We start from the raw sequence: 63,617 nt of genomic DNA, 5'->3' as shown, positions 1-63,617 counted from the left end.
CAATAAGACGGCAGAGATGGTAAATGGTACAAATAGACCAGTAAGACTTGACTGAGGTGTTCATGATGTTGCATCCAAACACCAGAACACGCATTCTCTTCAAGCACACAAGGAACATTCTCCAGAGCACAAACTGGGGCACAAAACAAGCCTCAGCACACTTCAGAGTGCAGAAATTATCTCGAGTACCTTTTCTGACCACACAGCATGAACCATTAATCAACCACAGAAAAGGAAATGAGAAAAAACCACTACCTGGAGACTGAATAACATGCTACTATAAGACCGACGAGTCAATGAGGAAATCAAAGAGGAAATGGAAAATACCTTGAGACAAAAGACACCGAGAACACATACAAAGTCTATGGGATACAGCAAAGGCAGTGTTTAGAGGAGAGTTCATAGTGATATAGGCCTTCATAGAAAAATGAGAAAAATCTCAAATAAGACCTAACAGCAGCAGAAGACATTAAGGAGAAGTGGTAAGAATGCACAGAACTATATAAAAATGCCTTAGTGACCTGGATAACCGAGACGGTGTGGTCACTCACCTAGAGCCAGATATCCTGGAATGTGAAATCAAACGGGCCTTAGGAAGAATTATGAGCAGCAAGTGTAGTAGAGGTGACAGAATCCAGCCCAGCTATTTAAGATCTTAAACAACGATGCTGTTAAGGCACTGCATTCAATACGTCGGCCCATTTGGAAAACTCAGCAGTGATCACAGGACTGGAAATGCTGTTTCCACTTCAGTCCGAAAGCAGGGCAATGCCAAAGAATGTTCCAGTCACTGTACAAGTGCGCTCATTTCACATGCTAGCAAGGTATCACATGCTAGCTCAAAATCCTTCAAGCTAGACTTCAACAGAATGTGAACTGAGGACTTCCAGATGTAAAAGCTGGATTTAGAAAAGGCAGAGGAACCACAGATTAAACTGCCAACATTTGATCGGTTATGGGGGAGCAAGAGAATTCCAGAAAAACATCTACTTCTGCTTTATTGATGATGCTAAAATTTTGACTGCGTGGATCACAACAAACATGGAAAATTCTCAAAGAGATAGGAGAACCAGATCACCTTACCTATCTTCTGAGAAATGTGTGTGCATGTCAAGAAGCCACAGTTAGAACATGACTTGGAAGAACAGACTGATTCTAAATTGGGAAAGGAGTACAACAGGGTTGTATATTGTCACCCTGCTTATTTAAATTCTATGCAGAGTAAATCATGTGAAGTGCTGAACCGGATGAATCACAAGCTGGAATCAAGATTTCTGGGGAAATATCAACCTCAGATACGCAGATGATCCCACTTTAATGGCAGAAACTCGAGGCAAAACTAGTCTCTTCATGATGGTGGAAAAGGAGAATGGAAAAGCTGCTTGAAACTCAACATTCAAAAAACTAAGATCACGGCATTTGGTAGCATCAATTCATGGCAAATAGAAGGGAAAAAGTGGAACCAGTGACAGACTTTATTTTCCTGGGCTCCAAAATCACTGCAGACAGTAACTGCAGCCATGAAATTAAAAGACATTTGCTGCTTGGAAGGAAAGCTATGACAAACTTAGCATATTAAAAGGAGACACCACTTTGCCAAAAGTTCCATGTAGTCAAAGCTATGACTTTTCAGTAGTCATGTACAGAAGTGAGCGTTGCACCACAAAAAAGGCTGAGTGTTGAAGAGTTGATGCTTTTGAACTGTGGTGTTGGAGAAGACTCTTGAGAGTCCCTTGGACTGCAAGGAGATCCAACCAGTCTTCCTAAAGGAAATCAACCCAGATTATTCATTGGAAGGACTGATGTTGAAGCTCCACTTCTTTGTAACCCTGATTCCAAGAGTCGGCGAAAAGACTCGTGCTGGGAAAGATAGAAGGCAAAAAGAAATAGGGGCGTAAGAGGATGAGACAGTTAGAGAGCATCACTGACTCAATGGACATGAATTTGAGTTAGGTCTGGGAGATAGTGAAGGACAGGGGAGCTTGGGGGCTACAGTCCATGGGGTCGCAAAGAGTCGGACACAACTTAGCAAATGAACAATATTATACATATTGAATATGAAATATATGTGTATACATGCACATATGCATATATATATTCAATAGGAACAGTATAGACTATTGAGGATAATATTATATTTTCTTATAACTCTCTCTCTCTATATATACACATAAATATAAAATTCATTCAATTGTGAAGGACCTCAAGGAGACACTCTCCCAAGTTGATGCCTGTGAAAAATGTACTTCAATACCAGTTGCTTTTTTGGAGGGCATGAAATTCTTGGATCACAGTTTCTCTTCAACACAGTTTTATCGGCACTGACAGAATTTTTTTATAAGGAAATGGGCCAGATTCCTCGCCTCTTATGTTTGGTCTGATCATGTGTAGGTGCTGTTTGCTTATTGTGAAGTCATGTTCAGTCTCTTCAGTCACTCAGTCGTGTCTGGCTCTGTGACCCCATGGACTGCAGCACGCCAGGCCTCCCTGTCCATCACCATCTCCTGGAGCTTGCTCAAACTCATGTCCACTGAGTCAGTGATGCCATCCAACCATCTCACCCTCTGCTGTCCCTTCTTCTCCCGCCTTCAGTCTTTCCCAGCATCAGGGTCTTTTCCAGGAGTTGTCAGCTCTTCCCATCAGGTGGCCAAAGTATTGGAGCTTCAGCTTCAGCATCAGTCCTTCCAATGAATACTCAAGACTGATCTCCTTTAGGATGGACTGGTTGGATCTCCTTGCAGTCCAAGGGACTCTCTCAAGAGTCTCCTCCAACACCACAGTTCAAAAGCATCAGTTCTTCACCACTGGGACCAAGGATGTGTCTGAATTCTCCTCTGCTGTCCGTAGTTGGTGGGCAAAGGGGCTGCTCATCCCGGACACTGCATCTGCGTCCCAGGATGGGCAGAGAGTGAGCCGCACTCTGGAAGCCCTGCCCTCGGACCGCGGTGCATCTCACGGTGAATACCAGGGTCACGTGGATGCCCCTGGGGGCAGAGGAGCCCGGGCTGCACTGGGAAGGACGAAGGGAGGATGGGCGTTGGGTGGGCGTGAGGAAGATCGGCCCCAGAGACGAAGGACAGGAGCTGTGGGTGGAGGGGTCCCGCGTGGGCCGTGTTAGGCAGAAGGGGGCTCGGGGCTCGGGTGTGGTGTCGGGTTGACCTAGTTGGGTGAGGAGACCCCAGGGCCAGGGCAGAGAGGGGAGTAGCAGTGCAGCGGGTTCATGGGGGGAAAAGTGAGGGGGTGGGGTGGGGAGGATAAAGGTGCAGGGTTGGGGGTCAGGGGGACTGTAGGGACGGAACTGGAGAGGGGAGTGGGTGGGCAGAGTGCGATCCCTGAGGTGGGGCCGTGGGTGTGGCGGTGTCTGGCCCTCGGCCTGGGCCAGGGTGGAGGGAGAGGAGGCCTGGGCCTGTGACCAGCCAGGACCTGAGGGTGTGCACGCTGGTGACTGACAGCGAGGGGAACAGCGGCTCTCAGGGTCCAGGGAGCGCATTCCAAGTGGTCCGTGTCGAGCTCCAGGTGGACGGCAGTGTGACCAGGGAGGGAGCTGGCAGGGCTCTCTGGGGTCCCCGGCATTGTGGACCAGGAGGTCTCCTGGTGCCCCCTGCCCCGACTGCTGCACCGCTTTCTGCATTTCAGTGAGACTCTGGGTGACCCTGGGGATTAGAGCTTTGCGTGGATCTTAGGGACCTGGAGCAGGTGTGGGAGGCCTTTGCGTGACCTCAGGCCCTCCCCACTGTGCAGGGTCAGGAGCACTGAGAGCTTTGGGGCCAAGGAGCCCCTGCCTGCTGGAGCCCTTCCTGCCTGAGCACAGGGTGTCAGGTCCATGAGCCTCCAGTCCTTGAGCTGTTTCTCCGCCCTCCCCCGGCCAGTGCAGGCAGGGTCCTGAGGTGCCCTCGTGCACCCCTGTGTCCTGTCACCGAGTCCTAGATGCTCCTCCCTCCAACTGTAGCTGAATGTGCCGCCTCCTCCAGGAAGTCACGCTGACCGACTCCAGGCCAGCCTGAGCAGGGAGACCCGGCCTCCCTGTCATGCTCTGCGTCTTTGCTCATGGACTGCAACGAGGCCTGCACCTGACTGTGGCCCCCGCCCAGGCCCCGTGCAGGGTCCCTGGATGGTGAGTGAGGGAAGGAGTGGAGGGCACCCTGCCTCTGGCAGGGCAGTCCCGCTCTCTGGTAGAACTCTCTGTGGACCTCCAGGCCTGTGTGTGGGGTGGGGCAGGGCAGGAAGCCAGGCAGGAAGGAGCTTTGCAGTCAGACTCAGTGAGCAGCTGTCACCGGAGCTTGCCTGGGGCTTAAGGGCTTTCCTGTCTGGGGGCAGTGGCGGGGGGGAGGCATTGCCACACAGAGAAGAGGCTCCTGGGGTGCCCGGCTGTGTCAAGCCACCACCCTGGAGAGACCAGCGCTGGCCCTGAGGTCTGGCGCGTGGCCCACTCCCAGGAAAGGAGCTTGGTGAGTGCCGCCCTGAACCTCTGCCCCGCGCGGGGTCCAGTTGCTCTTGCAGACAGGCTCAGGGTGACGGCGGGCAGGGGCAGGCTGTGGACACACTGGAATGTAGAGCCCACGGGGCCCATGGGCTTCTGGGGGTCCTGCTGTGGGCCGGGGCACCACGGCTGCCTGGGGTGGCCAAGACCCCAGAGCTGGGGCAGAGGTGAACACCCGGAGGGGCCATACTGCGCGGCTCCTGAGGAGGACCTGTGTGAGAGACTGTCCCCCAGGAGGAGATGGCCCTGGGGCTGCCCCGTGGCTGGGAGGAGGGCCCGAGGGCCTCTTTTGGGGTGGGCTTCCCAGGGCCCCCTCCTGAAACGGGGCCTGAGTGCTGCCTCAATCCTGCCCCCCATGGGGTCCTCCAGGTCCGCTCCCTGTGAGCCAGCATTGCGGACGGCCCTGGGCAGCAGGCAGGGCGTGGGGGGCTGTGGTCCTGGTGGGCACTTGTGGACAGTGCAGCTCTGAGCCTCCTGGGTGTCTATGCGGGGTCTGCAGGGGCTGGACACGACCCTGAGCAGCTCGGGACACTGGGGGCAGTTCTGGCCGGTGACTCTGGAGACACGGAGGAGGGTGGGGACACAGTCGGGACCCATGACTCTCCCAGCTCCAGGACCTGGAGACGAGGCACCGCTGGGTGCTGCTGGCTCACCCCAGGTCTGAGGCGGTGCAGGCTGGGCAGCACTCAGCTGTCCAGGGGTCACGTACCGGGGTCGGGGACCTGGGGGCTGGTTTGGCTACATCTCCTATCGCAGTGTCGCTCCCATCAGCTCCGTGATGACCCACTGCTGCCCGGAATCCCAGTGGGCCCCAGGCCCGGGACCTCTGTGACCAGGTTGGGCTGCCGGGCAGGACAGGACCCGGGAGTGTGGGCCTTTGAGTCTGATCCTGGCCCACTGCCCGCCTGTGGCCATCGATATGAGTGGCTGAGACCATGGCGTCCCAGCAGAGGCCCAGCCTGCCTCAGGCCTGCACAAGTTCCTCCAGAGTCAGGGGCGGGAAGCTGCTGAGGGTCTCCTGTCTGGGTCTCCGCAGACCAGCTCCTGGCCCAGGACCCTTCCTCAGGCTCTTGCTGCCCTGAGACAGCCCGGTGAGGGCGTGCAGGGTGCAGCCCGATGGTCAGGAGGGCAGGGCGGTGCCCCAAACACAGCCTACAGGATCCCTGGCCGTGGACCCTCAGGGGCAGGGGTTTTTGTCCCAGAGAGTGTCACTGTGGTATAATCATAACCATAACCATAACCACAACCATAACCATAACCACTATAACAACTACCACCGTGACACAGCCAGCATCAGAAACCCCAGCTGCTGGCCTTCGGCGCCCCCTTGGTCTCATCTGGGGGGCGTGGAGCCCTCGGGAGCTGTCAGCTGGTTCAGGTCTGGACGGGCCCTGCGGGGGGAGGGTTCTTAGGGTCGGTCCCCAGCCTGCCACAGGGCTGCGGAAGTTCCTCCAGGGTCAGGAGGTGGGAACCTGCTGGAGATCTCATTGTCTGGGTATCCACAGCCCAGCGCCTGGCCCAGGACCCTTATCTTAGGCTGTTGCTGCCCGAGTCAGCAGGGTGAGGGCGTGCAGGGTGCAGTCCAATGGCAGGAGGGCAGGGTGGTGCCCCAAACACAGCCTACAGGATCCCTGGCCGTGGACCCTCAGGGCCAGGGGTTTTTGTCCCAGAGAGTATCACTGTGGTATATTCGTAACTATAACTATAACTATAACCACTATAACCATAACCACCATAACCATAACAATCATAACCACTACAACCATAACCACCATAACCACAACCATAACCATAACCATAACCATAACCATCAGGACAACTACCACCGTGACACAGCCGGCATCAGAAACCCCAGCTGCTGGCCTTCAGCGCCCCCTTGGTCTCGTCTGGTGGGCGTGGAGTCCTCGGGAGCTGTCAGCTGGTCCAGGTCTGGACGGGCCCCCTGGCAGGGAGGGTTCTGAGGCTCCGGTCCCCAGCCGGCCTCCAGCTTGCACAAGCTCCTCCAGGGTCAGGTGGCTGGAAACTGCTGAGGCTATCATTGTCTGGGACTCCACAGCCGAGTGCCTGGCCCAGGACTCCTCCAGAGGCTGTTGCTGCCCTGAGACAGCAGGGTGAGGGCGTGCAGGGTGCAGTCCAATGGTCACGAGGGCAGGGCGGTGCCCCGTACCTGGAGGACAGGCTCCCTGGTCTGGGACCTCGGGGCAGGGGTTTCTGACACTGAGAGCATCACTGTGGTAGCAACACTACAATAACTACAACCACACCTATCGTATCATCACCACAACACAGCCGGCATCAGAAACCCTAGCTGCTCGCCTTCAGCGCCCTTGGTCTTGTCTGCTGGGTTGGAGCCCTTGGGAGCTGTCAGCTGGTCCAGGTATGGACAGGTCCCGTGGTGGGGAGGATTCTGAGAACCTAGTCCTGGTCCAGGGCTGGACGTCCCAACAGCAGGGTGGTCTGTGATGCACACTTGCCCAGCCAACCCTGCGGCCATGGAGGACCCTCCTCCAGGTGCAGGGCTGAGTGCACCCTGGACCGAGTGGCTCTTTGAGCCCAGGTCTGATGTTCAGCTGGGCCTGCACTCCAAGCCCATTCAGGTCAGTGGTGGTGGGCCGGAGAACCTCAGAAGCTGAGCAGAGGCCAAAGCATTGCGGCCGTGGACAGCATCCTGCACAGGAACCTGGCAGGTAGGGACGCCAGTCCGTCTTGAGCTCCCCAGGCTGACTTGTGGGGTGGTGGGTGGCCACGCCGCAGGGCTGGGAGGGAGACTTAGGTGTTGGCTCCCACGGGCGCTTCCTGCAGAGGCTGGTCACTGGCTTGGCTTCTGGTACAGTGCCCGCCCTGTCCATGATCTCTGGACACTGCACAAGGGACCTGCACACCCCTGCTACATGTGAGAGGCCCCCCGAGCCCCTTCAGGCCTGGCCTGGATCCAGACTCCCCTACCTGGGGTCTGGCAGCATGCTGGGAGATGCTCCCTCTGCATGAACCCCTCCCAGCCTGCTCCCTGGCGAGCTCCTATGCAGTTGAGTACAGGCCCAGCTCCAGCGTCCACTGCTGTGAGCTTCCCTGAGCTCCCAGCAGGGTTGGAGGTGTCTCGGGTCCTGCCCCTGGGAAACTTGACCTGACGGTTTGCCCAGCGTGGGCTCTGTCCTTCCTGACCCCGTTTGGGGGTGTACTGAGTGCTAGTGGTCAGGGCCAGCTTGCTGGACTAGGACGTGTGGCTGCAGGGTCAGTGCAGTCGTCTCAGAGTCTGGATACGGGCCCGCGGGCCGCATCTGCCCAGAGTGGCCCAGAAGGCCGAAGGTCTGGTCTCTGAAGCTCAGGCCGTGAGGCCCGGCCGTGGGGGCTGGTTGGCCATACGGTTGGCAGGGTTTGCTGCCCCATGTCTCACTGTGGTGGTCACTATAGTAACACTGCAGTAGAGCCCTTGGCAAAAAGCCCCGTTCGTGCTGTAGGCCGTCTGCGTGGGGACCCTGGATGTGGGGCGTTCAGAGGGCTGAACAGTCATGGGAGCTGGGCGGCCTGTGCTGTGGGTGGGTTGGTGCCGGGCTCAGGGCTTGTGGAGGGCATAGTGCCACAGGCGACCTGCTGGAGCACCTGGGAGGCGTCTCCTGCCAGGTGGACGATGACCAGGCTGGCTCTCCTGAGGCCCCAAGCTGGGTTCGGCCAAGTGACAGCCTCCTGGGTTGACAGATTGCACCCAAATTGCCCACAAACTGTGTATCGGTCACCTTGAGGCCAGTTGTGCTCTGGGGTCAGTAGGCGCCTCCCGCCAGGAAACCCAGGAGCAGAGCAGGGGGTCATTCCTGCTGCTGCCCGTCCTGGGAGTCTGGGCCCAGTTGTGCTGGCCCAGCCCAGAGGGTAGTGCTGAGCTGCTCATCCTCGTGGCCCCAGCGGGACTGGGAGCAGGTGCAGGGAGCTGCATCCCCCTACCCTGCACCCGTCCCCGCCCTGACCCCGGGGGCCCAGAGGCCCAGGACGAGGCATTCGCTGAGGGGCAGGGCCCTCCTCTGCAGTCGGTTCATGCCCTCTGTGCCCTCACGGCTCCAGGCCATGGAGCACGGTTGAGACCCACCTTCTTGAGGCCCTCAGTGGCCCCTGGGCACCCACTCCACGCTGATTTTGGGTGATGGGTTGTGATCAGGCTTGGAAGCCCTGGCTTGTCCAGCAGAGTCCCTGCTGGAATGTGGACAGCCCCCTGGATCTTGTCTCCCCCTAGCACCCTGGGGAATCGAGAGGTGCCCCCTTCGCCTGCAGGGGGTGCGCGCGGCCAGGGCTGGAGGGCTGGCCCTTTGCCGGGACCCCTGCCCTGCTGGCAAGTCTTGGTCCTGGGGAGGGGTCAGGGGCTCCCTGGGATGGCTGCCTCATTGGGGCCTCAGCCACCTTTGCTCAATGCTCTCAGTAGGTGGCCTGGAGCCCTGGGCCCTTCCCTGTCCTCTGGCCATGGGCTGAGCCCAGGGTCCACACCCACACATCCCTTCTGGCTCACTGTCCCGAGTTGGGGGGGATAGGCACCTTGCTTGGGAGCCCAGTGCCCCTGGGGATGCATTGCCCAGCTCCACACCTGTGTGCGGGTCAGACTTTATGTCAGGGCCTGAGTCACTGTGGGTGTAGCAGTAACCATCATCACGATATTCTCACGGTGACACGCACACCCTCAAAATCCTCCCTACCCAGCTGTGTGTGTGGCCACCCTCGTGGGCTGCAGCTGTCTCTGAGGTGGGGACGCTGTGTTTCCAATGGGTTTTTGCTTTGAAGCCCGGGGTGAGCAGGGTGCAGGGTGAGTCTGACTAAAACCTCCATGGGTGATGAGGCAGCCCCGCTCTGGGCCTGGGGCCCACTGAGATCTGCCCATGGGTCCCACGGGCAGTCTGCATGGCTCTGGGGTTGGCACCCCCTCTCTGGGCCTGGAGCCCACTGAGATCTGCCCATGGGTGAAGAGGCAGCCCTTTCTGGGCCTGGGGCCCACTGAGATCTGCCCATGTGTCGTACGGGCAGTCTGCCCAGCTCAGGGGTTCTGGTTGTGTCCTTGCTGCCCTCTGGTTCCCTTGCAGAGTTTCCCTGTCCCAGGCCTGACCAGTGAGGGCTAGCACCCGTGGCCCTCAGCTCACATCTGCTGGAAGTTGCTGATGGTGGCTGGGTTTACACCTGGCACATGTGTCAGCCACCAGGAGCCGGGGGATGGCTGCCTTGATGCGAGACCATCTCCCGTCTATGGCTGTGGGGGGCCCTCCCCTTCCCAGCATCGGGTGCAGATGGCCCACCCCAGCCATGACGTGGTGTTTCCGTGGTTGGTAGGGAAGTCTCTGGTGACCAACCTTCCCTACCCTGTTCCCTGGCTCCACTCACGTCCTTCTAAGGACCCTGACGGAGCCTGCCAGGGGCCACCTGCTGCCCAAGGAGGCTGGACATCAAGGTGAGTCAGGGCCTGGCCTGCCGCCTTCCAGCCCCAGCTGGGCTTGACCTGAAAGCCAGCCTGCGAGGGGCAGATGGCCCTGGGCTCCGTGTTCAGTGTCTAGGTTAGCTGTTCATGCAGTTACTGTCCAGAGACCTTTCCCACGGAAGTGTTAGAAACAGGTTTATTCAGCCACTGTAACATCAGGGCAGAGCTGAGTGCACCCCTGCACAGAGGCGACAGCTGTGTCACGGGAGAAGTGGGAGCGGGGTGCCTGGGACTCTGGTTTAAGAGGGACCAGGAAGTGTGGCCATGTGTGAGCGACGAGGCTGCTATGACCACTGGCCACAAGGGAGCAGGGACTGGGTCAGGACTCTGTCCTCACTGAGGGCTCTGTGTCTCTAAAGTCTGGCAGCTGAGGGGCTTGGGGGGGTGCAGGCTGGTGAGGCTGACCCTCTAGCACTTCCGGCCAAAACTGTCACCAGTGACAAGTGAAAAGTGAAAGTGAAGTCGCTCAGTCGTGTCCGACTCTTAGTGCCCCCATGGACTGCAGCCTACCAGGCTCCTCCGTGCCGGGAGCCGGCACGGGAGTCCCCACCCATGACAAGGTCATGTGGGAGAGTTCTGGTGGGCCAGGCGAGCCAGAACTCAAGGGGGCCCCTCTGGGCCTGCCTGAGCATCTACCCCAAAACCAGAGTCTGTCTGTTTTACTGCTTCATGACTTTCACCAACTCCTCTGACAGTCACGGGGGGCTATCCCCAACTACCTTTTCTCTGAAGGAAATCAACTTAGAGCTCTACCTAATTAGCCTCCTGGGCATAATAGGAGTGTTTCAATCAAAACCTCTCAGATGGCTCTCTAACTTGCCTGACGGGTTTACCCGGACTCCTACAGCTACGCATACGATTGTTTACAGTCTCCCAACAGTGAGAGGCACGGAAAGCTTAAGATATTCGAATAGTATAGAGCCTCTCGGAGAGTTAGAAATTGTCAGAATGGAACTAGTAGAAGATTTCATTGTTGAGCCAATGCTTGCTGCCAAGTTTCCACACCCCCTGTATTGTATCCTTGGAAGTGTGTTAATTAATATCGTTGGTACATAGAAAAAATAAGTAGTGGCCTTGGTGCTAACAACTTTAGACCCTTAAGGTAATAAATTCTTTCCTTGTTGTAAACCCACTGCACCTCTGCCCTATAGGAATGCAACTTTATCTAACAGCTTCGGAGGATGGCGCCAAACTTTAAAATAATTACTCTCAGAGAAAATAAGTCTTATGGTTGATAAACCTTTATCAGAGTCATAAAATGTTAACAGGCCTTCTGGCCAGAAGATGATGTAAATCACCTAAACCATTTGTATACGATAAATTTGCAGAAAAGAAAGCCTGGTCTCGATAAGGATCAAAGACTGCTGACTTTGCATGATTTCACACCCCCTATTATCCTCTTTGCACAACTTAAGGTATATAACCTCCCTTTGAAAATAAAGCTACGGGCCTTGCTCAAAGCTTGGTCTCCCTGTGTCGTTCTTTCTTTCTTGCTTCCTTTTCTCTCCTTTTCTTCTCTATCTTTCCAGGCCAAAATAATTGGAGCGTGGGGGTCCTCTGGGACTACTTATTTGCCTGGGCTTCTAAGACCCACTTGAGAAGGCGCCCAAGGTGGGGCACCTTCTGCTATTCGAGAGGGCACCTGCGGCCTCTGTAGTCAGAGCAAGTTCGGTGTCACGAACTTTATTGATTTCCTGTGTAAACCAGTTATTATTGAGCCTCTAAAATCTCTCAGCCTTTGCTATTCTAATCGCCAATGCTGTCCTCCTGAGGGAATCCCTGGATCCAACTGGGGCTGGACCCCGGTACCTCCGTCCATTGGATTTTCCAGACAAGAGTACTGGAGTGGGTTGCCATTTCCTTCTCCAATGCATGAAAGTGAAAAGTGAAAGTGAGGTTGCTCAGTTGTGTCCGACTCTTAGCAACCCCCTGGACTGCAGCCTACTAGGCTCCTCCGTCCATGGGATTTTCTAGACAAGAGTACTGGAGTGGGGTGCCATTGCCTTCTCCAAAATTGGAGAGCATCACAATGAAAAACACTTCTTTTCTGAACTCACTGTTAAGGGACTCTAACGGCAAGCCACAGGCTGGAAAGATACACTTATAAATAGTATATTTGCTAAGAACTTTTTGCTATGAATGCACGTGGACACTCATAACTGAACAACAGAAGGTAAGCAACCCAGTGAAAAATGGGTGAAGTCTGAACTTGCCCCCAAAGATGGACAGCTGACACGTGAGCACTTGGAAAGACCTTCCACATCACAAGCCACCAGGGACTGCATGCTTAAAGGATCGTGAGGTACCACTGCACAGTTAGAATGGCTGGAACCCAGATCCCAACATACCAGGTCCTGGACGTGACATAGAACAAGAGGGCTGTTCACTCCTGGGCGGGGCTGCAAAAGGCTCAACCACCTGCAGACGTCTTAATACATCTGCATGGAGATGAAGCTGGACTTCATGTGGGATGGAGCCAGGGCTCTGAGGCAAAGACTCGGGTCCACACAGAGACCTCAAAGGGGCTCATGTCTGTACAGTGCACCGACGCTTCCCCCACAGTGCTGATATTTTCCTTACAGAATGTTTACTGTACGGAACACACTCCTCTGACAGAGTATCTATTGTATGGAAAACATTCCTGTAACAGTGAACACACACTTCTGACAGTGAACACACTCCTGTAATGGTGAACAACTCTGACGTGCACACATTCCTGTAAAAGTGAACAACAACAAAAAAAAGTGAACAGACTCCTGTGACATTGAACACACTCCTGCTACAGTGAGCACACGTCTCCAAAAATGAACATACTCCTGACAGGGAACACATTCTTCTGACAGGGAACACACTCTTCTGACAGGGAACACACTCTTCTGACAGTGAACACACTTCCCTGGGCGTGAGCACACTCCTCTGACAGTGAACACATGTTTGTACCCACTTTTCTCAGGACCCCAACCCAATCGTCTTTGTCATCATCAGCCCCAGCACAGCCGCCCTGCCCCTCAGGGTTTCTGACACCCTCAGGATGTGGGTTATCACACTGTGTCTCACACAGTAATAAACAGCCGTGTCGTCAGACCTCAGACTGCTCAGCTCCACGTAGGTGATGCTGGTGGACGTGTCTGCAGCCAACGTGACTCTGCCCTGGAACTTCTGTGCGTACTTTGCTCCACCATCTTTGCTGTCAATCTGTCCATCCGTTCAAGCTCTTGCTGAGGGGCCTGTCACACCCAGTGCATGTAGTCGGTGAAGGTGTATCCAGAAGCCTTGCAGGACACCTTCACTGAGGCCCCAGGCTTCCTCAGCTCAGCCCCCACTGCACCAGCTGCACCTGGGCGTGCACCCCTGTGGACAGGGGACAGAAGTGCATGAAGCCCCTTGACTGGACCCTGTCCCTTCTTCACCGCAGCACCGGGATGACCCTGACCTGGAGCCAAGGCCACCAGGAGGAGGACTCTCCAGCTCCAGTCCCTGGTGAGGGCTGTGCTCCCAGGACTGCTGTGCAGAGCCAGTGTTGCTGTGGGTGATGTTCTCAGGGCTCAGAATATCCATATTTAACCTAGGACACCTCAGGTCACCTGCATGTTCTAGAGGCTGAGAACTTTACACTCAATACACGGGCGATATTAGGAAGGAGCAGACTTATGACCCATGGCCATGCTCAGTGGGTGTGTGTCCGTGTCCTCATCCTTGTTTGAGGGCGTGTGTCCTGCCAGGTCCCTGACCCCTGTGCACAGAGCTCTTCCACTGAGGGGCCCGCCCCAGGGGACACAGTCCCCATCGTGAACCAGCCTTTAGTGCCACAGAGACATCCTCACCTCCAATCAGTGTGTTTCCCCAAAGTCAGCCACCACTGGGTATTCACAGACATACATCTGTCACATACACACACACACACCTGTTACACATACACACACAAACACACACACCTGTTACACACACACCTGTCACACCAACACACACCTGTCTCACATACACACGTCACACAAACACGTCACACACACATGGGCCACACACACCCTAAACAAGCACACAGCTGTCACACACACACCTGTCATGCACACACAGACACACCTGTCAAACACACTTACCTGTCTCACACACACACACACCTGTCTCACACACACACCTGTTACACACACACATATACCTGTAACACACACACACCAGCTACACACAAACACACACCTGTCACATACACACCTGTCACACAGACTTACAGACATCCACACTCACACTTTCACACCCACACAAACAGATACAAACCCAATCACACACATTCACACACTCAGATGCACACATACACACCATCACATTTACATACACACCATCACATGCACACACATATGCACCACACACTCACATGCACACTTACACACACTCACACACACACTCACAGGCATATACACATGTACTTCTCATGGCCTCACCAAGCTGTGTATCCCAACAGGCCCCAATGTTAAACATCACCAGTCTTTGTCCTGCTAGTTATTGTTTTCAGTGAAAAGAGAAGACTCCGTCTCTGAGACACCCGGCCCCTCCTCACATGCTCCTGGGCAGCAGCCCTGCACTGGGGTCCTGGGCACCCCCTGCCTGGGCTCACAGGGCAGTCCTAGCAGTGTTTCTGGTCTGGAATTAAGTGGCTGTGTTCTACCTTCAGAGTATTCTTCTAGAGACAGCATGTTCTTTTAAACATCTCTAGAAATAGCCTCAATAAATGCACACACTCTGTAGAGAGACCCCAAGGAAGGAGTTTGTGAGAACATCTGGACGTCGCCGCCCTGGGGCTGCAGGTGCACTGATGTAGTTGACACTCATAGTGAGTCCAGACGCTCTTGAGGACTTGGGGTCCCTTCGCCTCCTGGAGCCCCCCGTGGGCTAACATCATGTCACAGGATAGCTGCATGCAGAAGCACGGGGCTCGATGCCCACTCCACCTGCCGTTCACTCCTGGGCTCACCTGTTCTTGCAGCACCTGGACCCTGCAGGGGCCCCACAAGAAGGTCCAGACGAGCCCACTTGTCGAAAACCAGTGCAGTCGCCCCAGACAACTCACAGCACAAACACCTGAGGGTCTCCTAGTGCCCACACCTGTGAGAAAAGACACCTGAGACGCTGCAGGAGGATGAGGCAGAGCCCTTGTCAGCTGACTCAGGGGAGGCTGCCCTGAGGGAGTGCTCACCCAGGGAATGGGGCAGTGAGCATGCTCAGTCACCTTAGTCGTGTTTGACCCTTTGAGACACCATGGACTGTAGCCCACCAGACTCCTCTGTCCATGGGATTCTCCAGGCAGGAACACTGGAGTGGGTTGCCTCAACAGCACCCTGCAGAGAAGCTAGGTCAACTGTGTGCGTGTCCCCAGGCAGGACATCTCTTCAGCAGGATGGCCTCGGGGTGCATCCATCCTCAGACTCCATCCTACTTCTCACCGTCCCTCCTGACCCCCTGCCCGAGGACCTCAGGACCTGGCGTCAGTGGGGAGACAGACCCACTGCTGAGTGAGCCACGTCTTCTCCAGCAGGACCCAGTGACAAATCTGCTTCCCCCCTGTTCTGAGTCTCTGAAGGAACCTTCATAAATATTCCTGAGCACGTCAGATACCCAAGAGCAGGAGAGGGATACTGGCCATGTTGATCAGGCAGGAGACAGCGGGTCTGAGGCCAGCAGTGAAGTGGTCTGAGCCCGTCTCCAGCCATGGGTACCAGAGCCTCAGTGCCCTGCCTCCTGGATGTTGTCTGGCTGTGGTCTCTGCACACTAGCTCCCCTCCTCATAGAGGCTGCATATCATAGCTATGCCAGGTCCCTGGGGTCATATGTGGGTAGGGGCTACCTGCATTGTTGAGGTTGAACACCCATGACTCAGGGGAGCTGGGTCTGGGCTGTGAGCATCGCCAAGGTCTCCAGTATTGGCTCATCTGCATTCTACTCCCTCCTGGGCTGCGGTGCCCTGGTCCAGTCCCTTCTCTTAGCCGTGAGATATGACCCCTCTGTAGGTCTGCAGTAGACAAGAATTTCTGTTCACCTCCTAGGAGAAGCTGGGGGAAGAGCTCTTCCATGGAGGGTGTGCCTGATGAACCTTCTGGGTAGGTGTTAACATTTCTCAGCGTTGGCCTTCCCCTCGTCCGTCGGGTGTCCTAAGGTGATAAATATGAACACTCACCTTGAAGACCTGGATGTTTCTGGACTTATATCCCACAAACCATGGAGTGTGGCCCCAGGATCTCTCATCCTCACAGTGGTTATTGCTGGTCCTGCAGAAATTGGTAGTAATTACCCTGAAGGTGCTCCTCCTGAAGCTTCACATCCATGGGCAGGTCTCACCTGGACTGGGGATTGCCCAGCTCTCTGGTTTTGTGCTGGGGGATTGCCCTGCAATGTTAGGACTTTGTTAGAACCAGGGAAACTTCTGGTGTTGAGAATTTCCTTGCTCTAATGATGGAGATGACAGTTTCCACACACACTACCTCTTGATGCAGGAACCAGCAGGTACCAGCTGAGGTTGTCCTTGACCTGGGAGGGGAAGAAGGAATCGAATGTCGCTAAGAGTCAGAGGAGCCTGGACAGACTTGACCAACATAGAGAGACAGCCTCTTGATGAAGTTAGAGAGGAGAGTGAAAAAACTGGCCCCAAACTCAACATTCCAAAATCTAAGATCATGGCATCCAGTCCCGTCACTTCCTGGCAAATTGACGGGGATAAAATAGAAACAGTGGCAGACTTGTTTTCTTGGATCCAAAATCGCTGTAGGTCGTGACTGCAGCCATGAAATTAAATGAGGCTTGCACCTCGGAAGAGAAGCTATGACCAACCTGTACAGCATATTAAAAAGCAGAGATGTCACCTTGCCAACAAGTTCTGTATATTCAAAGCTATGGTTTTTCCATAGTATTCACGTACAGATGTGAGACCATAAAGAAGGCTGAGCAGTGAAGAATTGATGCTTTTGAACAGTGGTGCTGGAGAAGACTTAATAGTCCCTTGGACAGCAAGAAGATCAAACCAGTCAATCCTAAAGGAAATCAGTCCTGAATATTCATTGGAAGGACTGATGCTGAAGCTGAAGCTCCAATAATTGGCCACCTAATGTGCAGAGCTGACTCATTGCAAAAGTCCTTGATGCTGGGAAAGATTGAGGGCAGGAGGAGAAGGGGATGACAGAGGATGAGATGGCTGGATGGCATCAGCGACTCAATGGACATGAGTTTGAGCAATCTTTGGGAGATAGTGCAAGACAGGGAAGAATGGCGTGCTGCAGTCCATGGGGTCTGAAAGAACTGGATACACTGAATGACTGAACGACAGTGAAAAAACGACAGTGAGCAACAACCACCTTGATAACAGGCAAACCCTTCTTCCCCTCAGTTGATTGTCGATGTCACAAATTCACATCTTTGTGCATTACATATTTCAACACACAATGTAAGAGTTCTTTTAAATGTATTAGTCTCTCTTTTTCCTGCTTTTTGAGATCTAATTGATATATGATCTTGTATTAGTTTAGGAACAATTACTCTTTTAAATTATATGATAAAGAGCACATGGAATTATAAGTCAAAGTTTCAGTAATATTAGTTTTTAGACTAATTAAAACTTACTAGTCCTAAATCATGTATTAAATAGAAAACAGTATGTGGAGTTACACTCTTCCCTGTAGCCCAAACAGTAAAGAATCTGCCTGCAATGCAGGAGACCAGGGTTTGATCCCTGGGTCAGGAAGATCCTCCGGAGAGGGCATGGCAATCCACTCCAGTATTCTTGCCTGGAGAATCCCACGGGCAGAGGAGCCCGGTGGGCTACAGTCTGTGGGATCGCAAAGAGTCAGACGTGACTGAGCACCAACACTACTACTGCTGTGTGGAGTTACAAACTTCGGTTATAAAAATACAGATTTTCGCAATTGCCCACGTATTTACCTTTTCCAGGACCTTTATTTCCTCGCACAGCTTCTAGTTACTGTGTGGTGTTCTTTCACTGCACTCTGCAGGACTCCCTTGGACATTTTTGCAGACAGGTCAAATGGACATCAACTCACTCAGTTTTTATCGGAGAATGTCTTAACTTGTCACTCACTATTGAAGGACGTTTTGCTAGATACAGAATTCTTGGTTGCCTGGCTTTTTCTTTGAGCGCTTCACATATATTGGCTGATTGCCTTCTGGCTTCCAATGTTTTTGATGAGAAATATGTTTACAACCTTAGGAGAAGCCCTCATATGTGATAAGTTGCTTCTGTCTTACTGCTTCCAAGATTCTCTGTTTACCTTTGGTTTTTGAAATTTGATTATAATGTGTCTTGGTATGAGTCTCTGAGGTCATTTAACTTGGAGCTCATTGAGCTGCCTGGATATTTATATTGGTGTCTTCCATCAAGTTTCAGAAGTTTTCAGTCCTTTTGTTCAAATACGCTCTCTGTCTTCTTCCGGGACTACCATGGTGTGTGTGGTCCGCTTAGTGTCTCCTGCAGGGCTCTTAGTCTCTGCTTTTCTTCAATCTTGTTCTTTCTGTTCCTCATATAGAAAATGGTAATTCCATTATCCTATCATCTAGCTCAACGATTCTTTTTTCTCAAAGAATCATTGCTCAGATCTGTCTTGAACCTTTTGTTTCAGTTATTCTCCACATTTCTTCTTCAGAGTTTCTTTTTGGTTTCTTTTTAGCTTTTCTAGCTCCTTGTTGACATTTTCATTTTGCTTAGACATCATTTTCTTGACTTTCTCCACGTATTCATTTCATTCTTTGAGCATCTTTAAGATGGCCATTTTAAAGACTTTATCTAATAGATTTGCCATCAAATCTTTTTCAGAAACATTTTCTGTTGATTAATTTTTTCCCTTTGAGTTGCCATACATTCCTGTTTTTTGGTATGCCTTGTAATCTTTTGGTTGAAAGGTTGACAATTGAAAACAATAATGTGGTGACTCTGGAAATCAGATCCCTTTATTACCACTCTGGGGTTTGAAATATTTTTGGTAGTGTTTCGGTTTATTGTTTGGGGTTTTTTTCTTTTTCGTTATGGTAGGCTGCCTCTGTGCCAATGACTACCCTGAGGTGTAAATTACCATCGTCTTGGGTGTTTTTTGAGCCTGTGGCATCCCAGGACATGCATGTCCACTTTCTAATTTTCCCTGAATACATTGTTGCCTTTGAATGTCTTAGTATTTGATGGTTCCCAAAGGTAAACAGGAAGAATAAAGGTAAGGGTTGGGGAAAAGAGGGCTCCAGCCCCTTAAGCCACCTCAGCCAGGGATGAGGGACTCACAACAGTTGGGGAAGGTGATGCAGCAGAGGCCGCCCTCCTCTTTATAAGCATCTCTGTGCTTCCCCAGTGGCTCAGCAGTAAAGAATCCGCCTGCAATGCAGGAGCCACAGGTTTGATCCCTGGGTTGGAAGAGCCCCTGGAGGAGGAAATGGCAACCCACTCCAGTATTCTTGCCTGGGAAATCCCATGCACAGAGATGCCCGATGGGCTACAGTGCATGGGGTGAGACAGAATTGGACAGGACTGGGCACACACACACACTGTGATCGGAAGGAGCAACTGCAGCATAGATCTCTGATATTTGGAAGACTGCATCCTTTTTGCCCAGTGCCTGACCCCTTTAAGCTATGTGAAAGTTATTCCAGGAGCCCATGTCCAGCTGTCTGCCATGTGGCTGCAGCTAGGGACTGGTTAGCTTCTACACTTGACCAAAATTCATCAGTGTTCCACCAAGTCTTCATCTGGAAGTTGAAGCCTTCAGTAGACCCCAGAGTTCCAAATGGTTACGTTAGACAGATTTCCTTTCCAACTGCCTGCCCTGTTGAAGTGTGGCACCTTCAGACCCTCTGCCTGTTTCAGAGGCAAGAGCCCTCCGCAGACCTTGTCATCGACTGCCTTCAGGGTGTTTTGCTGGTGACTTCCATGACTCTAGAGTGGACCTGCAGATCTTTTATCTCCTAGCTTCTCCCACAGTTGTGCAGAGTCTAGTTCTTCACACTCTCTATCCGTGGTGCTCATGGTGGTCCAGGACTCCTAAAAGAGCCCTGTCTGGCCCAACTGTACATCGTATGTCTTTCCTGGAGTGAAACACGGGTTCACGCAAAATATGCTACGTTTGAAGTCAATGGTAAGCTTTCTTCCAAACTGACTTTTCCAATTTGACTTCCCAGAAGCAATGCTTGAAAGATTCCATGGATCTACATCCTAAAACTTGGTGTGGTCAGACTTCTTAATTTCTGCCAATATCAATTTACTAAGTAATTTACTTTGCTCTTGATTTAACCCTTGAGTCGTGTAGGGGTATTTTTTTTTATCCCCTTGTCTGAGACGTCTTCCTCATTTGCAGTGCTTTCAGAGAACTTGGCACCAAGGCCTTGGTATTTGGCATTTTATCTGTGCCCAGGAGACATTGAACTTTACAGGCCAGCTCTGTGTTTGGTGAGAGTGGGGCAGCTAGGCTGTGCTGCCAGACCTTGCTCTCAGGTCTTGAGCCCAGTCCAGCTGTGTCCCGGCCACTTCTCTATAGAGACTGCACTTGGGAGCCACCGGGACCCCCACAGCCTCTGACCAGACCATCGGGAGCAGGGGCGGGGTGGGGCTCTGCCTTGTCACCCTCCCTCTTAGGCTGCTGCCTCACCCTGCAGGCTCCCCTCCGCCCCTGCCCCTGCTCCCCGTGACCTCCAGGCTGCCCTTTGTGTTGACTCTGCTGTGAATTAAGGGCCCCAGCCCAGCTCCTCCACCTCTGACTTCATCTTCAGCCCCAAAGTCCTGGCTCCTGGCTCCAGCCTCCCACCCAGCACCCCTTCCTGGACCTCTGATGGGCAGGTCACACCCACATCGCTGAAAGGAGAATTTTTGACCCTGGCTCTCAGCAAATGGCACCGCATTCATGCTGTGAGGCAGGAGGCCCAATGGGGCAGTCCTCTCTCTGCAGACCCTGGGCTCAGCCTCTGGGCTCACGCCTGATCTGAGGGCTTCTCTTCCCTCCGCAGCCCCACCTCCTCCTACATTCCCATCAGGACCTCTGCACAGATCCTGAGGGCGCCTGAACTTCCACCCTTCCTCTTGCACAGCCTGCTTTCCAGTGAAAGGTTGGAAAACCCCAGCCACCCAGATGCCTCCAGGGGCTTCCCGTCACCCCAGAACAAAGTCTAAAGCTCGAAAGTGCTGGTGTTGCCCCGTGTGGTCAGGCTGCTCTGACCCATCCTCTGCAGGCTCCTATCTGTTCACCTGGCCCCCTGGCCTTCCACTGCCCCTTGACCTTGCAAAGATGTTTGTCCCTCGGACGTTTACTCCTTCTGCTCCTTGTGCCTGGATGTGCCACCCAGACCTGCACAAAGCCTGCCTCCGCCAAGACCTTGCCAGGCACTGGGGTGCCCATCCTTGCCTGGCTGCCATGCCCTTCGTAGGCGCTGGCTGATTTCTAACTGTGTCATTTCTACCCTTCAGACAGGGTGCCGCATGTGGTCACTCTGCGTGTGTTTTCATCTTAACACCTGTGTGGCATGCAGTGGGTCTACATGAATAGCTGCCATTCACATGTGTGGGCTATTGTTGAAAGCCAATTTTCTGTGGTTATTTGTGGATTTTGACAATTTCATGTGTTTTACCGGTTATTTGTTGTTTACAACCCACTGGAGATGATCTCTCTACCTCCCACTGAAAACTTTTACTTGAAGTTTGTCCCATTTGTTTTGTTTATTTCAATGTTTATTTAGTTGGACTGTGTGATGGTTAATTTTAAGGATTAACTTGACTAGGTCGCAGGGCCCACATATTTGATCAAACACTAACGGAAAGGGTGAAGGTGTTTGAAAAATGTGCTTAACATTTAAATCAGTAGATGTTGAATGAAACAGATGGTTGCACGTGGGTGGGCCTCCTCTACTCAGTCGGTTCCCCAAGGGAGCAGGAATTATACCCTTGGACTCAAACTGTAGCACCACCTCTTCCCGTGGTCTCTGGGCTGCCAGTTGCTTAACGTCTCTCTCCCTTATATCTTTATATCAACGTACACATGTACATTCACCTGTTTATCTCAGATATTTATTCTCTGAGGAACCCTGACTGATACAGGCTTTTCCAGGTTACATACTTCAGCCAGTCTGTCTCTCATAGCATTTAACTTGCTTACTGTGAGTTTCTCTTTATAGATTGACATTCTCTCTCTCTGTAGGCAGATTTATCAGTGCTATTTTTAAAGCTCCTGGCCGTGGTGTCATTCTGAGAAAACGCCTGTGTGCCCCAGCGGAACATAAATAGTCTCCCATCGTTTCCTTTGGTCTGAGTTTTGATTTGCATGGATGCTGCTGGTCCTGACCTTGCTTTTGTGCTGATGGTGAGACCAGGGGTCCCGACTCCTTGCTCTTCCATCTCCAGGCTCTCTTTTGAGGCCTTGTCCCACCACAAGTCATCCAGAATAGACTCAGCAACATGGGCCTGGCCGTGGGCCCTGGCTGGAGTGTGCAGGCACGCTCATGCCCAGGTCTGGGGAGGCCTCGGTCCATAAGCCTTGGGGAGCAGGACTGGCTGAGACTGTTCCCCCCAAACACCAAGGGATGGGCAGGCAGTTGAACCCCGTGCAGGTGGCTGGGAAGTGACTCCCACAGCCTGGGGCCAGGCTTGTCAGGCCTTGATTTAGGTGAGGGAGGGCGGATGGGTACTGTTTCTGCCTGGGCTGGAAACAGACGTTCGTGGCCCTGGAGGAGTGTGTGCAGGCAGGCGGGCTGCAGAGTGAGGGGGTAATGGCCCCACGCTCGTGGCAGAGTGGAGCCTGGGGCTGCGGTAGTGCCAGGAAGGGAGATGGCTGGCCACGCGGAGGCCCTGGGGCACCTGCCTCCTGCAGATAGGCCTCTGGGCAGATGAAAGGGGAAGTCTGCTGGCAGGTGGCTCGTGTGCTTTCCTGTGGTCAGGGGAGCTCCGTGCTAGGAGGGGTTCGGGGAGCTTGTGGGTGACAGCCCACTTCACGCTGTGCTTGGAGGCATTCTGTGAAAGTGTTTATTGGACAGAAAAGAGCTCAAGTCCAGACCCCTTGGTTCAGACCGGCGCCCCAGGCTCAGGGGGTCACATCTGTGGGCCTTGGGGCCATCAGCCCTCCCGGCCTCCCAGGGCCTGCAGTTGGGGATCCAGGGCTTGAGCCCCCGGGAGGTGGGGCCAGGAGCGTGGGCCTGGGGACCATGGGGGTTGGCGTGAGGCCACACAGGGCTCCTGGGTAGAGGCCACTTGGGGCCCACGGGCGAGTCTTCCTTGGAGGCTCTGAGGCCCTCAGCCCTCTGGCCAAACGTTGCTTCCTCCCTTCACACAGGCCTCAGGGGCTGCGGGCGCTGGAACTGCCAGTCCTGCTGTCCAGGCTGGGGCGGGCAGCCCCTAGGGCCCCCAGAGGTGGGGACACCTGTGGAAAGTGGGCCACAGGCGTGGATGGCTGAGAACAGGGTGCGTGGCCAGTGTGGGGCTCCAGACGTGAAAATTTAGATTTCATTTTCTTGTTTTATTTTTATTAATTTTGCTGCCTCGGGTCTTTGCTGAAGCCCACGGACTTTCTGTTTGTGCTGTGGGATCAGTTGCTGCATGGCATATGAATTCCCCGACCAGGGGTTGAGCCCATGTCCCCTTTGAAGCAAGGCTGATTCTTGACTGCAGGGCCACCAGGGAAGCCCTGATTCCATTTTTGATGTAACAGGAACCCATGATGGGGTTTGAGCAGGGGTTGCCAGACGAATGTAGGGTTGGAAATACCCTGCCGGCTGTGGGCTCGGGAGCAGCCTCACTCCAGCTCTGGAGACAACTTCGAGGTATCCTTTGGGGCCCACTTGGCAGGTGGTCACTCACTGAGATGGGAAGAGTGGGCGAGGGGGCGGTCTAGGAGGGCCGTCACTATGGGGACACTCTGGTCAGTCAGGGACCTTGTGGCCTGTTCTGTGCTGGGCGCCCTTGGTGTCTGTCTCTCCATGCGTACTTGCTGGCATCTGCTGCACACGGTCTCTGCTCACACGGAACATCGGGAGTCCCTGTGCTCTTGGGGTTAGCTTTCTGGGATAAAGAGACAACCTGCTGGTGTGACGAGTGTGTGACCCGTAGAATGTGCAGGAAGGGCGGGAGCTGAGAGCTCAGCAGGGAAGGGAGCAGGCAGGGGCGGCAGGACAGGAGGCCGGGGCAGGGAGGGGGTACTGCAAGCAACCCCAGGACCTGCAGACGAAATTCCGATAAAACGTGAGGCCCTTTCTGGCTGTGGACCAGCTGAGGCCTCATCTGAGATCTTGAGACAGGGCTGCTTGCCTGCTGGAAGGAGAGGGCTGCAGAGGGCACGGGGCAGTGGGTGGGTGGTTGACCGGAGGAAGCCCTCGAGGACCCACAGGCATGGCGACTGCCCCCGTGAGGGCAGCAGGTCTGCCATGGCGGCAAGTTCAGCTTCCTGGTGGAGGTTACAGGCAGAGGGCAAGGTCTGCAACTCCCCTTGGATGGGCTGCCACGAGGAAGGGAATCAGTTCCCAGGGTTTGCACCTGAGCCCTGGGAGGATGGGGGGGCCTTGGCAGGAGGACACCAGCCTCTCCTGGAGCAATAATGGCCTCGGGTGGGAAGGGCTGATCTGGAGAGACAGTTGGTGTCTTTGTTTTTGTGGCTGCAGCAAATTACTACAAACATTTGTTCCCTACACAGTGAGGCTACAAGTCTCAAACAGTCTCACTGGGTCTTGGCAAGCATGGTAAGGGCTGCCTGTCCTCCGGAGACTCCAGGGAGGTTCTGCATTGGTGCTTCCACCTGCCAGAGCTGCAACCTGGCTCATGGCCCCTCCTGCATCCTCAGAGTCGGCAGACTTGTGTCCTGCATCCGCCTCTCAGGCCTTCTGCTCTGCCAGGCCCCCAGCTGCTCCTGTGAGGGCCTGGTGATGGCTCCAGGCCAAGGTGCCAGGCCCTTCTCCCATCTCAGGAGCCAAGCTCAGCCCCTACTCGGAGGCTGCGGGATCAGGACTGGTGTCCGTAGGGCGGGTCCGCCTGCTGTCTAGAACTGTGGTGCTGGGTGTATTGGGAGTGAGATGCGTTGCTGACCTCCAGGCCTGACACATGCAGTAAGGTCCATGTCTGGGATGAGAGGCGAGCAGGAGCTATGGACAGGTGCTGCTGGCCATACGCCAGGTGGGGGGGCGGATGGGGGCCAAGGGGGAAGCCCAGGACCAGGGGGAACTAACCAGTGAGCAGGGAGAACCAGACCCAACCAGAGAGCAGGGGAACCAACCAGTGAGCAGGGAGAACCAGACCCAACCAGAGAGCAGGGGAACCAACCAGCGAGCAGGGGAATGAATGGTGTGGAGTCTGGAGCCAACAAGAGGAGTGAGACACCATGTCCAAAACTGGGACTGGCCAGAGACGGGATGCCCTCCTCCTGGTCTGAGAGGGAAGGCCAGACGAGACTCGCCCGAGGCCAGCACTGAGGAAGGGTGTCTGCCACACTGGCCTCCCTGCCTGGGGGCTGCCTGGGCCCAGGGTCACACCCGCCTGCCTCGGGAACTCTGGACAGCGGCAGGAGGGCCAGGAGTGACCAGGAGCTGACCAGTGCCAGCGTTTTCTCCAAGCCCCTTCAGGCAGCACTTTCCTCCACACCCTGCCCTCCGTGAGGGGCGTGAGGTGCAGGGAGCTGCCCGTGAGAACAGGGTCCTTTGTCTGAAGGACACAGCTCTGGGAGCTGCCTCAGTCCTTGAGGGTTTGCTTGCAAACATAGCTCTCTGTCCCGCCACCCCAGAGATTAGGCGCTTATTTACTGCAGACACCTGGAGTTCTGTGCAAACTTCTCACGCACAGAGAAATGTTATCTGGTGTAAGAAATAATAACAGGGTGCCATTCCCATGCTCTCAAGATTTCTTGTGACTGTTTGTAAGATGTATAGGTCAAACAAAGAAAATGTTAACTGTCTTGTCTTTCTCACGTTCTTCTGTATAAATATGAGATGCTGAATAAAGTTGGTGTCAGACTGCGTCCCTTCGTGGAGACGTGTCTGAACCTCTCGACCCCATCTTTGTTGTAGTCTCTTGCTTTAGTTTCTTTCTTAGCCCCGCCGTGCACGTTCTCGGGACCTGATCGACTTTGCCAGCTGGCTCCGGCAGGTGGCGCCCGAAGCAGGGACTCGGGAATCGGAGCGCGATGACGGCCGCTGCCCGCCAAGATTGAGGTAAGAAAAGAGGAATTCCTAATTAATTAAAGTAAAGGGGCAGGGAGTGTTACTGTCGAGAGTAATAAATCATGGGACAAGGCAATAGCCGCCAGTTATTTGTACATATGTTGAAAACTATGTTAAAAGGTAGGGGAATTCATGTAAATAAGTTACAGCTAGAGAAGTTTTTACTTTTTATAGAAGAGGTTTGTCCCTGGTTTCCAGAGGAAGGAACAGTTAGTCTGGAAACTTGGAAAAAAGTAGGAAAACAATTGCAGACATATTATTCCTTACATGGTCCCAATCGTGTTCCTGTGGATGCTTTTTCTTTGTGGACTCTCATAAGAGACTGTCTGGATCCTGAACATGAAGGACATAAAATTCAAACGGCTCTCAGGGATTCCACAGAACCCGAAGTTGCAGAGCCTTCTGCCCCTCTGCCTGAGCCGCTTTATGCCGTGCCTGAGGGAACAGCTTGTAAGGCTGGAGGGAGTGACGATGTGTTAAGCTCTGATGATCAGGAAGAGTTAAATGAACAAGCGGCTCAGTACCATAGAGAGGATATGCCTTGGGAGATGATGGTTAGCATGCAATCCCCCTCGGGAAAAGGGGAATTAAAGCATTCAGGGCTTTCCGAAAAACAGCTGGAGAATTTAATTCAGAAGATTGTTATAGCAGTAAAAAAGGATGCACAGGGAGACTCCCACTCCAGCCAGCCTGAGCCTCCAGCATATCCTCCCTCGGTTCTTGCTGGACTCGATCCACCTCCGCCTTTCGTAGAACCGCGAGAGCTTATATCTATCCCTGATTCTTTGCCTGGTGAAAACATAAAAAATTAGAAATGAGATATTATTATCTCCTCTTCAACAAGCGATTAAGCGAGCTAATGAAGAAGGAGAACATATTCCCAGGTTTTCAGGAATCTATCCAGTATTTGAAAATGCTCAACAGCAGAGTTATTATGAACCGCTGCCCTTTAAGCAACTTAAAGAGTTAAAAATGGCTTGTGCACAATACGGCCCGACTGCGCCGTTTACGCAGGCTATTATAGAGGCTTTAGGAAATCAAAACCTGCCACCTAATGATTGGAAACAGGTTGCTCGAGCTTGTCTATCTGGAGGAGATTATTTACTATGGAAATCTGAGTTTGCTGAGCAGTGTGGGATCACAGCCGATATTAATCGGCGACAGGGACTGAATACCACTTATGAAATGATGGTGGGAGAGGGAGATTATCGAGACACTAATAGTCAACTTAATTATTTGCCTGGAGCCTACCCTCAGATTAGTGCTTCGGCTTTACGAGCTTGGAAAAAACTTCCAAATTCTGATAAAAAGACTGAAGATTTATCTAAAATTCTCCAGGGGCCAGATGAGCCATATCAGGATTTTGTTGCCCGCCTGCTGGAGGCAGTTGGTGAAGTGATAGGGGATGAGCAGGCGGGGATGGTGTTGGCTAAACAGCTTGCTTATGAGAATGCCAATTCGGCTTGTCAAGCTGCCCTGAGACCTTACAGGAAAAAGGGAGGCTTATCCGATTATGTACAGATTTGTGCCAATATCGGCCCTTCGTACGTTCAAGGCATAACTTTGGCCGCGGCATTACAGGGAAAGACAGTCAAAGAAGTACTGTATCAGCAACAAGAGCGGGATAAAACTAGTGGTCGGCCTCGAGTCCCTGGCTCGCCAGGGAGCTGCTTCTCTTGTGGCCAGATGGGCCATCAGGCCGCCCACTGCCCGCAGAAGCGGGCCCAGAGACCTGCTCAAGCCCCTAACATTTGTCCTAGGAGAAAGAAAGGCAAACACTGGGCAAAGGATTGCCCTTCTAAAACTGACTTACAGGGAAAGCCACTTCCTCCAGTCTGGGGAAACTGGGTGAGGGGCCAGCCCCAGGCCCTGAAACAATGTTATGGGGCGATGCAAAATCTGACCACATTGGAGACGCTTCAGGGCCAAAACGCAGAACTGTTGCCGAGTTGTTCAGAGCAACTGCAGGGAGTGCAGGATTGGACCTCAGTTCCTCCACCTACACAGTATTAACTCCAGAAATGGGCATGCAGGCTTTGCCAACTGGAATTTTTGGCCCTCTTCCGAAGAACACTGTGGGCCTCCTATTGGGGAGAAGCAGTACTACGATGAAAGGTTTATTAGTAGCCCCTGGAGTCATAGACTCTGATTATATGGGTGAAATAAAAATTATGGCCCATTCACCACAGGGCATAACAGTAATACAATCTGGTCAACGTGTTGCTCAATTAATTCTACTTCCTATAATTCCAGTTGGAAAAGCCATTAGGCAAGAACGAGGATCCTGAGGTTTCGGGTCTTCAGACGCTTATTGGATTCAGGCCATTAATAAGCAGCGCCCTGAGCTTCTACTGTATATTCAAGAAAAGCCTTTTAAAGGTATTTTGGATACTGGTGCAGATGTTTCCGTCATATCTCAAAAACATTGGCCTGATGAATGGCCTAAGCAGGTTGTAATTTCTACTTTGCAAGGCATTGGGCAATCACACAACCCAGAACAGAGTTCAACCTTTTTAAAATGGAGGGACGAAGAAGGACATGAAGGACATTTTCAACCTTATGTTTTGCCAGGACTACCGGTTAATCTATGGGGGAGAGATGTCATGATGAATATGGGGGTATATCTTTATAGTCCAGATAAAAAGATTAGGAATCAATTATTAGACCAAGGCCTTTTACCCCATCAGGGGTTGGGGATAAATTCACAAGGGCCTTTACAACCCCTGATCCCTGCAGTTAAGAATGATAGAAAGGTATAGGATGTTTTTAGGAGGGGTCATTGATCGTCCTGCAATCCATGCTGATCCGATAACATGGAAGTCTGACGATCCAGTATGGGTTGATCAGTGGCCCCTATCAGCAGAAAAGATCACGGCCGCCAATCAGCTTGTGCAGGAACAGCTTGCTCTCGGCCATATTACCCCCTCAAATTCACCTTGGAATTCACCTATTTTTTTAATTAAAAAGAAAACAGGTAAATGGAGGCTATTACAAGATTTACGAAAGGTTAATGAAACAATGGAATTGATGGGCCCCCTGCAGCCGGGGTTGCCTACCCCCATGGCCGTTCCGAAAAATACTCACAAGATTATTATTGACTTAAAAGGCTGCTGTTATACTATTCCCCTTGCCACTAATGACTCAAAGATTTGCTTTTAGTGTCCCTTCCACAAATCATAAGGAACCTATGAAAAGATATCAGTGGCAAGTTTTACCTCAGGGAATGGCTAATAGTCCTCCTCTCTGTCAGAAATTTGTTGCTCAAGCTTTAAAAACCACTAGGTCCTCGTACTCCCAAGTATATATTATTCATTATATGGATGATATTCTTTTGGCTTATCAAGATGAGGAGTTGCTATTGACAGCATTCGCTTATATGCAAACTGCATTACGGGATTATGGTTTGATTATCGCAGCAGAAAAGGTGCAGCGCTTCCCCCCCTATTCTTATTTGGGTTTTTTTTCTGGAAAAGGAATGGTTTCGAGCTCAGAAGATAGAGATTCGTAAAGATAACCTGGTTACTTTGAATGATTTTCAAAAACTGTTAGAAGATATTAATTGGATAAGACCTTACTTGAAGCTAACTACAGGGGAAATGAAGCCTCTTTTTGATATTCTGAAGGGTGATCCTGATCCAACTTCCCCCCGAACTCTGACTCTGGAGGGAAGGCAAGCCTTAGATAAAGTAGAACAGGCCCTGTCTAAACAACAAGCTACTCATTGCGACTATACTCAAGAATGGGGTTTATATATTCTTCCTACTAAACATGCTCCTACAGCAGTCTTATTCCAAGGACTGCCTTTAAGATGGCTTCACTTGCCTGCCTCTCCCTCTCGGGTACTAACCCCCTATTATGATTTGGTTGCTGCCCTAATAGCTCTTGGGTGGTCAGAATCCACTGTATATCTAGGAAGAGACCCACATTTTATATGTGTTCCATTTTCTAAAACTCAGCAGGACTGGCTGTTTCAGTTTAGCGACAATTGGGTTATTGCCTTAGCTGGTTTTAGTGGACGGCTTGATAATCATTATCCTTCAGATAAAATTTTTCAATTTGCTCACTATCACCAATTTCTCTTCCCAAAAATCGTTGTTTCTCAGCCCCTTGCTGACGCCCTAACTGTATTTACTGATGGCTCTAATGGAATAGCTAGTTTGATTATACAAGACAATACCACCACCTGGCGTACTAATTATAAGTCAGTTCAAGAAGTAGAACTATTTGCCGTTTTTCAGGCTGTATTACAAATTTCTGCTCCATTTAATTTATATTCTGACAGTCAATATATCATAAGAGCCTTAAACACTATTGAGACTGTTCCATTTATTGGTACCCTGAATTCTACTATCCAAACTCTTTTTCGTGATATACAACATTTAATTTGCTCCAGAGTTAATAAATGCTATTTCGGTCATATTCGTGCTCACTCTGGGCTTCCTGGACCTTTAGCACGAGGCAATGCTTTGGCTGACGAAGCTACACGTATGATGTTTCCTTCATTGGAACAAATGGCAAAAACTTCCCACAGCTTACACCATCAAAACAGCCATAGCTTAAGACTTCAATTTGGCATTACTCGAGAAGCTGCCAGACAGATTGTTAAGCAATGTCAAACATGTCCTCAGTTTTTTAGTGTCCCTCATTATGGAGTTAATCCCCGAGGATTGTTGCCAAATGATATATGGCAAATGGATGTTACTCATATTCCTGAATTTGGTAAACAAAATTTGTTCATGTTACTATTGACACTTTCTCTGGCTTTTTACATGCCTCTCTATGATCTGGAGAAGCTAGCAAACATTGTATAGCTCATTGCATTAAATGTTTTGCTGTTATGGGAACCCCTAAGACCATAAAAACAGACAATGGTCCAGGATACACTGGAAAAAATTTTCAACTATTTTGTACACAATTGTCTATCTCACATAAAACAGGTATCCCTTATAATCCTCAAGGTCAAGGAATTATTGAACGGGCACATCAAACTCTCAAACATCAATTGCAAAAACTAAAGAAGGGGGAATTGTATTCCAATACCCCCTCCAACTCTCTAAACCATGCTTTATTTGTTCTAAATTTTTTACAATTGGATATAAGTGGCCGTTCAGCAGCACAGCGATTTTGGAACTTTGATGCACAAACAATAAGACCTAAAGTCTTTTGGAAAGACCCACTTGTGGGAAAATGGTATGGACCAGATCCTGTACTAATCTGGGGACGAGGGCATGTTTGTGTTTTCCCACAGGATGCCGAAGCACTGCGCTGGCTGCCGGAAAGGTTGGTACGCACGGCAGAGACGATCTCTAGTAAACCAGATGAGGAGATTGACGATTCAAGAGCATGATGAATTACCATCTCGGCAACAACTTCAGGCATTGATGTGAGAGGCACAGAATCGTGTTGCTGTACAGGGTGATCCGATATCGCCTTTAAGCTTCCTGATAACCTTATTAATTATCTAAAATCAGATTAATACTGCACATTCTGAAGAATATTCAAGTGCTTACTGGGCTTGTTTTCCCGACCCTCCCCTTCTCCAACCGGTGGGCTGGGAGGGTTGGTCCATTCCTGTATACACTAACGATACTGTGGCTTCGGGGGGTTTTTCAGATAAACATATTATTCCTAATCAAGTTAATTTCTCTTGTCATGGAGTGTTTGATCGTTTACCTATTTGTCTGTCTAGATATTTTAATTCAACAGGATGTCTTTTTGTTGGGGAGTCCGGATATGCTGATTATGACAATGGTTGGAGCCTATATAATCCTGGAGTAACGAAAGAGTCTGGAATTCCTCAACGTCGTGATGGAACTGGTCCTTTAGATATCCCTTTCTGCGACTTTGGAACAAGGGGAAGAGTCACTGCTGCACCATGGAAACTGTGTCGAGATGGAACTGCTACGGTGTATAACATATTTGGGACAAATGAGTCATTGTGGGACTGGTCTCCAGACTCGGCCCGAAACCCTGGAGCTCAGGACCATAGAAACTTTGCATCCCATATTTGGAACTTGGGCGGCTCTGAAGTGTTCCAAACAGAAATCTGGAAACTAGCTGCCGCCCTTGGATGTGAGGGTTCCTACCTTCAGGTGGGATCGAAAGTGAGACACGGTCATTTGTGGAATCTCACCATGAGGTACCCTCGTGCATGTGTGCCTCACCCTTATGCTTTGCTAGTAGGATCTGTAAAAATACAACCTGGTTACGGAATTATAATGTAACTTGTAACAATTGTACTTTGACTAACTGTGTTAGGGGAATTACTAATCAAACTAAGGTTCTAGTCTTAAGACAGCCTGCTTTTGTTATGGTTCCTGTAAAGATCAATGGATCTCGGTATGATGAAAGAGGACTTGAACTTTGGAGAGAAGTAGAGGGTGCTTTAATGCATTATCGTAGGGGAATAGGGTTAATAATTCTGGGATTTCTAGCTTTGGTAACCCTTATTGCTTCCTCAATTACTGAAGCCCTGACCCTGGCACAATCAGTGAAAACTGCAACTTTTGTTAATAATCTGGCACAAAATGTATCCATTACCCTGGGGACTCAAGAAGATATTGACAAAAAGCTAGAGGATAGATTGAATGCCCTTTATGATGTTGTAAAATTTTTAGGTGAAGAGGTTCAAAGTATAAAGTTGAGATTACGGGTACAATGTCATGCCGATTTTCGATGGATCTGTGTTACCCCCAAAAAATACAATGGTAGTATAACTGCTTGGGACAAGGTGAAGGCTCATTTAGAAGATATTTGGCATAATGAAAATACTTCCTTGGATTTGCTGCATCTGCATCAGGAAATAATAAACATTGAAAATGCGCCCAGACCTGATCTGGATGTTGCAAAAAGAGCTGAGTCTTTTGTTAAAGAACTTTTTCGACATGTACCTACTGTCAATAGTATTTGGTACTTGGGAGCAGCCATAGGACGACTATTCTTAATAATTTTAACTGTTTTACTTCTTGCACCTTGTTTAATTAAAAAACTGATTGATGATCTATGGATGATAAAGGCTTCCATCTATGGAAATGGTCTGCGGTTAAAGGAACATAAGCGTGTGCCTATATAAAAAGAAAGGGGGAGATGCGGGGAGCTGCCCGTGAGAACGGGGTCCTTTGTCCGAAGGACACAGCTCTGGGAGCTGCCTCAGTCCTTGAGGGTTTGCTTGCAAACATAGCTCTCTGTCCCACCACCCCAGAGATTAGGCGCTTATTTACTGCAGGCACCTGGAGTTCTGTGCAAACTTCTCACGCACAGAGAAATGTTATCTGGTGTAAGAAATAATAACAGGGTGCCATTCCCATGCTCTCAAGATTTCTTGTGACTGTTTGTAAGATGTATAGGTCAAACAAAGAAAATGTTAACTGTCTTGTCTTTCTCACGTTCTTCTGTATAAATATGAGATGCTGAATAAAGTTGGTGTCAGACTGCGTCCCTTCGTGGAGACGTGTCTGAACCTCTCGACCCCATCTTTGTTGTAGATTTCTCTTGCTTTAGTTTTGTTTCTCAGCCCCGCCGTGCACGTTCTCGGGACCTGATCGACTTTGCCGGCTGGCACCGGCAGTGAGGGGTGCCTCCTGCCGTCTCATGGGGGCTCTGTGTGCCCAGCCTCTCCCTCTCCCCCCACTTAGGGCCCTCTCCTGTGTGTGTGTGAGCGTGCGCACACCTGAGTGGTGCGTGGGCACATGTGCTTTCACGTCTCTGAGTGTGAGTCCACGTGTGTGCGTATGTGTGGATGCAGACCTCCGCATGCGTGCCCACAGGCATATGCCCCGCGTTTGTGTGTCGGCACGCGTGTGGGTGTGCTTGTGTGTGCAGGGTGTGGTACACCTGTAGGTGCACACATGCTTATGTGTGAGGGCTGCCTGTGTGTGCACCCGTGTGTGCAGGTGTGGACACATGCATCTGGTGTGCCCAGTCCCTTCAGCGCAGTCGGCTCGGCATCTTCCTCCCGAGGCAGCCCCCTGCTGTGTGCCTGATCCTGCCCGCCTCTCCTGTGTGGGTGGACCCGCTCGGGTGTTTGCCCTCGGCCTCCTGGGCGCTCTCACCTGGAAGATCTGAGGGCTGGGGCACAGAAATGGGAGGCAGGAGGAAGGACCAAAGCTCTTTATGCGGCAGATGGTGGGCGGGGAGAGGGGGGTGGATGCAGCCAAGACCACCAATTCTGGGGCTGCAGGGCCAGCCGGGGGCCCCCTGTCTGCACCATGATGCCCTCCTCTTGGTCTGGGGGCTGGGCTCTGTGGTGGACCGAGTGTGGGGCTGCAAGGCCTCTGTGTGCAGGGTGGGGTCCAGCGTGGGCTCCTCTGCCCTCTGGAGCAGCAGGCGAGGTGGAGGCCAGGTTCTGTCCGTGTGCAGCCGGCGTCTGCTGTCCAGGGCTACTTCACCTGCAGCAAGAGCCCCGGGGTCAGGAAGGGGCCAGGGCTCCGAGGCCCAGGGCCCCTGGTCAGCCGAGCTGGGGACCCCACCTCCCCGTGGCCCTGGGGAGCAGGTCCTACCGCTGTCCTATCCAGGGCTGAGTGGGTGGCTCCCTCAGAAACCCTGGCCAACCCTAGGGGCCCTGGCTCTGGACATAGGGCCCCACCTGCCCGGGCCACCTGCCTTGATGAAGGTGACAAAGCCGCCGTAGACCACAGTGACGAGGACGAGGGCCAGGAAGGTGAGCCAGAGGGGGCTGGCATCCTCCACATCTGTGCCGTCGTCGCTGCTCTCATCCTGGCTCCAGGGCGGCCAGGTGGCCAGACCTGTGGGGGAGCGGGCTCTGCTGAGGGCTGGCCCACGCCCACCCCAGCACACAGCAGGTTGCTGACCACAAGATCTGCCTGTGGGGCACGGCCACAGTCCCCCACACGGCACCACTGGCATTGGGGCCCCATGTGAACAACCTTCTCCCTGTGGGGCATGGACGGGGCACAGAGGGGTCACAGGGCCTGATGGGGCACAGAGCTGGATGGGGCACAAGCACGGTGGGGCAGATGGCCTGAAGCCGGCCTTCATGCCAGCATGAGTGCGGGCAGCAGGTGGGCAGCCCTGATGCCGATGTGGATCCTCAGGCCCCACCCTGCAGGCTGCAGCGACAGCCTCTCGTAGCAGCAGCTGCTGTGTGAGGGTGAAAGGTGAGACCGGGCCGGTGTCCCAGCAGGAGGAACGGCGTCACGAGGGCCCTGAGTCGGGACAGTAGACGGGAGCCTTGTGTACTGCAGCGGGGAGCTGGCTGAGGTGTCGCACAGGAGGCCAGGGCAGGCTGATGCTGGGAACTAGAGGCTTTAAGCCAGGGCCCAGTCTGTGCATCAGAAGTCAGTCTTGCTGGACCTGGGGTGGGGGCCGGGGCAGGATGGGCCGGCCAGCTCAGAACTCTCATGTGGAGCCACGCTCCAGTCCAGTGGGAGGGCCCGGGGCAGGGAGGAAGTGCTAAGTCCTGGGACCCATCACCTGGCCCGGACTTCCTAGTCCCTCTTTCCATGAGCATTCATTCCCTGGGGGTCCACCTTGAGCCTGACCAGAGCTGTGGGAGGTGGGCTCTGCAGGGCTGCCATCCAGGAACCACTGGTCAGGGCACAGGAAGTAAGCATGGAGACTGTGCTCGCCCTCTGTGGGATCTAATGATGAAACAGCGATGCATCGTGGTTTCCGTTTGTCTCAGTTTTCCGCTAATGAGTTCATATTGTGTTCTGCAATGGTATGGATCCATGATTCATTGGAAAATTTTTCAAAGGCAGCAGCCCTTTGCCATGGAGAACCTGAAGGAACCTGTCCTAGACACATGGAATGCAGGGGTGAGTGGTCTGGGGGCCGGTGAGGCGGCTAAATGCGATGACAGGACCCCCTGGATGCGCTCCGTTCGGGAAAAGGCCAGGGGTCCCCGCTGCCCTATGGCCCAGCCATGGAGGTCAGGGAGGTCTTCTCAGATGCACAGGAGAGCTCGTGTGAATGACAGGCAGGAGCTGCCGGGGTGAGAAGGCGGGAAAGAACTCTGGTTGGAGAAGCCACGTTGAGAAGAACTGCAGGCGAGAAAGGTCACGCCCCTTCACCCGTCTCTGCTGGGGCAGCCCTTTGGGAAGAGCCCGTGAAACTGTGGGGCAGGACGTTTTTCTCAAGGCAACAGGAGCCACCCACAGAGCTTAAGCCAAGAGCTCGATCGCAATTGTTTTCAGCACAAGGTCTGGGTCACCCGCGGTCTAGCTTTATTTGCTGTTTTCATACTGACTACGGTGAAGGTTTTCTGCTTCTTTGCACGCCGAGGGAATTTTGATTGCACGCCGGCCATGGTGCACAGACAGAAAGTGAGCGTGAAGTTGATGACCCACGTATACTTTCTGTGGAGTGAGCGCACTCTCCTCTGTCGGGCAGGGAGGGTGAGGAGCTGTTTTCACCAGGAGTTGAGTTGGGCTGGGTGGCGGGTTCCTTGGCTACTGGCTCCTGGCGTGGGAGTGGGGTGAGGCCCCTCCTCCTGGCGGGAAAGGCTCTGAGCCTGGACCTCTCCTGCTGTGGCCCCACCTGCTCTCAGGGGCTGCTCACAGCAGAATCCCTGGGTGGAGGGTCAGTGGGCCCAGTGGATTTTTCGGGGGCTAGCCTGTACCCACACCCTGGGCCAGCCTGTGTGGGAACTAAACCCTGGCTGGTTCCGTCACGTCCCTCTCGTCTTACGGATGCCCAGGCCTCTGTCCGCCTGTGTTGAGGATAAGGATACCTGCCAGCAGCCTCTTCTGACCTAAGGATTTGGGCCAGTTGGACACTGAGTCCTTGGCTCGTCTGAGACTTTAAATAAACATGATTTTTACGGTTTATTTGGCATTGACCTTTTGTTACCACCAGAGTGGCTGACCTACTGGCTTCTACATCCTACGTGGAAGCAGAACTTTGATGGGTGTTTGAAGGTCACCTTGGCAGCTGAGAGGAGGGTGGGCTGAAGGGGGACAGCCCTGGGCCCTGAGACCGGCAGGGACAGGAGGACTGGGGTGGGGTCTTCGGACAGAAGGGGCCGATTCGAGGGGCGCAGGACTTGGGCGGGTGTCTTGGCTTCTGTGATGACAGAGGGCAGAGGGCCCCGGCTGCAGTCTGGGGGGCCGGGCTGACGCAGGCTTTCGGGAGATGCGGCCCGTGGTTGAGGAGCCTGGGGCCCCAGAGCAGGACCAGGAAGCAGAGGCCAGGGGCCCCCGGGGGAGCCTTCCAGCTGCTACTTTGTGAGAATGACCACCACAGCTGCAGGCCTGGGCCGAGCTGCGAGTCGCCTCCTTTGAGAAGAGGGCCGTGGCGGTGGGCTGGGCCTGGAACCGAGACGAGGGGTGGCCTTCAGATGCAGGTGGACGGGGTGGGTGGGGGGCCGTGGGAGTCCTTCAAGGAGAGCAGCAGACCCCCAGGCAGCAGTGCTAGAAGTGGGGGGCAGCTGGCCCAGCGAGGAGGAGCTGCCGTCCCGGCTGTGGAGACCCAGGCTGCCTTACAGGGAGCGGCTCTGGCCGTCCTCCTCTGGTCTGGAGGAGGGCCCGCCAGGGAAGGCCCGGCGGCTGGTCAGCCCTGGGGCCGGGGCTGGTGCCGGCTGCGGTCCCTGGAGCGGGGCTGTCCCCCCACCCCTCAGGGGCCCTGGGGTCTGGCCAGGCCTCCCACAGCCTCTGCCACTCGCCCTGTACAGAGTGTGGCCCTGGCTGCTGGACGTAGCTTTGGCTCCCACAGGAAAGTGGGAAGTTTGGGTCAAGCCTCTGGGGGAGGCCGGTTCAGATTGTCCTGTGACTCGAGGCTGCACAGTGCCCGGGCTGTGTCAGGCGGCCAGTTCGGGGTGAGGCTAGGCTGGGTCTAAAGGAGGAGGCCCTACGGGGTGTGTGGGGCAGGGGTGTGGGCGGAGGGCCTGCTGGGGGGCGCGTGGCGGGGGTGGGTGTGGGCATGCTGCGGCGGCCCCCCGGGCACCCTGCGTGGCCTTCAGGGCACACCATGCGAGGCCCGTCTCTCGCGAGGTGTCGGGGCCTGGGCTGTGGTCTGCATGTCTTCCCCACTCAGCGTGGGGCCCACAGCAGCTCCGGCCTGCAGGCTAGGTCCTGGACCCTGGGCAAGCCTAGCCTTCCTCTCCCAGTGCCCACTGCCTCGGGCCCCCGGCGGACACCTTCCCTGCCGGCCCCCCCCACTGGGTGGGCTGGACGCCTGCCGGCCTGTACGTCCTGTGCCTCCCTGACTGGTGTGTCCACCGTGGTCTCGCGGGGCTGGGCTGCATGCTGGAGTGCCGGGGGAGGACACCTCAGAGGGGAGGGCGAGCCCTGGGCCCCCAGACACCCTCCTCCGTGGCGCCTGCCCCTGTGTTCCTCCAGGAGGCCCACGGTCAGGGGCCGCTGTGGGTGTGTGTGAATCAGACCCCTCTGGGAGCCCAACTCCAGCCCCCGTCCTGGGCATACGTGGCCTCCCAGGTGCCGACTGGGCTCCCGGAAGGGTGGGCGGCTTGGGAGCGGGGAGCCTCGGACGCCCCCAGAGGACAGCTGTTGAGGGTGGCCGCCCTCACTCCCAGCCCAGGGCAGGCCCCTGCTTTGTGCCCTGTGGCGGGCACATCTTGGTGGGAAATGGCTGCTTGGTCCTGGGGGGCGGGCAACACCTCCCGCCCTTCCTGGACTGGCGTGCAGCGTGTGGACGTGTGTCCGGGTCCAGCGGGGCAGCTGTGGGGCTTCCAGAGCCCCAGGACCCCAACATGGAGCGGTCGCGTCCCCACTGCCCGGCGCCTCTGGGGCTGCCCCTCACTCCCCTCCCCGTGTCCCAGCCGCTCAGATGGAGCCCCAGGCCCGTGTGACTCACCACCAGTGTCCAGCCTGCAGCTGCCATTGAGGAGCGTCCGGGAGGCCTCGTGGCTGACCACACAGGTGTAGGTGGCCCCCACGTGGTCCAGGGGGCTGGAGACACGCACGACACTCCAGGTGTGGGATGAGGCGCGCCCAGCCTGGGCCGTGGTGTGTGCCGTGGCAAACTGGGAAGGCTCGACTTCTTGCTGGCCCTCCAGCCACGTGAGGAGGATGTCCACGGGTGAGAAGCCGGACACCTCGCACAGGAGCCAGGCAGGGGAGAAGGGGCCAGGCGCGGTCACAGTGCGGAGGGTCAGATTGCCGGGCACTGAGGCGGCTGCGGGGAGAAGCCGCGTTATGCTCTCGAGCTGGGGCTCCAGGGGGTGGGTCCCCGGGGGAAGGAGGTGGCCGGGGTGCTGCGGGGCCCGTGGCTGCCCTCACCATGTTCTCTCTGAGCCATCAGGGTCACCGGCGACCGCAGGCCGGGGCCACTCAGTGTGCAGGTGACGTTGGAGCCTGAGGCCCACAGGGACCTGGGCGGGGCCAGGCGGCTGCTCTGGCTCCAGGAGCCGTTCATGTGCCAGGTGGGTCCCTCCTCCAAGGCCGCGCCGTGGGGCTGCCCGTTCACCTCCCAGGAGAAGTGGACATCCGGTGGGGCCTCCCCCATGGCCAGGCAGGTGAACTCGGCCTTGTCCAGGAGCCAGAGGCCCTGCGGGTTTTGGGGGAAGTAGGTGGACGCTGGGGACCTGGGTGTGGTTCTGACACTCTGCAGGGAGGGGGAGGAGAGGTGTGGGGGTCTTGGTGGGGGGGCGGTGGGGTTGAGGGCTGGCCAGCAGCACCCGCCTGGCCCCAGGCCGGCCCTCTCCCCAGGGACCCCTGGACTCTGTTGCTTCCAGCAGTGCAGAGGGCAGGCGTCTGCCCACCACTGGGCTGCGGTCTTGCTTGCAAGCAGGCTGTTTCTGGTGCCCCCGAAAGCACTCCACCCTTCTCCCCCTCTGTCCCCAGGGACTGACCTCTGCAGGGGTCCTTGGGACATGCCAGTGTCTGGGCTTCTGTCTGTCTGTGGCTGGTGGCCGGCGCTGTGGAGAGTGGGGGGAGTCAGGATCTCCTCCGGGCGCCACAGATAGCGGGGGCTGAAGATCCCCACATCCTCATCCCCAGGGGTGGCCGTCGTCTGGGGGTCTCCTCCACCAGTGTCTGCGGCTCTGCTCCGGTCCCGGTGGGACCCTGGCTGCCCGCTTGCTGGTTGCGAGTATCTATGCTAAGTGCCTGGGGGCCGCCCTCATGACCATCGCCAGGACAGCTTACGACGAAAAGGACTCGTGAGGACTGGCCACGGGTCTCTGACAGCCAGGGGTCAGCCAACTTTTTCTATAAAGGCCCAGAGAGCAGATATTTGAGGCTGTGCTGCCACTACACAGGACTTCTGTCCTATTCATCCCTCTAAGCTGGGCAGGCCAGCCCCGCTGCAGGGATCTGGCTTCAGGATTCATCTGGCCTTCAGGCTGTGCTCGAGATGCACCGTGTCTGGGTCAGGGGCCATGCCCTGAGGGGAGGGCTGGGCTCATACAGTCAGCAGGCCTTGGGCCCCAGGAGGGTCAGTCCCCATGGGAGGGCAGTCCAGCCCCGGAGCAGGAGGGCGCAGCCTGTGCTTGCGGACCTCAGCCCCCACAGAGAGAACATGGTGAGGGCAGCCACGGGCCCTGCGGCACCCCGGCCACCTCCTTCCCCCGGGGACCCACCCCCTGGAGCCCCAGCTCGCGAGCATAACGCGGCTTCTCCCCAAGGCTGCTGGGTGGGCAGCGTGGCTGCAGCAGTCTGGTCAGGGCTGACCACTGATGCTCGGGGAGGGCTGGGCTGTGCGCAGCGCCCCCCGACCCCGAGGTGACCCTGTAATCTGCAGGGCCCACCTCTCTCCTGACTCGGCCCACCCTGTGTGCCTGACCAGGTCACCCCACACCCAAGGGTCCTGCACATCAGTGGCAGATTCTGCCTTGGACTGTGGGCATCATGGCCCACAGGCTGGGTGGGGGGCCGCCCAGGGAGACATCACAGCCAGGGTCCCCTCTTGGAGGGTCGCCAGTGGCCCGGGGGCCGGTGAAGGAACTGCCCAGCTCCCTCCAGCAGCTCCTGGTCTGGGCCAGGGGTGCGTCCAGGGTGAGGGGTGACTCTGGGCCCCAGCTGGGTGCCCGGCACTCAGAGAAGCTGGAGCCAGGTGCAGGTCGAGGGGAGGGCAGCCTGGCAGGCGGCACAGTGTCTGTGAGGGTCTCAGCTCCACACTCAGTTCCATGTGTGGGCTGGACCAGGGGAGTCCAGAGCTGGCCTGTGGGCCTCCCTCTCACCATGCGGCTCCCAGTGTGATCTGGGCACCTCACCCGTTCACGAGGGGCTGAGGGCCACACAGGGGCCTGAGGTGGCATCTGGCAGTGCCCAGCCCGGGCCTGGCCCACAGTCGGTGCCCCTGAGTTCAGGTGTGACTTCCTGGCTCAAGGTGTGACTTAAGGACTCAACAGAGAAGTCTTCGAGGGCGGCCTGAAGGGGCAGCGGAGGGACGGGCAGACAGGTGTGCGTGGGTGGGGCTGCTCACCTGGGCTGCTCTGCGTGCTGACGGCCTTGATGGAGCCCTCTGACCCGGATATCAGAGAAGGCACTGAAGTGGTCGGGGTTGGAGTCGATGCTGAAACCAGAGGAGCAGGGAGCAGGTGAGGGTCAGAATGCGCTGTGCCCTAGGGGAGGGGCTGCAAGGTGGACAGGAAGGGCGGGGGTGGGCTCCCCTGGTCCCACCCCCACCTCTGCCATGGGCGGAGCCTGGCTCACCTCTGGGGCCCACCCTCACGGTGCCGAGGGTCTTTCCTCCCTTGGGGTGCTGGACTTCGCACACCAGGTAGTCATCCGGCCCTTGAAAGGCGCTCGAGGAGAGCAGGGCCACCTGAGAGGAGGCCGACCACAAGCCGTCCCTCAGGACTGCGGGGAAGGTCCAGAATCTCTCGCTGCTGACTGTGCTGTTGTTGAACTTCCAGGAGAAGCTGAATGAATTGGGCACGAAGTCCCGGGCCAGGCAGCCCAGGGCCACCGTGCTCTCATCGGATGGGGAGCTCACGCAGGACACCAGGGGGAAGACTCTCGGGTGTGATTCACCTTCTGGGGACCCGAGAGAGGACACAGGAGAAGAGGGGGGTGAGAGGCGTCCTGCTGGTCGGGGGTGTGGGCAGCTCCACCTTCTCTCTGGGACAGTGGAGCGGAGGGCACACTCAGCCCTGCCAGCCCACCCTCACTGCCCGCGGCTCAGCCACCTGGGGCCTGGCCCGGGCCTCTGGGGTCATCAATAAGACTGATACACACTCAGGCCCCCAGTCCTCAGCACAACCAGATCCCTGAGGTCAGCCCAGTGTTGGCCAGGACAGTCCAGTGGGGTCAGCTCAGTCCTGCTAGACTCAGCACGCTCAGCAGAGGCTAAGCAAGCCCAGAGCATCTCGTCAGCTTGCTCATGTCAAGCCCAGGCAGTGCGTTTCTGCCAGACCTGTCTCAGCCCCCCATGGATAATCCAACTCAGCCCAGCACAGCCCAGCTTAGCTCAGTTCAGCCTAGCTCAGCCCAGCCCAGCTCAACCTGGCTCAGCCCAGTTCAATCCAGCCCCAATCAACTCAGCTCAGCTCAGCACAGCTCACCTGCTGTGGGCGGCTCAGGGCTGCCCTCACAGGCGTGAAAGCCCAGTGGTCCTGACGACAAACGGTCAGATCCGGACCCCTGGCCTCGGCTAAAGCCCCTGGTCTGTGGACGCTGCCCAGCTGGGCTCACCCCTCCCAGCCTCTTCCTGCTTCTCCTCCTGGGAGCCTGCTCGCCCCTTCCGCTGGGTGCCTGACGCCTCCATCCCCACACCAGGCCCAGCCGGCCCTTCTCCCAGCTGTCAGTCACCACCACCCTCCACTCTGGGTGAAAAGCTTGCTGGCCACTTCAGTTTCCCTAGTGTGTCTCACTGGAGAAGGCGATGGCGCCCACTCCAGTGCTCTGGCCTAGAAATTCCCATGGGCGGAGGAGCCTGGTGGGCTGCAGTCCATGGGGTCGCTAAGGGTCAGACACGACTGAGCGACTTCACTTTTCACTTTCATGCATTGGAGAAGGCAATGGCACCCCACTCCAGTGTTCTTGCCTGGAGAATCCCAGGGACAGGGGAGCCTGGTGAGATGCTGTCTATGGGGTCGCACAGAGTCGGACACGACTGAAGCGACTTAGGAGCAGCAGCAGTGCATCTCACAGGCCGAGGCATGCTTGCCACCCTCAGACAAAGGCCCTGTCTCTGCTGAGTGGGCAGCGCTGCTTCTCTGGGAGAGGAGAGCCTGGGCACACGTCCCTGGGGCCTGGCTGCCTGGGCACGTGCCGTGGGCCTGAGATCCTGCCCTGAGTCTAAAAGAGTCCTGGTGACTAACTGCTCTCTGGCCAATGTCCTCATTAAAAACCTCGGGAAATGCATCTTATCTGAACCTGCTCCCAATTCTGTCTTTATCTCAAAGTTCTGCTGAGAAAGAGGATACTCTCTAGCACACAGCACCATCTGAACCCCAAAGCTGCGTTGAACACCTAAGTGTGGACGCAGGACGTGGTCCTGTGGGTGTGAAGTGCCTGAGCCATCCAGACAGTAGGGAAGGGGAGCAGCCCTGGCTGCTTTCTCCTAGAAACAGTCTTCAGGGAAAGTCAAGCGGAGCGGGCTGGGCAGTGGTCACTTGAGGAATTCAGACAAATAGACCTCTGATTCCCCTTGGTATAAAAACAAAAACATCTCATACAGAAGGTCCCTCACTCATGACTCAATATTTTACTCTTTGACTTTATGATGCTGTGGAAGCAACACATATTCAGGAGAGACTGCACTTGAATTTCGAATTTCGATCTTTCACACCTGCGATATGCAGTCTGTCCTCTGCTGTGGAAGCTGGGCAGTGCCGCAGCTGCAGCCGAGAGCTCTGTTGCTCAGGAGGGTGAGCAACTCACACTCACTGCCACCCTGGGCCCTGACAACCGCTCTGTATTTTTGTGTGTGTGTGTGTGTTCAGTATTCAGTAAATTATACCAGACGATCTGCACTTTCCATTAATAAAATAGGCTTGACAACTTCCAGATATACAAGCTGAATTTAGAAAAGGCAGAGGAATCCGAGATCAAACTGCCAACATCCACTGGATCATAGAAAAAAAAGCAAAAGAATTCCAGAAAAACATCGACTTCTGCTTCACTGACTATGTAAACACCGTTGCCTGTGAGTCACAAGAAACTGTGGAAAGTTCTTAAAGAGATGGGATGACAGACACCTTACCTGCCTCCTGAGAAACCTGCATGTGGGTCAAAAGCAGCTGTTAGAACTGGCCATGGAACAATGAACGGGTTCAAAACCAGGAAAGGAGGACGTCAGGGCTATATATTGTCACCCTGCTTATTTAGCTTATATGCAGAGTACATCATATGAAATTTCCACCTGGATAAATCAAAAATTGGAATCTAGACTGCTAGGAGAAATATTGACAACTGAGATATGTGAATGATACCAACGGCAGAATGCACAGAGGAACTAAAGAGCCTCTTGATGAAGGTGAAAGAAGAGAGTGAAAAAAGCTGGCTTAAAACTCATCAGTCAAAAATATAGGACCATGGCATCTGGTCCCATCACTTCAGGGTAAATAGATGGGGGAAAAATGGAAACAGTGTCAGACTTTATTTTCTTGTTCTCCAAAATCACTGTGGGCTGTGACTGCAGCCATGAAATTAAAAGACACTTGCTCCTTGGAAGAAACACTATGACCAACCTAGACAGCATATTAAAAAGCAGAAATATTACTTTGCTGACAAATGCTGTCTAGTCAAAGCTATGGTTTTTCCAGTAGTCATGTATGGTTGTGACAGTTGGACCATAAAGAAGGCTGAGTGCTGAGGAATCAATGCTTTTGAACTGTGGTATTGGAGAAGACTCGAGTCCCTTGGACTGCAAGGAGATCCAACCAGTCAATCCCTAAAGGAAATCAGTCCTGAATATTCATTGGAAGGACTGATGCTGAAGCTCCAATATTTTGGCCCCCTGATGTGAAGAGCTGACTCATTTGAAAAGAGCCTGATGCTGGGAAAGATTGAGGTCAGGAGGCGAAGGGGACGACGGAGGATTAGATGGTTGGATGGCATCACCGGCTCAATGGACATGAGTTTGCAAGCTCCGGGAGTTGGTGATGCACAAGAAAACCTGCTGTGCTATAGTCCATTGGTTGCAAAAATCTGGACATGACTGAGCAACGGAGCAACAACAAGGCTTGAGTTAGATGATTTTACCCAAGTGTCAGTTAATGTAAGTGTTCTGAGCCTTTTAAGGCAGGTGAAGATAAGCCCTGGTGTTTGGCCTGCGAAGTACATTAAATGGAATTTAAAACTACTTTCAACTTATGTTGGGCTTTTGAAGACGTAAACAGATGTTAAGTTGAGGGGGGTTGTGCAGATGTCCTAGGGCAGCGAGTCTGGCTGCACCGGCTCTTGCCTCTCACAGCCCAGCGCCTGGTCCCTGGCATGTCCCGTGGGCTCTCTGACCTGGGCGGATTCCTCCGAATCCCTTCGCTGCACTAACTTGTGACCTGCCCACCGGCCTGGCAGCAGAAGCCAGGCCCACACGTCCCCAGCTGCGGCGCTCCCAGGCTCTGCTGACTGCCGCCCCACCGGGTATCCTCTCAGTCCCCCAACTAGTAGTGTAGCAGAGTAACTCACGACGAATGCCCCCATTTCACCCAAGTCTGTCCTGAGATGGGTACCCGAAAGGCGGCCCTGAACATTCTGCAGTGAGGGAGCCGCACTGAGAAAGCTGCTTCATCGCCGGGAGGGAGCCGGCCAGCTACGATTGTGAGCACGCTCACAGTGCACACGGCATGTGCACGGTCTCAGCTTAACCACCTTGAAGGAGTAACTCATTAAAGAGCGTACGAATGCATTGATAAAATGCACCTGAGACAAATTAATTTCTTAAACATCGACTTTGAAAATGAATATAAGTGAGCAGTTGATAGGCTCTGAATGAAATACCTTCCAACAGGTGCTGAGAACCGCCAGGAGCAGGGAACGGACTCCCCGTGGAGCCCCAGAAGGAGCCAGCCCTGATGATACCTCGGCCTTGGGCCCGTCCCTCACGCTGGGAGAGAGCCAGCTCCTGTTGTTCACGCCTGGCCTGTGGTTCTTGATCATCACAGCCCTCTGACAAGCCCACAGGTCCTGACCTCAGCCCCTCGGCCTCTGTGCAACTGCCCCCCTCCCCTGCTGGAGGCACCCTGCCTGCCGTGGAGCCCCTCACCCAATGTTCCCCCGCCTGATGGGTTGGGCCGCAAAGGACACCGTTTAACCAGAACTGCCTTCCAGGAGCCTACTGCTGGGAGGCGGCCTTCTCTGGGACCAGGTCCACTCCACTCCCTTGGACAGTCACTGTCAGGCCCCTGGTGGCCCCACAAGAGGCGTCCTGGGAAGCCCCAGTCTCCTTCCAGCCCCTGAAATTGCCTCCCTGGAGAGCCAGATCACCCTCACCCAGCTCCCTCCCCTGGCCCCCAGGGTCTCCTCTCCCATCCCACCGCCCACCCTACCCTGGCGTTGCCGTCACAGCTAACCTGACCTCCCTGGGTTCGAGCGTGCCGCCGCCCCTGTCGGCCCCCACCTGGACCCCCGCAGCCTATCTCCGAGGGCTAATGCCCCTGTCCCCTGCCCCGCTGCCAGCTGCCCCCTCTTTCCAGGCCTTTCCTCCGTGCCTCTCCAGTCCTGCACCTCCCTGCAGCTTCACCTGAGACTTCCTTTCACCCTCCAGGCACCGTCTTCTGGCCTGCAGGTGAGGTCTCGCGCTCCCTCAGGGCACGATGTGGCTGCAGACACACCGGCCCTCCTCCCGAGTCCCTCCTGCACACACCACGCGCACCCGAGGTTGACAAGCCCTGCCGTGGTTGGGATTCCGGGAATGGCGGCAGAGAGGGGCAGGGTGTCCTTGGGGCTGGTGGCAGGGTCCTCACGGATGCACACAGCGGCCCCGGCTCAGGCCACCTTGGGAAACCAGTCCTGGGATCTGCAACTCGGCCATGTTCCTGCATCTGGACCAGCCCCAAGACACCACCCCGGCGTGGCGCCACTGGCCTGGGAGGAGACACATGTCCCTTTCCCATCAGCAATGGGTTCAGCACTAGGATATGCAGCACACAGGAGTGTGGCTTGGGGGTAAAAAAACCTTCACGAGGAAGCGGTTTCACAAGATAAAGTATACTTGTTTATTTCAAGGCCACAAATGCGACATTGCAAAGTAGGGCGAGGTGGAGCCTATTACTGCGGGCTCCATGCTTGGCCATGGCACTCAGCCACTCTGAGAAAAGTCAGTTGTTACAGCTTGAAGCTGGAGAGGACGCAGGGAAAATTTCAGTACAAGCGGACAAGCCACATAGGCCAGGGACCCGGCCCCAAGGCAGCCCCTCGTGTTCCATCTCTGGTGCCCCATGTTCTTGGCTGGCCGTCACTTCACCTGCAGGCGACAGAGACAGTGTGAGTGGGTGTGGGGGCACTGGGGGTCTGCGGCCCCGGGGCTCTGTGGCCTCACCCCCTCCCCGGGACCAGGCGGCCTACCTTGAACAGGGTGACCGTGGTGCTGTAGAAGAGGCTCAGGAGGAAGAGCACGATGAAGGTGGAGGCCATGGTGTTGAGGTTCTCAAAGCCTTCCTCCTCAGCGCTCACCTCCCCCTCTGTGGGAGATAGGGCATGGTGGTCAGCACGGCTGAGCTGCCCGCAGAGCCCGGCCTGGCCCCCCTCGGCCGCCCTGACCCATCAGAAGGGTTGGGGGACTGCAGAAGCGAGCGGGCAGGCGAGCAGGCGTGTGCCTGCCTCCCCGGCACCCCTGGGGCAGCTGGGAGCTCCAGGCCTTGTCAGGCAGCGTCTTGGTCAGGACTGGTAGGCCCCTGGGCGCCCAATTCCACAGCCTGCAGGGGCAGAGCGTGGCTGAGGCTGAGCCGAGCAGTGGCCCCGAGTGCCTGGCCCTAGGAGCGCCGGGGTGGCACAGAGCGAGACAGAGCACACGCGTACACACAAGGGTGGGGTCTCGCTGGGCTGGAGGTGGGGGAGTGGCCCAGTGTCCTCGACCCCTCTGGAGGACTCAGGGCCACTTGGGGCTGACAGCGGTGGTGGGGCGTCCTGTCTCTGGTGGTTTGAGGTCGGCTCCCTAGCCAGTGAGGACAAGCCCTGGGGGCAGATGTCTGCCTGTGCCAAGGGGCCCATCCCTCTGGCCTCCATCTCTCTCTGCCTTGAAGACATGGCATGTACGAGAGAGGCCTTGTGGGGCCCTCGCTGGGGCCTGAACTGCAGGACTCACAGCTGTGGGATCAGGAGGTCAGATAGACATCTGAGACCCAGGGAGAGTGACGCTGGGACAAAGGCTGAGGACAGTCACCTAGGTCTGCAGACACTACACTGATGGGCCCTTGGTCCCTAAAGATCCAGGAGTGTAGGGGAGGTAGGGAGTCAGCCTGAAGGGCACTGGTGTGGGTGGCAGAGGAGACACACTTGCCCATCGGATCAGTGCCTATCACTCCAGGTTGACGTGTGGCCCTGCAGCTGCCTACTCCAAGGGGGGCCTCCCAGGCATGGCCCGCTGTCAGGACACGACTGACTCTGTCTCTTCACAGGGAAAGGGGAGAGCTGGGGCCCTGCCACCTTCACAAGGCCCTGGACTGGGAGAAGCATCCCTCCTGGACAGGGGCCATGAGTTTCCTGAGGAGCTGCCTCTGGCCAGGCCCAGAGTGGCCCTCTGCGCACCCTGGTCTGGGGCTGGGTTTGGGGCGGCCTCCAAATGTACCTCCCAGCTGAGACAGAGGGACAAGCAGAGCACGGGCGTGGTGCAGAGGGAACCCGCCAGACAGGGCACTGAGTGAGCACGGGTGTGCAAGGGCTGGGATCCGAGCGTGTGAGCCTGGATGTGTGCAGTGCATTCATGTGTGCATGAGCGTGTGTACATCTGTGCGTGTGTGTCTACATGTGTATGACGCGTCCTCATGCGTGTGTGTCTGTGAGTGCCCATGTGCGTGTGCCTATGAGTGACTGTGTGCACTTGCGTGTGAGTGCACGTGTACATGTGTGTCTGTGTGTCCACATGTTCATGTGTCCATGTGTGTGTGCCTGCTCACCCATTCCATCACATACATGTCTGTGTCACGTGTGCCCAGGTCTCTGTCCATGTGCGTGCTGTCTGCATGTCCGTGCATGTGTGTGCACACATGTGTCTCTCTGCATGTATGTATGTGACTGTGCATGTGTGTGTGTTGCACACCCGTGTGCCCCCAGTGTGGCCATGGAAGCGACTCGAGGCACAGCGAGCATGGGCTCGGCCTGCTGTGAGTGTCCCACAAGGAGCACCGGGGCTCCTGGGCGTGGGTTGGAAGCGAGTGGGGAGGCGGGGGTGCGGATGATGGAGGTGGTCTGCAAGGTGAGGGCAGACAGCCACGGGCCTAGCAGGGAGAGCTTTGCTCACTCACAACCAGCAGCTTTGAATGGATCTTTTTATTTCTAATTTTTATAGAGTGCAGCATCTCGCGCACCGACACGGTTAGTCTGCACTCATGCACACACACAGCAACGGTCACCCGGGGGCTCTGACCAGGCATCAGTAGCAGGTGCTGGCTGTGTCAGACAGGACCAGGGACACGTTGTACAGGGTGGGTTTACCGGTGGACTTGTCCACGGTCCGCTCGGTGACCATGTGGGGCAGGGCCTCGTGGCCCACGACGCAGGTGTAGGTCTCCCCTTTGCTCCAGTCCTCCTCGGCCACCGTCAGGATGCTGTGCACAAAGTACACGCTGGGGTCCTGGGGCTCGGGCGCCGGGCTGCTGGTCACGTACTTGCTCTTGGTCACGGGCTCCCCCCTCTGCAGCCACTGCACGAACACGTCCGCGGGCGCGAAGCCCTTCACCAGGCAGCTGACGGAGGCCGACTCCCGCAGGCTCAGCTGTTCCCGCGTTGGAGGCAGCAGGTACACGGACGGCGGTTTCATGGCGACGTCTGGGTGGGGAGGGGGTCACAGTGGTGAGATCGGGGAGCGTGGGTCCTCTGCTGGCCCTGCCTGCTGTCCTCAGAACGCAGAAGCCGTGGGAGGGTCTGGGGTGGAGGGCAGGGGCAGGGCAGGGCCTACCTTTGGGCTTGGAGACGGTGTTCTTTTCTGGGAAGGGCAGGTCCGAGTGGGCCACTGTGCACGTGAACTCCTCTCCGGACTCCCAGTCCTCCGAGCAGACCGAGGCCTCACCCCGGGCGCTGAAGGTGTCGTTGAGGTGTCTCCCAAAATAAGTGTGGGTCTCCAGGGCCTTGCCGTTCTGACGGGACCAGCTGATGTTCATGCCATCATAGGAGGCCAGGTTTGTGACCAGACAGGACAGCTTGGCTGACTTCGTGAGGAAGATGTCGGCGAAGGATGGGGGGATGGTGAAGACCCCGATGGGAGATGGTGGTGCTGGAGGTGGGAGAGAGTTGCTTGGAGTGAAATCAGGTGAAGGGAGAGGTCTGCCCAAAGAGCAGGGCCCACTTGGCTGAGTCCCCTGTGAACCTGGGGCCCTGTTGGAGGGGCGCCAGCCCCCAGCCTCCCTGCACAGCCCCTCCTGCCCTTGGCCGCTCTGGGAAGCCAAGGCTCAGGGAGCAGCTGGCAGGTCTGGGGCGGTGTCTGCAGACCTGAGGGTGAGCGCCCGCCCCCCAGGGCTGCACTCACCAGCATTACATGAGGAGGACACGTTCTTCTGGAAGGTTTCCTTGTTGTGTTCTACCTGGCAGGTGTACACGTTCTGGCTGAGCCAGTCTTTCTCCGTGATGGTCAGCATGCTGTAGGCCCTGAAAGTTACGGGTGAGGACTGTACAGTCTCCACCTGGCCTTCAGAAATTCCAGACACTATCCGCTTTCCATCACGAAACCAGGACAAGGAGATCTGTTTGGGGCTGAAGTCAGTGGCCTGGCAGATGAGGCTGGATTTGCTATTGCCGTCACCAGAGAGGCTGTTGCGAGGCGGGACAAAGACACTCACGATGGGGGACAGCACTTCTGCCTCTGCAGAGAAGGACAAGGGGTCAGCGGGGCCTGGACCCTCCCCTGCACCCAACCACGGGACGGGCCCGACTTACTTGGAGTGACCACCCTCACGGTGCCGACGGTCTTTCCTCCCTTGGGGTGCTGGACTTCGCACACCAGATAGTCATCCGGCCCTTGAAAGGCGCTTGAGGAGGGCAGGACCACCTGAGAGGAGGCCGACCACAAGCCGTCCCTCAGGACTGCGGGGAAGGTCCAGAATCTCTCGCTGCTGACTGTGCTGTTGTTGAACTTCCAGGAGAAGCTGACTGAATTGGGCATGAAGTCCTGGGCCAGGCAGCCCAGGGCCACCGTGCTCTCATCGGATGGGGAGCTCATGCAGGACACCAGGGGGAAGACTCTCGGGTGTGATTCACCTTCTGGGGACCCGAGAGAGGACACAGGAGAAGAGGGGGGTGAGAGGCATCCTGCTGGTCGGGGGTGTGGGCAGCTCCACCTTCTCTCTGGGACAGTGGAGTGGAGGGCGCACTCAGCCCTGCCAGCCCACCCTCACTGCCCGCGATTAGCCTCCTGGGGCCTGCCCTGGGGGTCTGGGGTCATCAATAAGACTGATACACACTCAGGCCCCCAGTCCTCAGCACAATCAGATCACTGAGGCCAGCCCACTGTTGACCAGAACAGTCCAGTGGGGTCAGCTCAGTCCATCTAGACCCACCAGCCTCAGTGGAGGTTAAATGGACCCAAAGCATCTCAACAATTTGCCCAAGTCAAGCCAGCTCAGTGGGTTCACTTCTGTTCACCCAGTCTCAGCCCACCATGGTTAACCCAGCATACCCCGGTTAAACCCAGGCTAGCCCAGCCCAGCTCAGCCCAGCTCAGCTCAGTTCAGCCCAGTTCAATCCAGATCAGCCCAATCCAGGCCAGCTCATCCAGCTCAGTTCAGCTCAGCTCAACCCTCTCAGCCCAGCTCACCTGCTCAGCCAAGCTAAGCCCAGTTCAGCCCAGCTCAGCTTAACCCAGCTCACCCACTCTGCCCAGCTCAGCCCAGCCCTGCTCAACTCAGCCCAGCACAGCCCAACTTGGCTCAGCTCAGCTTAGCCCAGCTCAGCCCAGCTTACCCACTCCGCCCAGCTCACCCACTCCGCCCAGTTCAAACAGCCCAGGTCAGCCCAACCTAGCTCAGTTCAGCCCAGCTCAGCCCAGCCCAGCTCAGCCCAGCTCACCCACTCTGCCCAGCTCAACACAGCCCAGCTCAACCCAGCTCAGCTCAGTTCAGCCCAGCTCACCCACTCTGCCCAGCTCAGGCCAGCTCAACCCAGCCCAGCCCAGCTCACTCATTCTGCCAAGCTCAGCCCAGCTCAACCAGGCTCAGCTCAGCTCAGCCCAGCTCAACCAGGCTCAGCTCAGCTCAGCCCAGCTCAGCCCAGCTCACCCACTCTGCCCAGCTCAGGCCAGCTCAACCCAGCTCAGCCCAGCTCACACACTCTGCCCAGCTCAGCCCAGCAAAGCTCAGCCCAGCTCAGCCCAGCTCAACCAAGCCCAGCTCAGCTCAGCCCAGGTCAACCCAACTCATCCCAGCCCAGCCCAGCCCAGCCCAGCCCAGCTCACCCACTCCACAGTGCTCAGGCCAGCTCAACCCAGCCCAGCCCAGCTCACACACTCTGCCCAGCACAGACCAGAAAAGCTCAGCTCAGCTCAGCCCAGCAAAGCCCAGCCCAGCCCAGCTCACCCACTCCACAGTGCTCAGGCCAGCTCAACCCAGCCCAGCCCAGCTCACACACTCTGCCCAGCACAGACCAGAAAAGCTCAGCTCAGCTCAGCCCAGCAAAGCCCAGCCCAGCCCAACCCAGCTCAGCCCAGCTCACCCACTCCACACTGCTCAGGCCAGCTCAGGCCAGCTCAACCCAGCCCAGCCCAGCTCACACACTCTGCCCAGCACAGACCAGAAAAGCTCAGCTCAGCTCAGCCCAGCAAAGCCCAACCCAGCCCAGCTCAGCCCAGCTCACCCACTCCACCCTGCTCAGGCCAGCTCAGCCCAGCTCAACCGAGCCCAGCCCAGCTCACCCGCTCTGCCCAGCTCAGCTCAGCTCAGCCCAGCTCACCCACTCTGCCCAGCTCAGGCCAACTCAACCCAGCTCAGGCCAGCTCAACCCAGCTCAGCCCAGCTCACACACTCTGCCCAGCTCAGCCCAGCAAAGCTCAGCCCAGCTCAGCTCAGCCCAGGTCAACCCAACTCATCCCAGCCCAACCCAGCCCAACCCAGCTCAGCCCAGCTCACTCACTCCACACTGCTCAGGCCAGCTCAGGCCAGCTCAACCCAGCCCAGCCCAGCTCACACACTCTGCCTAGCACAGACCAGAAAAGCTCAGCTCTGCTCAGCTCAGCCCAGCAAAGCCCAGCCCAGCTCAGCCCAGCTCAGCCCAGCTCACCCACTCCACCCTGCTCAGGCCAGCTCAGCCCAGCTCACCCGCTCTGCCCAGCTCAGTCGAGCTCAGCTCAGCCCAGTCCAGCCCAGCCCAGCTCACACACTTGGCCCACCTCAGCCACTCCATTCAGCTCAGCCCAGCTCAACCCAGCTCAGCTCAGCTCAACCTAGCTCAGCCAAAGCTAACCCACTCCACCCAGCTCAGCCCAGCTCGCCCACTCTGCCCAGCTCAACCCAGCTCAGCTCAGCCCAGCCCAGCCCAGCTCAGCCCAGCTGAGCCCAGCTCAACTCAGCCTAACCCAGCTCAGCCCAGCACAACCAGCTAGCTGAGCCCAGCTCAGTGCAGCTCAGCCCAGCTCACCTGGTTGGCCCAACCCAGCTCAGCTCAGCTAGCCCAGCCCAGCTCAACCTGGCTCAACCCGGCTCAGCCTGGCTCAGCCCAGCTCACCTGCTGTAGGTGGCCTGAACCGCGAACACAGACCTGAAAGCCCAGTGGTCCTGACGAGAAAGGGTCAGATCCTGGACCCGTGGCCTTGGCTAAAGCCCCTGGTCTGTGGACGCTGCCCAGCTGGGCTCATCCCTCCCAGCCTCTTCCCGCTTCTCCTCCTGGGAGCCCGCTCGCCCCTTCCCCTGGGTGCCTGACACCTCCATCCCGACACCAGGCCCAGCTGGCCCTTCTCCCAGCTGTCAGTCACCACTACCCTCCACTCTGGGTGAAAAACTTGTTGGAGACTTTAGCTTCCCTAGAGCATCTCACAGGCTGAGACACACTTGCCACCCTCAGAGAGAGGCCCTGTCTCTGCTGAGCAGGCAGCGCTGCTTCTCTGGGAGAGGAGAGCCTGGGCACACGTCCCTGGGTCCTGGCCTCCTGGGCACGTGCCGTGGGCCTGAGATCCCGCCCCGAGTCTAAAAGAGTCCTGGTGACTAACTGCTCTCTGGCCAATGTCCTCATTAAAAACCACAGGAAATGCATCTTATCTGAACCTGCTCCCAATTCTGTCTTTATCACAAAGTTCTGCTGAGAAAGAGGATACTCTCTAGCACAGAGACCATCTGAACCCCAAAGCTGCGTTGAACACCTACGTGTGGATGCGGCAAGTGGTCCCTGTGGGTGTGAAGCACCCCGGCATCGCAGGCAGTAGGTAAAGACAGATTCCCTTTCAAGTAGAAACAAAAACAACTCATACAAACATCCCTGGGCAGTGAGTCTGGCTGCACCGGCTCCTGGTCCCTGGCATGTCCCGTGGGCTCTCTGACCTGGGCGGATTCCTCCGAATCCCTTCGCTGTGTTAACTCGTGACCTGCCTACTGGCCTGGGGGCAGAGGCCAGGCCCACACGTCCCCAGGTGTGGGCAGTCCCAGGAGACCCCCCAGCCTTGGCGAGCCTGGGGACTCAGAGCAGAGACTGTCCCTCCAGACGGTCCCAGGCCCTGCTGACTGCCACCCCACCGGGCATCCTCTCAGTCCCCCAGCTAGTAGTGTAGCAGAGTAACTCACAACGAATGCCCCCGTTTCACCCAAGTCTGTCCTGACATGGGTGCCCAAAAGGCAGCCCTGAACATTCTGCAGTGAGGGAGCCTCACTGAGAAAGCTGCTTCATCGCCAGGAGGGAGCCGGCCAGCTACGATTGTGAGCACACTCACAGTGCACACGGCGTGCGCACGGTCTCAGCTTAACTACCTTGAAGGAGTAACTCATTAAAGAGCATATGAATGCATTGATAAAATGCACCTGAGACAAATTAATTTCTTAAACATCGACTTTGAAAATGAATATAAGTGAGCAGTTGATAAGCTAAAGCTGAAGTAAATTCAAATAGTTAAAAGAGGAACCTTCCAGTTTCGGTAGTCAGCATCTGTGCCTTGTTTTAGAAATGCAAATTAGCCAGGTGTTGCTCCTCTCAGGGGAACACTTTCAGTTCTGTGGGGCTGGGCAAAACCAGCCGCAAACCACCTTTTGGGAACCAGAAGCTATAAATTTACCAACTGTGTTTTCTTGTTTCCAAAAACAGACTCTCAGCTTCCTGCCATCTGCTGCAGGTGGTCAGTCCTGCCCGTGGCCATCTTGACTAACTCAGCACCACCAATTACATTAAAAAAATAAGCTGAATTTATTATTCTCAAAACAGCCCTGAACTGGGGCCAGGGTTTATGGAACCTAGTAAGTACTTTTTGGCCAAACTTGTACCTGTCTCAACTCTCCAAAGCCATGATTTGTGGTTGTTAATTAAATGATAAAAATTTAAAATACTTTAAACATCTCTCTTTAAAGTTTCAATTTTCCAGACTATCAGGAGTCGCTTCAGAGATGCCCTGTCTTGGTATTCGCAAGCACACCTCCTCTGGCAAACGGCCTTTCTTTCTCTTAGAGTGGCCTCACAAAGCCTAGCGCCCGTCACCTCCCCAGGCTCCCCTCTCTCGCCATGATCGGGACACTGCGTGTCCGTCCTCACCTAGACAATTGTCTTCCTACCCAATAAAGAATTTTAAACACAGTCTAGTGCAGAACACACCTCACCCGAGGTGGACGTTCTGTGCGCCCGCCACGGGCAGCGTTCCTGAGGCCCTAATTATCCAGACACGCTCCTCCACAGATGCTAGGACTGCAGCAAGTTGCCTTCCACCGCATCCCAAGCTGCCCTGCTGCCAAGGGGGGCCTGGGACTCCCCCACTGGTGGCCATTCCCGCCCAAGCCCCCTCTGAATGCCAGCAAGATTCTGATTTTTTAAAGGCATCGGAAAATAAGAGACTCTGAAATGCATAGGGCAGCTGGTCCCCTCCTGGTCAGTCTGCCCAGTTCCCCCGGGGAGGAGGGGACAAGGACACATCAGAGGACCAGACAGTGATGCTCAGAAAAATCGCACGAAATGAGATAAAGCAAAGGCCCTGGATGGGCCGCTCTTACCTGAGGAGACGGCGACCCTGAGCCCTCGGCCCCAGGCGTCTATACCATAGTAAACACAGTGGTGATATCTCCAGCCTCGCCCAACAAAAACCTCGGGAGCCTGACGAGGCTCGAGGCGCCTGGGCCCCCACCCCATCTCCAGGCGCCACAGGGAAACCATTGGTCAAAGTCGCTTGTCAGTGACCCTCTGCTGGCCCCACCCCACCTGACTGTGCCAGAGACACTATGTCCCATTCTGGCCCACAGAGGCCAGACCACTGCCTGGCTGGGCTGGCGGACCATGAACCACAGACTCCTAAGTCCAGCCTCGAGCAGCTGCCTGCCCCAGAAAGTGACGGAAGCCCCCGGTCCTGCTCAAGTCAGGCAGCCAGACCCACCGAAGGAGCCGCCTTGTACCCACATAGTGGTGTCCTTGGGGCAGGGAGGTCTGGCTCTGCCTGTTTACCAGAACCCTCTCCCCAGCTCCCTTTCTTGACCTCCAGAATGCCCCTGGATCTCTGACGCTCCAGGTCTCCCCAGGTGCAGTGGAGTGGGGTGGTGAGGGCTCAGCTGAGCAGACAGTGCCCAGGCTTCCTGACCCCAGTGCTTGAGCCAGTTGTTACACAGTGACAATGATGCTGGGACCCCAGGCAAGAGCTCGTGGCCGGCTGAGGCCTCCGGACCACCTCACACAGCTGGGACCTTGGGAGTCCAGAGCCCAAGGGTGGCTTAGGCCCCCAGAGAAAGTCCTGGCTACAGAGCCCAGGAGGAGAGGGTGCCTGGAGCCTCTGCTCCTCGGTGCTGTAAGCCTGGGCCCCTGGGCCCTCTGTGTCTCAGATCCCAGCCGCCCCAGGCCCTCTAGACCCGACACCCTCGATTTTCCCCAAAGTGCACCAAAACCCTGAGAGAGAGTGAGGAAAGAGGGCTGTTGAGGACTCACCTGAGGAGACGGTGTTTTGGATTCCTGGGCCCCAGTTGTCGAATAGTCACAGTGCCATGGGCCCCGCTAGGGGCTGTGCAAAAACCCAGGGCTTCATGGCCTCTGCCCCCACGCAAAGCCAGGCCCCCAGGCACAGAGCCCACTCTGCCTGGCCGCGTTCCACAGGCAGAGGCACCACCTCAACAGGGCAGAGAGGCAAACGGCCTCAGACGCAGATCCCCCAGGGACCACGGAGGGTCTGCCCCACACCAGTGGGCCCCTGGAGACGTCTTCCCCGGCCCAGGACGGAGCGGGCACAGAGCCGTCTCATCTGAGGAGACGGTGACCGGGGTGCGCTGGCCCCAGGAGTCAAAAGCATTGCTGAGGGACACAGTCCTGGCTGCCCCCAAGACATGAACCCTGGGGAGGCCAGTCCCGGGGGCCTCCCCTGCCCTCACTGCACAGACCCTGCCCCGTCAGGCTCTGCCCACGTTTCCTTCCGCCCAGCCAGCTCCTGTCCTCCCCTCAGGCCGCAGCTGGCTCATCTCCAGGGGCTCCGGCAGATCCAAGGGCAGGACCCCATTGGACCAGGACCCTGCCTTGCTCAGGGCACGGTGGGGCTGCACGGACTCAGGGAACTGCCTGAGGCCCAGGCAGTGCTGCAAGGGAGACACTCCCCAAGGACACGGTGACTGGGGTGTGCTGGCCCCAGAGATCCAAGTCCCAGCAGCATAGCTTCTCTTCTGTTGCTTCTTTTCCACAAAAACACACCCTACCTCCTTGCTGGCCCTGACTCCCATCCCAAGTCCACCCAAGTCCTGCTGTCCCCTGACTTGGACACTAGACACCAGATTCACCTGAGGAGACGGTGCCCAGGGCAGCCTGGCCACAGAGATGGAAGTCTGCATAGTCACAGTGGGCTGGCCCCGTGCTGGGAGCACAGGAACCCACCTAGGGTCCCCAGGGAGCCCCCAGGAGCTGCAAGTCTGTCTTCCTGAAGACACTTGCCCCCCACCCCACAAGCACCTGTCTGCCTCAGGCCCCTGGTCTGGGATTTGAGTGTCTGCTGTCTCCTGATCTGCTTTGTTCCCCTGAGGTCACGTGCTCCCTGCCCCTCCCGAGGCTCTCCACCTCAACCCCCAATTCCCTGGACTCCCTGCACCCCAGGCCTTGGGGACCTGGCCCTTTGCTTGGGCTGGGCCCTGCTCCGTGCCCGCCTGGGAGGCCCCTCCACCGTCAGCCCAGGTGGCTCTTCTCCAGTGCCTTCAGGCTTCTGGCTGACCTGACCCCGTGTGCGCTGACAGGGAACCCTCAGAGTGAGACCCCCCCCGGCTTCCCTGGGGCCGCTCTGCTCAGGGGTTTTTATAAAGTTGTCAATCTCTGTGGCCCCACCGAGTTCCACTGTGGTTCCTGGCTTTGCCAAAACCCTGAGGGCTGGCCGTGGGCGAGCAGGGGCCAGGGGGGTCGGCCACGGAGCCCCTTGGGGAACCCTGCCCACAGATCCCCATGGTCATTCCTGGGCTGGACACACAGAGTCTGTCTCTGTTAGTGATCCTCATGGTGCCGAAGGTGGCCTGCACTGGGTCCCTTCTCTTCTGGAAATGAGGGCAGATTCGAGCTGTCTTGCGTCCACCCGCACTGGAGCTGTGTTCTCAGCTGGAGAAAGGCCCGTGGGGGCAGTGGGTGGGGGGCGGGCCTGGGCTGTTGCTGGCCCTCTAGGTGTCTGGCCCTGGGGGTCTGTCAGGGGCTCTCTCTGGCTGTGGCTGCGAAGCTGGCAGAAGCCCCTTATTAACTCCACCTCTCACTGGCCTCCATGGGAGTGGTGTCCAGGGGCTGCGGCTGCACTGCATGCTGGACCACGGGGTGCCCCCACGGCTGGGGCCTGCTGTGTCTGCCGGCTGCTGTCCTCGGGGAGGAGGTTCAGCTCTAAATGCCCCCGGTAGCAGGCAGGTGCGAGGGGAGGGGCATGATGGTTTCAAGGAGAGGATCACTCCCCCTCCAGACCTGCACGCACCCTGAGGGCTGGAGGGGAGGGGGCCTGCCCTCAACAGCATCAAAGCTGGGGCTGGGGTGCAGGAACCCACGGGTGCACCACATATGGGCCCTCGGGGAGGGGGGGCGGGTGTGAGCGTGGTGGGCATGCTCGGCCTTGGACCACTGTTGGGGGTGGGAGAGAAGGGCACAGATATGGCTTGGACTGGGGGGAGTGACCATGCCCTGGAGGCTTGCTGAGGGAGGGGGTGAGTGGACAGCATGTTGGGAAGTCTCTGTGTCTGAGTCCAGCTGAGGCCACGACTAGAGGCTGGGCCTTGTGAAGGAGGAGAATGGCTGGTGGTTTTGTGGTTGGGTTGAAAGGTGACCTGTGGCTGCTTAGCGTGCGTGCTGAACAGTGCCGCCTGGCTCCTTTGCGGTCTCCGAAGGGGAAGATTCAACTCTGGGACCAGAGACAGTCTCAGTCACTAGAGCTTTGTGTAGAGTTTTATTGAAGTGAAAGTGACAGAAAGAGCTTCTCACAGACATCAGGAGAGGGTAGGAGAGTACCGGCCTAGTTCAGTCTTAAATACTTCGCAACTGGCTGCTGAGAACAGGCAAGAAGCATGGCTCAAGGTTGTAAGAGCTCCACCAGACCCTTTCCCAAGGCACACGTCCTGAGATAAGTTCATACGAGGTTAGCCGGGGAGTTCTGGGCACGTCTCTGGGTGAGATCTATCCCGTTGCTGTGTAATCAGGGATACAAGTCTTGAGAAATAGGTCCCCAGGCAAGACTCAATAAGCATTAACATAGAGCCTCAGAAAAGCATTTCCATGAGTAAGACATTGTGCTGTGTGATCATTAGCTCCTAACGAAAGGCCAGTTCTCAGGCAAGATACTCTGCTGCACAGACTTAAGGAAAGCATGAGTGAGAAAGTACACCCACTCCTTAAAGGGACTTGGACTGCCAGCTAAGCTTTAATTCATCCACCTGGGTCCCGTTGCTCAGTCAGTCAAGAATCTGCCTGCAAACAGAAGACCCAGGTTTGATTCCTGGGTTGGGAAGATCCCCTAGAGAAGGGAATGGCAACCCACTCCAGTATTCTTGCCTGAAGAATCCCACGGACAGAGGAGCCTGGCAGGCGAGAGTCCTTGGGGTCGCAAAGAGTCGGACACGACTTAGCGACTAAACCACCACCACCACCTGTGTGCCGAGCAAAGAGGCTGAAGGATGGGGGGCTTGTTGAGAGACCTGGTTTTGGCTCTGGGGCCTCGTGTCTCCCTTTCAGGAAATGGGGGATGTGGCTGCCCCAGGCCCTCCAGGAAACAACTGCTGTGGCCCTCCTGCGTCTCTGGTTCCTGCTTGGGGGAGGGGAGGTGCCCGCGGTGCCCTGCCAGCCCCTCTCATCGGGCTTGCATCTCCAGCCCCAGGCAGCCGGGGCCCTGCTGGCACAGGATCAGCCAGGTCACAGCATGGTGGGCCCTGTGTGGGTGGCAGCCCTGCCCTTGTCTGGCCCCCACGAGTGACAGGATATGGCTTTGACTTTTTGAGCCTTTCAGAGTCTGGCCTGCCTCCCCTCTCCACCCCACAATGGCCTCTTCCCAGCAATGGTGTGCAGAGCTTAGGTTAGTGCAGGGGTGGCAGGTCCAGAGCTTGCACACTGGCCGTGTTCATGCCCAGGCTGGGCTCCTTCTATGGCATCCTGTGGCTGAGTTCTGGGATCCTGTCCTGCCCCCACCCTCCTCCAACCAGAGAAAGGACATGATGCTACAGGCATGTGCCCCAGCAACTTGCCAGGTGACACATCTGGATCTCCTTGATGGAGCAGCTGGAACCAGGTCCACTGGCCATGCTGAGTCAGTCTCCTGTCTTCCGCCCACACCACTCTGGAGGGTCGGTGACCTATCCCACTCTGGAGCATGAGGCTGTGAAGGTGTTTCTTGACTGGGCTGCCCTAAGCAGGGTGTGGAGTCCAGTTGAGAACTTGACCCCTGAGGCAGGAGGAAGGGTTGCCCTGGTCACACAGCTGCCTCATTAGAGTCAGGGCACAGCCATGCAATTGCTTCTGAAAATAGCCAGTGAGCTACAAGGACTCTCGGGCCTTGATGTCCAAGGCAGAGGGGAAGACCACTGGGTGAGCTGTGATGGGAGGGAGGTCTCAGCTCCTTGAAATTCTGGCTCACAGCATTCAGGAGATGGAGAAGACAGAGATGACATCTCCTTGGGTGATCAGAGACCTTGCCTAGGGTGGGGGCTGTGGGTGGGCCCAGGGCTCTCCACAGCCCTGCAGACTTGGTGAGTGAATCACACTCTAGGACCTTGTTTCCTAGAGCCTGCACTGAGGTAGACCAGATGTCTAGGATGTGGTGAGATTTGACAAGTGATAAAGACCATGGCACCCCACTGCAGTACTCTTGCCTGGAAAATCCCATGGATAGAGGAGCCTGGTGGGCTGCAGTCCATGGGGTCGCTAAGAGTCGGACACTACTGAGCGACTTCACTTTCACTTTTCACTTTCATGCATTGGAGAAGGAAATGGCAACCCACTCCAGTGTTCTTGCCTGGAGAATCCCAGGGATGGGGGTGCCTGGTGGGCTGCCATCTATGGGGTCACAGAGAGTCAGACACGACTGAAGTGACTCAGCAGCAGTAAAGACCTTCCTTGAGTTTGTGGGGAGAGTGCTTGTATGTGAGATGCTGCTTCTGAGGGCATCCCCTCAGGGACATAAACTGTTCTGGACACTTGTTCCAGAAGGTGGGTCCTTATGGGCAAAAATACAAGAGGAAAAAATCTTGACACTTCATTGATTATGTCAGAAGCTATACCAGGGCTATTGCTGCCTCAGTTGATAAATCAACATGTGCAAGAAGTCACCAAAGGGAAAAGAAGTCTGTGGGAACCTTCCAGTGACACCCAAGTGGTGAGCAAAGGAGGTAAAAACCAGAGGAAAAGGTAACAACTAACAAAGTTTTTAAAGGTGGGGTTGGGGAGGGGAACCAACACATGCTGTAAGTTTCAAAAGGCAAATTTCAAGAAAGTAGCAGTCCAGGTTCGATGCACGATACTGGATGCTTGGGGCTAGTGCACTGGGACGACCCAAAGGGATGGTATGGGGAGGGAGGAGGGAGGAGGGTTCAGGATGGGGAACACATGTATACCTGTGGTGGATTCATTTTGATATTTGGCAAAAGTAATACAATTATGTAAAGTTTAAAAATAAAATAAAAAAAAAAAAAAAGAAAGTAGCAAAAGATTCTTGTGTCCACTGGCTTGTTTGCCCTCCACCCCTACAGCTCAGAAGAGGCAGTTTGGTGGTTAAAGCTTTGAGACGTCTCCTAAGTCCCTACGGTCCTGGGAGAAGGACACTGACCAGGGGTGCCATGGTACTCCACGGGAAGGACACCTCCAGCTGCAGGTGACAGAGGCCTGACCTTCACTGGGACGACAAGGCTGGCTGGCCTCCTCACAAGTGAAGAGACGGGGTGGGAGCCGGCTCAAGGCTGAGGGTATGGGGGCGGGCTGTGTCTCTGAGGGCGTCTTGGCCATTCCCTCAGGACTATGGGCCGGCTGCCACGGCTGGAAGCATGACGGGCCCTCTCCCCAGCCCTGCGGCAGGAAGGAAGAGCAGCAGCAAGTCACCCCTACTGCAGCCTGGCTGTTCATGCAGGAAGGGGAGCCCTGCTGCTTCCACACCTCCATGTTCAGAACAATGCTGCATCCACAGCACCCCGGGACCTGGGAATGCTCTCCTCTGGGAGATTCCAGGGAGGCAGAGTTGTTTCTGAGTGCCTTGTCTTAGCCTCTTCTTTCTGCCTGGACAGATTGGTGCCATGAGAGCTGCCAGGGAAAGGGTGTGAGCAACGTGGATGGGTTTTCAGTGACAGGGCAGGAGCCCCGGGGCTCAGATCCTGGGGCAGAATCCCCCTGACCGTGGGACATGCTTATCCCTTCAGTACAATGACCTGCACATTTAGCAGGGTCTCAGTGACCACGATACCCCCTTCACGAAGCCTCCTTTGCCCTAAGGTTACATACATCAGGCCAAGGCCAATGCTTGGGCAACAGTCCCCAAGGGGGATCCACAGCCGTAGGTGGGGCCTAGGGTGTGGGCACTCACCCTCACCGATAGGACAGGGAGGGGCACCTGACAGGGGGCCCTGTCATTGCTGTGTGCACTTGCTTGCACGAGTGTGCTTACACTCATTAGTTTGCAGGAATTTGCGTGAATTTCTTTGCATGCAGTAGTGTGCCTTGCCAAGTCTAATGCGTGTTTGAGGTAGTTTGCCAGCTTTTCTCCTGAGGGCAGTCATGACTTGGATTTTGAGGTTCTTTCCTGCTGTGAACTTCTCCTTCATCATTCCCACAGACTCCTGCCACCATAAATTTCCAGCCAATGGTAAAGGGAAGGGCCAGGAGAACAGCCAAGTGCCCTTGGAATCCTTGGATGGCTCCCAGTGCCCATGGGTCCTGATTGACCACCCACACCATGCTGGGGAAAGTGGCTGACCTGTGGATGAGGTCTCAGGATGGA

At 55.6% G+C, this 63,617-nt stretch overlaps 1 protein-coding gene, 1 long non-coding RNA gene and 2 gene segments (V, D, J or C); 2 read left to right on the top strand and 2 right to left on the bottom strand.

Annotated features, from left to right (window-relative positions):
* The first annotated feature begins 25,840 nt into the window (after positions 1–25,840).
* LOC147348817 (uncharacterized) lies at positions 25,841–33,556 on the top strand. 2 transcript variants are annotated; one of them, XR_015150214.1, is made up of 3 exons: positions 25,841–26,075; positions 31,333–31,467; positions 31,774–33,556. It is a non-coding gene; the product is annotated as an uncharacterized LOC147348817 (long non-coding RNA). The 2 variants fall into 2 exon arrangements; XR_015150213.1 differs by lacking the exon at positions 25,841–26,075 and having other exon boundaries at positions 30,631–31,467.
* Positions 26,889–28,229, top strand: LOC147348818 (endogenous retrovirus group K member 10 Gag polyprotein-like; the record flags this gene model as incomplete). Its single annotated transcript, XM_086365014.1, has 1 exon — positions 26,889–28,229. A coding segment is annotated over one exon (1,209 nt), but the record flags the coding sequence as incomplete, so codon positions are not given.
* Positions 33,557–36,740: 3,184 nt separating the features above from the next.
* On the bottom strand, positions 36,741–57,120 carry LOC147348816 (immunoglobulin heavy constant delta-like). The segment is given in 7 exon segments: positions 36,741–37,351; positions 38,856–39,176; positions 39,281–39,605; positions 39,853–39,918; positions 41,427–41,516; positions 41,657–41,980; positions 56,215–57,120. Coding segments are annotated over 7 exon segments (1,675 nt in total).
* Positions 49,364–55,000, bottom strand: LOC147348815 (Ig mu chain C region secreted form-like). The segment is given in 5 exon segments: positions 49,364–49,876; positions 50,007–50,321; positions 50,574–50,906; positions 50,981–51,304; positions 54,808–55,000. Coding segments are annotated over 4 exon segments (1,326 nt in total).
* Positions 57,121–63,617: the final 6,497 nt, after the last annotated feature.

The sequence above is a fragment of the Bos grunniens genome, chromosome 21 (genome assembly GCF_055505025.1).
Source record: "Bos grunniens cultivar Pamir isolate PY7600 chromosome 21, Bosgru_T2T1.0, whole genome shotgun sequence".
Taxonomy (NCBI): domain Eukaryota; kingdom Metazoa; phylum Chordata; class Mammalia; order Artiodactyla; family Bovidae; genus Bos; species Bos grunniens.
This window is presented reverse-complemented; position numbering and strand designations above follow the sequence as displayed.